General features: G+C 44.9%; 1 protein-coding gene and 1 long non-coding RNA gene across 2 annotated transcripts; one reads left to right on the top strand and one right to left on the bottom strand.

Moving 5' to 3' along the window:
• Window positions 1–32,874: 32,874 nt before the first annotated feature.
• Window positions 32,875–40,537, bottom strand: SLC30A1 (solute carrier family 30 member 1). The gene is made up of 2 exons (XM_019738094.2): window positions 39,334–40,537; window positions 32,875–37,746 (listed from the first exon to the last, which is right to left on the bottom strand). Exons 1-2 carry the CDS (start codon window positions 39,953–39,955, stop codon window positions 36,848–36,850), a joined length of 1,521 nt encoding a protein of 506 aa, XP_019593653.2. The 5' UTR covers window positions 39,956–40,537; the 3' UTR covers window positions 32,875–36,847.
• A 182-nt stretch (window positions 40,538–40,719) lies between these two features.
• Window positions 40,720–64,973, top strand: LOC141569316 (uncharacterized). The gene is made up of 6 exons (XR_012492818.1): window positions 40,720–41,838; window positions 41,946–43,852; window positions 50,802–50,948; window positions 60,205–60,305; window positions 62,433–64,044; window positions 64,163–64,973. It is a non-coding gene; the product is annotated as an uncharacterized LOC141569316 (long non-coding RNA).
• Window positions 64,974–72,089: the final 7,116 nt, after the last annotated feature.

Below are 72,089 nucleotides of genomic sequence, written 5' to 3'. Positions count from 1 at the left end.
TCAGCTATGTGACCTTAGATAAGTCACTTGACCCCACTTGGTCTCAGTTTTAAGTGTAACCTGGGGGAGGGTGAGCTACGTGACACCAAGGTACACTACAGCGTGGTGGTGGCATCACTGTACACATAGGACGAGATGGAGCTTCGCCTAAAGGCAAACAGACTGGAGCAGAAGCCTAGCTGGAGTCTATCCGGGTTTCCTAACGTGGGGATGTGCACAGAGCCTCGGTGAGCATGTGCAGGGCCCATCCACGCACACCAAGTGTGCATGCAGCCTGTGCGTGTGCAAAGAGGTCCTGGGTCTGCCAAGACTAAGGGTGTGTCAGGCAGCTAGGTTGTGTGTTTTCTGGCTCAGGAAATTGTCTCGTGCCTCTTCTAGGCTGGCCTCTCCAGCTGTTCCCCAGGAGTTGAATCAACAGCCTGTCGTGGGTGCTCTGACCAGACTTAGCCTAGTCATTCGTGCGTCTGGGGCCCAGAGGCCTCACCAGTGTGCGAAGCCTTCCCCAGCCCAACACTCTTCCCCCTGCTGCCGTCCAGCTGCCCCACCGCTGCCTGTCCACTCCTTAGGTGGTGGAGCCGTGTTTCTAGGAGCATAAGGCAGCCACACTTCCCATACAGAACAGAGGGAGCCTGTTAGCAACAACAGTGGGGAAGCAGGATATCAGTGGGAAAGGACCCTGGAAAGGCTAACAAGGCTACTGGGTCATTATTATATTTTCATGATTAAAAAAATCACTTAGACGAGAGAGTGAGCAAAGAAAACTGAGAGAAACAAAAAGTGACAAGAGGGAGGACCCCCACCACCCAGGGTGGGGATGAAACCTCTACAGTTTACCAGAGTCCTGCCCCAGGGCACTCTGGGATTAGCCACCCTTGACCAATCAGAAGCCAGCCAGGGTTCAGGCAGCCCCAGGCTTAGCCCAGAGCCTGCTCAGGGCCCCTGTTATTTGATCTTGAGCCCAGCCAGCCACTGTGAATGCACAAGGAGAGATATGGGGCCCTAACCCTGAGAGCGTCCTCCTTGGTGCCCTGAACCCCCATCCCCACCCCCATTTGTAAAGGCTGAAGCAGAGCCAGCTGCGTGGAAGTGCAGGACCACTGGAAAACAAAGGTGTTTGATGTCAAGGCCTGCTCCGAAGCAGGAAATAAAACTTCACAAGGATTGAGGAGGAGGCACCGCTTCTGGCTTCCTTCCTTCCGGTCCTGGTCTAGAAAAAAGCCTGGAGTCAGAAAGCATCTCCTCGCCAGACACCCTGTACCCTCCACCCCCATCCTCCTAGCAGGGGGACTCCCCTTCCACACACCTTCCCCTACCCCTGGCTTCTTTATCATGGGCGCCTCATCTTCTGCTCAGACTCCAGGCACATGGTCCCCACCCTGCAGCCTCCTCGCCCAGACAGGGCTGTGGTGGAGAGAGAGCCCATCCACTTCTACCAGGGGTTGGGGGCGTGCAGCACCTCAGGGAAGGAGGGGGAGGAGACAGTGGGGCCTGGGGGAATCTCCCAGGGCTGTACTCTAGACAATACATGAAAAGCATGCAAATGCTGCGCAAACATAGTATGCAAATGAGCACATCTCCCTCCTATTCAGCCTCTGTGTCCCCACCCGCCCCTCCCTCAGGTCTAAGGACGGGCATTCTTAGTCTCCCTATCTAACAGCCTGGGGGTGGGGGAAGGGAGGCCTTTATTCTTCCTACTCTCTTTCACTCCCACCCCTAGTCTTTCCTCATCTTCACCCCACCCCACCCACTGCCTGACCTTTGGTGGTTTGAGAAACCCAGCGTTTGCCAGCTTTGGCTGTGGCACCTTCAGGAAGGGGCCTCTTTGTGGGTTCAGACCCTAAACCCACACAGTGATGCGAGGAGCACAACAGAGGGAGCCTCAGCCGCAAACCCAGTCCAAGGTTTAGACCCATCTGTGCTTCCGCGAAATCCAAAGACTCTCCAGGTCGTGAGTGGCAAGAGTATATTCTGCCTCTGGCAGGGCCCACGTGGCCAGACCTCTATTATTATGATTCCTACTACTATCATGGCTATTTTACCCCTGAAGGCCAGAGCGGGATTCATGATAAACTAGCAGAGTGGAGTTTGCCTGTAGTAATCACTGAACGGAATACAGGTATCAAAACATGATGTGGTACACCCTAAATTTATACAATTTTTACTTGTGAAAAGAAAAAGAATGGTGGCTATCGGCCCTGAACTGAAGTAATCAGCCAAGTTTAGAATTTAGCATTTGGAGAGTTAAATGTAAAGGAATTGCTTAAAGCTGCCTGGAATAGTTTCCTATACACTAGTTTTTTATAGTGAACTGCCTTGGGCCTTGCTCTTACTGGGAGCTGTGTTGGATCACCTAAGAGGACCGGAAATGGAGGTCTGTGTCCCCTGTTCTCACAGTGCCAGGCTGAGTATCTCTCAGGGCAAGCTCACTGGGGTCCTGCTTCCTCCACATCCTCTTCTGGGAACTGGAAGGAAGGCCCTATACCCGCTGCCTTCCCAAGCTTAGCCCAGACTTAACTGGACCTGGTAACAGCTCTGGGGTAGGGAGGAAGCCTGACTCGGCCTGGGATAGAAACTGTTTCAGCCATTTTCAAAGACTCTGTAGCCAAGGGAAGGAAGCCACTTGGGGTGGGTCCCCAGGACGGTCCACGGCCTTCCAGAGGGAAGGATAACTGAGAACAGCAGGCCTGAGACCTTGAGGAGAGGATCCCAGACCCACAGCAGAGTCCAAAGGGAGCAGTGAACAGGACCCAGCTCTGCCCCTAACTAAATCCAGCACTCATGGACAGCTGAACTTGCGGCTTCCACGCTAGCCACAACTTCTTCACGGCATGGCCTCCAGGGACGGAAGACAAGTGACTCTACGTGGTCTCCACCAGCAGATCATTCTTGTGACACCAAGGAGAACTCTGCCCCCAACCCCCAGGGTGAAATTCTCTCTTCCTTCCAAAGACTTTCACGAGCAGTAGCTCTGCAGCCTACGTCTGTACCCATTCTTCAATTTATATCACTATAGTCCTTTCAGCGGCAGTCTAAGTCCCTTTATTTCTATTTGTTTTCAGGAAAGAGAAGACTGAGTTTGAAAGCGGTCTTGACAGAGTCAAGCAGATGGTCTCCCCCACCCCACATTGCTGCCTCCTGGGTCAACCCAGCAGGCGAGTCCCAGGGAACTCTGGCCTCCCGACCCTGACTTCTCCTCACTCCCAGACAATGAGTCCCTGACTTCTCCTCACTCCCAGACAATGAGTCGCGTTTGTTGATGTAGTTATGTGCCTTACCTGTTTAATCAGCAGAGCATCACGGGGAGGTGTGGGCTCTTACCAGCCACATGTTACAGACAAGGAAACTAAGGCTTAGAAAGCTCTGCTATCTTCCTCAAGGCCTCACTGTTAGTAAAGGGCAGAGCCAGGACTAGAATCCAGGTTTGACTGACCCCTTAATGACCATTCTGGGTCATGGTGGCAGAGGGGAGCCTACCAAGTAAGAATTACATTGACTTTCTCTTTTTTTGATTTTGGCCACACCATATCACATCAGTGGCAACAATAGGGCAAGTGTCCTTGGAAGACACTTAAAGTTAACTGGGGCAATACCCTCTTCGGTCCTCTCCATGATCCTTCCCTATCTGGTACTTCTTCCTCTTCCAGGAGTCACAAGAGCGTTCATTGTAGTTTTATTCATAATAACCCCAAACTGGAAATGACCCAAATGCTCATCAGTAGGAGAATGGATAAATTAATTGAAACATATTATATACGTTATATAGTAGTGAAGAAGAATGAACTACCACATGGAGCAACAATCATAAACCTCACAGACATACTGTTGAGAAAAAGAAGCCAGACATGAGTACTTCCGCTATGATTCCATTTCTACGAATGTGAAGAACACACAAACTAAAATATAGCAGGAACCTCTGCTTGGGGGAAGGATATTTTCTGGGACAGTACATGAGAAAACCTCTGGGGTCCTAGAAATACTCTGTATGTTTATCTGGGTTGAGGTTTCACCAGTACATACATACGTTATATATGTAAAAATGCGTCTGGCTGTACAGCAGAGATTGTAAACTTTATTATGTAAGTTATATCCACACCACCACCACCACACACACACAAATCCAAAAAAAGACAACAAAATATTAAATAGTTCTGTTTAGGTTTAGTATGTTTTTTGTTTCTGGTTGATTTCACTGCTGGGGAAAAAATAGCTGGCTGGCTCAAGTCTAACCCAATTCCATCTTATTATATATAAACACTATTTCATCACATATGGTCCAGGTGGAGAATCGTTGTTCCCCAATGTCTTGGCTAAGTCAGAAGCTGGCTTCCTGTGAGTGTATGCATGTGAGTGCTTGCATGTGTGTGTGTTTGTGTGAGTGTGTGTGTGTGTAGTGTTATGTTCAACTAAACGATGAACTGCCAGTGGGCAAGGGATTATACATGTGAAATTCCCCTTAACGTTGCACCACCCACAACGATTTATTTCAACAAAATTTTTAGTGTGCCTACTATGCGTCATGCATTATATTGGGGACCGGGGACATGGCAATAAAACATACAAAAACCTCAGCTCTAGGGATACCAATAAAGGCTGTGGACACACAAGATGGAGGAAAGCTCTCAGGCAGACCTACATCCTCTGTGCTTTGCCTTTTCCAATAAAGAACCCCAAGCTGCTTCTCTGTGGGCTGGAAAGGTGGGTGGTAACAGAACTGTGGCTAAATCCTTGCAAACGGCTAAACCTGGTGTTAGCCGATATGTAAGGTACTAGTCTCCCCAGGGCAGGCAGGGACAATCCCTAAAATGTCAGATCCTGAGGAAGTCAATTGCGCTGGAAGGTTCATGAGCTACAGAGTAGACACATTTTGTTTGATTCCTGGTTCTATCGCCTCTTCTCCGTGTCACTGTGGGTAGGTCACTTAATTAATCCTCTGAGCCTTCTTTCTCTCCTCATTGGAAAAACGGGATGATCACAGCTACATCACAAGGCTATTTGTGTGGACTAAATGAATGCCTGCTTGGCGCACGGTGGTTGTGAAATAAAAAGTAGCTATTCAAACTCATTGGAGACAGAGAACATACACATCCAAGTGGAGTCATTCACCCACGTCCTGCTCCAACCTGACGTATGCTTGTACCCACTTCCCCAGCCTTGCATACAGCTCTTCAAACTCTCACACCTCTGCCAAATCAGGACACGTTCCACCTTCAAAACCCAAGACATGCCTCTTCAACAAGCATTTTCCAACTGATTTGTCCCTTTGTGGCAAATATCACCAGCTCAGACCCCTGTGTCTCTGCTGCTAGTGGAACGCTACTCTTATGGTTGAACTCCATTATTTTTCCCATCAGACTAGGGAGTGCTTGTGGGCAAGGGCTATATCTCTCAATAGGATTAACATCCAGACACCAGCCACTTGGGAGCCCTTCATGCACGACCTTCATGCATAAGCCATATTCCTTTGTTTCAAGGTCTTGGAGTGTGCCACTCTCTGGGCCTGAAATGCTTGTTGCTCAGTCCCTCTCACTTCCTACTCATAGCAAGTTGCCAAATGAACTCTCAGACCCTCCAGGACTCAGCTTAAACACCACTTTCTCCAGGAAGCCTTCTTTGACTTCCAGACTGAAATTCCTTATTTAATCCTCTCATGGAATCCAGTAATTCTGCTTCAGAGCACTGACAGCTACAAATAAGTAAGTAACAGCAAGGTTCCTTTAATGTTTGTCCTGCATTAAAATGAAAGTTCAAAGTAGACAAGTACATTGTTTTCCCCAGTATATTCTCAGCAGTTAGCTCAGTGCTTGGTGCATAGTAGAAATGTAATGAATACTTGTTGAATGAATGAATGCATGAATGAATGAATGAATGAATGAATATAGCCTCTCCCCACCATTCCCAGGTTCCAGCATGAGTCTGTTCACAGAACATCCTTGGTGGCCAACAAGAAAGACAGGCATAAAGACCTTCTGCTTCAGCTGAGATATATTTCTTTCTGGGAAGTTCTTGCCTTTTTTTGGTTGAGCCATGAGTCTCTAGGTTTTCTGTTCATTGAAACCCTCCCTTCCCCCCAAGGAACACATTCCCCAGTCAGAGGAAAACCCTCCAAAGTGTTCCCCCACCAGGAGGGACTGGGCAGTGGACTGATACCACAGCAGCAACCACAGGCTAAATACAGCCTGCTTTGCATCCTGTTGCTTTGAAGCACCTGGCAGACGTGCATCACAGGCTAGGACCCGACTCCCCACTCACTCTCTCCAGCTCCAGGAAGCAGTCCTCACAGGCCTCCATTGAAAGAACCTGGCTGGATTCTCCGTTCCACTTGCACCCCCTCCCCCCTGCTTCATGACTATGTTTTGCCTTTGCCCACTTCTAACAGGTGGTGGTGGTAACCCCAAAACCTGGGACAGCAGCCAGAGACCATGGGCTGTATAGGGTGGATCCCCACCCCAGCAGGCCATGGCCTGGAAAACGCTGACTCAGGCAGCCCAGGGTCCGCTTCCGGCCTGCTCTTCCTACTGCAACACATCTTCACTTCTCAGAGCCTGCTCCCCCAGCGGTACAATGGGGGTTGGGGGGTGGGTGGAGCAACTTTACCTGTGCTTCTCACCTCCCAGGATTGTTGTCCAAGCCAACCAGGAGAGCGGTGAGGAGGCCCTGCAGTGGGCTGGCCACCAGGCAGGACCCTAAGGAAATAAGGATGAAGGAGATAGTCCCTGCCTTCAAAGAGATTAAGTCAGCAGGAAAGGAGCAAAGAGACACTCAATACAAGGAGACAGAGACGTGGGAGGGCCCCACCAATGGGGCTATGAGTGCACTAAAGGAGCAGAAGCCGGGGTCATGGACACCTGAGGAGTGTGTAAAAATTGTCGACTGGGAACTCAGGACAACCAGATCGAAACTGTTGCCCACTAGCTGTGTGACCTTGGGCAAGTTATTTACCCTCTCTGTGCCTGCTCTGTACTTTATAGAGGTGTTCTAAAGATATGTAAACGAACGTATGTAAAGTGCTTAGAACAATTCTGGGGCAAAGGAGGTGCTAAATGAGTGCCAACTGCTATTATCGTTATCACTGCTATTTTCAGTTATTCAACAAATATGTGCAAGGCTGTGTTTTAGGCACAGGGAACGTGGGTAAACAAAGTGACTGGAAAAACCTGCTCTCACGGAGCTTATATCCCAAGACCTCCCTGGGAAGGGGAAGGTGAGCAGAAGCCTGAAGGAGGTAAGACTGAGCTGTGAAGTCAGCTGGAGTAACCACGGTCCAACTGGGGAACAGCGAGGCCCTTCTCCTGTGTTGCTATGAATACGTCTTTAGCTGCCAAAGGGGAATGAGATTTTGTAAGGATTAAATTAGAGGAGGAAATGCCAGGTATATATTACGCACAGAATAAATGTGAGCTCCTCCCTTCCCTCTTTGATCCCACAGGGCTCCTCTCGGGGCATTAGAGAAATCGGCATGTCCAGACCAGAGCACCTTAAACCTTCCTACAGCCTCTGCCCGGGGCCCTCGAGGACGGGGAGGGCTCAGTTCCAAGGAGGGTGCAGCAGGATACTGAGTGTCCTAGAGAAGACCGAGGAACCTGAAGATGGAGGTTGGAGGGTGAATACCGGCCTCATTGCCTTCTAGCTGTGGGATCTCAGCCAGGGACAATAATAACACTTGTCACTCATGCCAGACACTTTATCATCTCATCCTTCCATCAGTCTTGAGGCCGACAAGGAAAGTGAACCTCTGAGAGGCTCACACAGCTAGGAGGTGGAGAAGCTGAGGTCGGAACCTAGTCTGTGGGACTCCAACATCCCAGCTATCAGCAGGGTTGCCAGATTTATCAAAAACAAACACATAAAAGCAAAATCAAACACAGGACACAGGGTTGAATTTGAATTTCAGATCAACAAGAAATCATTCTTTAGTGTACGTTTGTCCCAAATATTGCATGGGACACGTTTACAGTAAAAAGTTAATTCATTGCTCATGTGAAATTCGAATGTAACTGGGCACCCTGTATTTTATCTCGCAGCCCTTGCTCTTAGCCTCTCCCATCATCAGAGGGCACTACCTCGTGGAGAAACTGAGGTAAAGGCACTGAGGAGACCGATAAAGGACCACTATGCCCCGTGCCTGAGGTGAGCTCTCACTTGAAGCCAGGCTCTCGTGAGCATGCAAAGGGCCCTGCTCTAGCTCCTGAGCTTCGGGGACCCAGATCTGACCTTGTCATGCAGGGAGGCCTGCGGGGTCTCTGCTCCCGCTCCCCAAACAAGAACGCAGGATATGGTGAGGCCAAAAAGGAACACCCACAGAGCCATAGGTAGGGGAGTCATACCACTATATTCTCTCTGGCGGCACTATACTCTCACTGGAGGCTGGATCCACACTGTCCGCAAACCGCCATCCACACTTGCCAGCCCAGCCGCCATCTTCTTGCTAGCCCCCATTGTCTCTCTCTTTTTAGCGTAGCCACAGCAGTTATATTAGTGGCCAATGGCTCACTGGTTACAGCTGACGGCCAACTAGCCACAGCTGATGGCCATGCAATCACAGTTGGCCATTTACTACCTGAGCCAGCACCTGTCTATGTGAGGCCGAGAGCCTGGAAACTGCTTTCTGGGGCTCTGCCCCCACAGACCTCCTCTCTCCAGAAAAGTCCACAGGGCCAAGATGTACCTCCCCCACCCCCCACAGCCTGTGCCCCCCACCACACTCTAGCACTGGACCCTGGAAATCCCTGTCTAACGGGCCTGAGCCCACTTACAGGGCCTGTGAGGGTCTGTCCCCTGGGCCTACTGAGGGCCGACCTGATGGCGGGTGGTAAGGGCTGCCGGATAAAACGCAGGACACCCAGTTACACTTGAATTTCAGAAACCCAAGGAATAATTTTTTAGTATAGGTATATTCCAAATATTGCAACCCTTCGTTGGGCCCAAGGAGTGGCCAGGGGTTGCTGTTTGGTGGTGTTTGGACGTGCAGGCTGGTGTGTCCACAAAGGCACTGGTGGTCCTTCTAGATACAGGATGGAGCCAGGAATAGGAAGAGAAGGGGGTGGGCTGTATATGTTCTGCCCTGAGCCATGTAAACTTCCCCACCCCCCTCTAGATGGCCGGTACTATGTCCTGACGCCCAGAGGACGGCTCTGAGCTGGGCAGGAAGGAGCTGGCTGGTTCCTCCTGCCTTCACCTGGGAGGTCTCCAGAGGCCCAGCCTCCCAACCCCTCCCGCTCTCTCCCAACACCACCCAGGAGCCTCTGTCTGCCTTTATCTCTGAGCCCACGGTTTACTTTCTCCAGGAGGCCCAGAGGGCATGGGCTTCAGAGATGGGCTCGAGAGATTAGGCAATGGTTGCTTTGGTCTAGACAAATCTGATCCAGCCAGCCCCAAGCAGGGAAAGTCGGAGACTGGCCAGCCAGGAATGCAGCTGTTCCAGGGAGAGCAGGGATTGGGGGTTGCTGGGAATTCAGATGTCCTCCTTGACCCATTCTAGAACACTGCAGAACATACTGTTTCCTCTTGTGGAGCAGCTTCTCCCCAGGTTGAGGTGAACAGTGAGGATGAGGAACCCTGCCCTTGGAGCCCTATGAGCCGCCCTTCTCTGACGACCCCCTCGCCCCACGCTTACGTCAATCTCAGCATGAGTTAGTGTGTGTCAAGTGCTTAGGACAGTGCCCTGGACCTGCGAGCACTCAGTACACTGCTGCCATCGTCACCATCATTACTTACGAGCAACACATAATGACCCATTTTTATACTCATCTTGCCCACTGGATGGTGAATTCTTAAGGACTGGGAGGGAGGGCTTGTCCCAGTGCCTGGAATGGACAAATATGTGTTCAGTAAATGTTAGTCTAATGAAAACGATCAATAGTCTTTAATTGTTCCTAGTTCATGTACCTGAATTTCCTCCAGGCCACTCCATGCTTTGGGTACAGATGAACCACCATAAAATGTCACTGGCTTTTATTTTTATTGTGCCCCCTTTCACAAGGCCTCAACCCTCTGCCAACTCTCAACACCCCCGTCCCCACCCCTGGATGCCTCCAGGGTTTCTGCCCCACTGGGTCTTACCAGCTACTGCCTTCAATTTCTTGGAGATTGAGTGTCAGGGGCTCAGGACAAGTCTCCCCTGAGAGTTGCACTTGGTTGGACGGGCCAGAATCTTCATGAGAATGGTCTCATTTTGTTTAGAGTCTTCTTCCGAGCAATCAGACAGCATTGGGCTGGGCTGTCCCCTCCTCTGATGGGCTGCAGGTCACCACCTCTCACCTCTAACGTTGAGGGCTTGGTTACCCACTGCCTTCCTGGGTGAGCCACTCCATAACAGCTCCAGGAACTTGGAGGAAAAGTTCTGTAGGTCAGCCCCACCGGCCAGACACAGCTAATCCTGCCGTAGACCCATGAGGGCCCCTACATGGCTGTTCTGAGGGGTCATATGCACACATACCCTCACACACACGCACACACACTCACACTCACACCATCCCCCACACACACTCACACCTTCCCCCACACACACACTCACATACTCACACCCTCCTCTCTCTCTCTGCCACACACACACACTCACACACACACACTCACACCCTCCTCTCTCATATATACACACACACACCCCTCTCTCTCAAACACACACACACACACACACACACACCCTCTTCTCTCATAAATACACACACACCCTCCTCTCTCTCTCCCCCCCACACACACCCTCACTCACACACAGTCACACACGCCCACACACACACCCTCCTCTCTCTCTCCCCCCCACACACACCCTCACTCACACACAGTCACATACGCTCACACTCTCACCCCTCCTGATTGACTAAACTGTCAGCAGCTCACAGATAAGCTACACTGGGACCAACCCACAAAGGACATACTGCAGTAAGAGTTGTTTATGCTTAGGAGCCCAGATTAGTGGGGGACTTTGAAGTTTTAAAAATCTGTAATTTCACCCTTTTTCAAAATTATCACTGTCCCCATACGTCCCCTTCTTCTACACACGTGTCCCTTCTGTTCTCCCCGCCTTCATGGCCCAGAACTTCTGCTTGTTGCAAGTGGAGTCCCCGCAACCCCATCAACACCCCCAAACCAGAGCCAGAGAGGCCCCACCCCCTGGGCAATGCTGGGCGCCCTGTCGCTCTGCCTTTCTCTTTGTGCCCGGCCTCCAATATTTCTCCTCATCTCTGCCCAGGTCCCCCCTGACCCTGCAGGTCTGGTTTCGCTCCCTGCACCCCCACTGCCACCCCTCTCCACACCTGCTCCTTCTTACTCTCCCGCTGTGTCTTGCTGGTTCCATCTGAGTCACTTGCTTCCTTGTCCTCTCCTTGCCTGCCAGCTGGTTGCCTTGTGCCTGTCCCCAGAGGGCTATTTGTGTTATATATTCCCCCCACCCGCACTTGCCCCTCCTAGGGGATAGGAGAGGTAAGTGGGGTGGGAGGAATATATAGCAAAAATAGCCCTTTATCTGAGCATGAGGGAGGCCAGAGCAGGGAGGAACTGGAAGGACCTCAAGGCCAGAGAAGAGAATGAAGAAACTGCCATCTGTGATGGCGTCTGTGCCTGGAGTGCATCTTTGCAAGGAGTCCCTGGCCTGCCTATGTCGGGATCTGATGGGCATGGGACCAGTGACAAACAGTGAGCCTGGGATCCGTTGGGCTTGGGAGCAGTGACAAGCAGTGAGCCTGGGATCTGATGGGCTTGGGAGCAGTGACAAGCAGTGAGCCTGGGATCTGATGGGCTTGGGAGCAGTGACAAGCAGTGAGCCTGGGATCCGATGGGCTTGGGAGCAGTGACAAGCAGTGAGCCTGGGATCTGATGGGCTTGGGAGCAGTGACAAGCAGTGAGCCTGGGATCCGTTGGGCTTGGGAGCAGTGACAAGCAGTGAGCCTGGGATCTGATGGGCTTGGGAGCAGTGACAAGCAGTGAGCCTGGGATCCGTTGGGCTTGGGAGCAGTGACAAGCAGTGAGCCTGGGATCCGTTGGGCTTGGGAGCAGTGACAAGCAGTGAGCCTGGGATCCTTGGGCTTGGGAGCAGTGACAAGCAGTGAGCCTGGGATCTGATGGGCTTGGGAGCAGTGACAAGCAGTGAGCCTGGGATCCGTTGGGCTTGGGAGCAGTGACAAGCAGGGAGCCTGGGATCTGATGGGCTTGGGAGCAGTGACAAGCAGTGAGCCTGGGATCTGATGGGCTTGGGAGCAGTGACAAGCAGTGAGCCTGGGATCCATTGGGCTTGGGAGCAATGACAAGCAGGGAGCCTGGGATCTGATGGGCTTGGGAGCAGTGACAAGCAGGGAGCCTGGGATCTGATGGGCTTGGGAGCAGTGACAAGCAGTGAGCCTGGGATCCATTGGGCTTGGGAGCAGTGACAAGCAGGGAGCCTGGGATCTGATGGGCTTGGGAGCAGTGACAAGCAGTGAGCCTGGGATCCGTTGGGCTTGGGAGCAGTGACAAGCAGGGAGCCTGGGATCTGATGGGCTTGGGAGCAGTGACAAGCAGTGAGCCTGGGATCCATTGGGCTTGGGAGCAGTGACAAGCAGGGAGCCTGGGATCTGATGGGCTTGGGAGCAGTGACAAGCAGTGAGCCTGGGATCCGTTGGGCTTGGGAGCAGTGACAAGCAGTGAGTCTGGGATCTGATGGGCTTGGGAGCAGTGACAAGCAGTGAGTCTGGGATCCGTTGGGCTTGGGAGCAGTGACAAGCAGTGATCCTGGGATCCGTTGGGCTTGGGAGCAGTGACAAGCAGGGAGCCCTCCCAGCCATCTGGACTCAAGACTCCTACCAGGGGCTTTGAAAGAACAGCTGATGGGCCCCAACGCCTCTGAGGTAGGTCTTAGAACACTCAGACCTGGGTTCATGAATTCGTTCCATTCCCAGTTACTGCGTGCCTGCAGGGAGCTGGGCACAGAGCGTCCTCTGCACGGCCAGAGGGACCCCCATGTGCATCACGCATGCCTCCCTCAAACAGGGCACTAAGCTGGGGGTTCAACAGCAAACAGAGCAATTATAAGGCCGTGCTGGGAAGGGCCTGAGGTGCTTGTACAAAGGCTGTGTACTAACCGCGCCCCCCCCCCCCCAGGTCTGGTGGCTTAGTTGTTGCTTTATAGCATATGGTCACTGTGTAATGTGACCTAACCTTACCTCCCTGTCGACCTCTTGCCCACTGTCCCTGTTCCTTGAACACACACACCAATACATGTCACTGTAATCAAGCAGGTCCCCACCAATCCCTTCTGCACCTCTGTGAGGTTGTGACATCCTCTCTTCACGTAAATGTCCCTCCTCCCCCACCCTCCAAATCTCCACATCCAGTACCTACTGTCGTGAAGTCCCGCAACTGTGGGAAGCCCTCCTGGTCCCCTGGCCCCTCCGTTCCAGCCTGTGCCCAGCAAGCACGGATGGCTTCCCGTTATCCCACGTGGGCTTCCCAACCCCTGCCATGCTGCCCAACAACAAGGGCCTTGAACACTTTTTTTCTGAGACACAGACAAGCAACAGCGCCATGGTCACCATTATCATTATCTGTATGCGTTCTCCCATAGAAAGAAACTCCCAGTCGGGAAGAGCTTTCAAAGTGCCCTGTGTTTCCAATACGTTATTTCATTTCTTCATCGCACCCCTCGGGAATGGACATTGTCACTCGTAGGGAGGGGAATGGCAGCCCCCAGCACAGCAAAAGCAGCAAGACTGGCTTGAGCACCACTTGATACAGTTGCTCCCTCCTTGCTCCCTGAAGCTCTCCTCACATGGCTCTCCTCTTTTCCTGGTGGCTCCTTCTCTGCAGGGCTTTTCACACCAGAGTCCCTGAGGCCCAGCCCTTGTCCTTTCTCTGTCTGCTCTCACACTCCCTCAATATCCTTCAGGCTCGTGGCTTTAAATACAGTCCGTAGGCTGATACCTCAGAGTTCTAGTCCAGACCTTTCTCTGGCAGTCCTAACTCCTATGCCTAACTCCCTACCTGACACGTCCAGCCGGAGTGACCGACGTGTCAGATGCAGTAGACACAAGACTGTACTCATGCTCTTCCCTGTCTCCTCCCCCCCAAACCTACTCTCCTCATCTTCCCGTTCAGCAGTGGAAACTCCATCGATTGCTCAGGTCAAATACCCAAGGTCTTCTTTGCCTCCTCTTTTTCTCTCACCCCCCAAATCCAATCATGGGCAGATCCTATTGGCTCCCCCCTCAATTATATCCAGCATCCAACCTCCTTTCATCACTGCATCTACCTTTCTCCAGCCCCACTCATTTCTCACCTGCTTATCCCCCCAGGCTCTAGCTGGTCTCCATTTCCACCTTTTTGCTTCAGCTGGGGGGTCCTTTACACACAGAAGTCAGATCATGTCACATCTCAGCTCAGAAACGGCCTCCATTGTACGGCTCCTGGATCTCCCTATCCTCACAACTTTCTACTCCTCCTGCTGCCCTCTCTTCTCCAGCCTCTGCTCTCCTGCTATTGCTCAGACACGGAGGCCCGGGCCTCCAGCCTCAGCACTTTGACCTGGTCGTTCCCTCTTCCTGGAACCCTCTTCCCCTGGAACTAATGAGCAACTCCATCCCTTCCCTGGTGGTTCTGTTGAGATTGCAGCCAGAATGAACCCCAACCCCAGCCACACACTCACTCCTGGTCCCCCTTTTTCTACTCCAGTTTGTCTTTATTTCACAGCCTTTGTTATCTAATTTGCTTATTTCTTATGGTTGTTTGGCACTGTCCCCCCAATCCCTATGAGAAGCAACCTGAGGGCAGGGGTCTCTGTCTTTTGGGTTCACTACGGTATCCCAAGAACCTGTGATGGCACCTAGCACATAGTAGGTACTCAATAAATATTGGATGGTAGAATGAACAGAAGAAACATTATTTCTTCCTCCTGTTTCACTTCTCTTTGTGCTGGGACTTTATGAGGCTCTATCTGGGAAGTTGGCCAGGTGGACATGCTGTATTTTCTTAGCCCAGTGACTTAGGAACAAGGAAGGGAAGACCTTAGAAAGCCAGTAAGCTGCTGGGGGAGTTTGGCTGGTCCAGTTCAAAAAACAACCACTCAGATCAGGCTGAGCTCTGATGGGCCCAGCTGTGACCTCTGTGCGTGGCCCCTCCCTCACTGCCCTCCTGTCCCGAACCTCAGGGGCCCAGCTGAGCTTGTCACCAAGCCGGGCCATGTCATCTTGCCTGCAGTGTGCCCCACCTACTGCCCCAACCTGTTTGCTCTCGTTCACGCCTCCCTATAGCTTCTCCAAACACCTCCCGCCTGAGTTCTACTCACACTTGCAGATCAAAGGATGCCTGCTTGATCTGGACACCCTCAGCACTGGATACAGACAACTTGAAGACCACCCCACCCCCGCACACCTACTCCCCCACAGGATATTATACCACAGGAGCTGCTATGGAGGCGGATTGATTCCGTTCAAATCCTAGCTCCACTAGTAACCAGCGCTGTGAGTGTGGACAAGCCCACTGTGCTCCCAAACCTTTCATTTCCTCATCTGTAAGGAGGACAATTCTGCTGCTTTTTAGGCTGGTTGTAAGGGTTAAAGAGTTACGTTCGCAGAGAGTTCAGCACAGCACCCAGCACCCAGTGGTGCCAATAATGGTTAACACTCTCTCAAACACCCACTTCTTGAGTGTACAGGTGCAGGTGGCCAGTCAGCCCCATGGTCCCTCCTAATGGGCGGCATGAAGATGAGGGGCTGCAGCCCCGAACTGCTGCTAGAACTCTGCCTTGGAGGGCAAGCAGATCAAAGAGATGGTGTATAGCACTTGAGAGGCAACCCCAGACATTGTCCTAACTGCCTGCTGTCTGAGAAATGAGTGACATGTGAAAAAGACAAGGTTAACCAGCCGAACCTGTGGAGAGAGAAAGGGTTTGGGGGTCAGGGAACTCTGGGGTCAACACCCAGTTCCATAGAGAAAAGACTGCAGGGTCATGCGTTTCTCTGTGTAAAGCTTGCTTTCTCTCCCCACACCTTTCATCAACATAGGGTTGGCAGTGGTGTCACAATAGGCTGCCACCTCTGAGTGCCCTGCATCTCTGACATTGGTAGGCAGTGTAGGAGGATGGCTGGTCACCTATGAGCAGCTGCATATTGAGGCCATCGTCTCAGGAGGTGCCTCTGTGCTGTATCTCTGCTCACTGGCACCACACCCCATTCTGTTTTGCTATAAAACTTCTGACTTCCCGGCCAGCTGAGCTAGGCAAGCTCCACCTGGAGATGGGTGACACTTCCAAATGTCTTTAAAACAAAAACAGGAAAAACTGAACAGTCTCTACTGCTACGAACCTCTCTAGGCAGTTAAGGAGGCCAAGCCTCACCTTCCCCACCCCTGCGTGGCTTCCAAATCTCTCTTCCTTACTCTCCCCACCCCAGAGTTCCGTGTTTAAATCACGTATTTAAATATTCCGTTTTGCCTGAATCAGGCTGGAATCATGAAGCTTGTAATGTCTCCCAAGGATTACCAAAATCTCTTAATCCCCTTCTTTCCTGTAATATCGTGCATGGAAACTCATTTGAAAAATGCATTTTTAAATTGCACAAGTGTTTGCAAAAACATGACTCCAAAGTATGTCAAGGAGTATCTTCACTACCAAAGTGTCAACTATAGTTGTACTTCTGCACCAAATTGTGTGCGTGTGTGTGTGTTAATCCCAGCTTCCTTACTTACCTTGGCACCTGCCACAAGGTGCTTGGCCCCCTAAATGGCACCTGTCACACCCACTTGACCTCTCTTCAGTAAGAATCCACTGGGCACCTTCTATGGCAGGCATTTCTCTAGGCCCTGGGTACAGAACAAGCAAAACCAATGAGGCTTAACCTGGTATGTGGGAGGCCCAGGCAATCAATTACATATCTCAGATCATTTTAAGCATTTAGAAGAAAAAGAAAGCCAAATAGAGGCAGAGTGACCTGCCCTTTGAGGTGCTGTGTGGATCGTGCTAAATGCCAACCTGTGGTAGGAGTCTAGTTTCCTTGTTTGATGAGTGTGAGAGGACCTTAAGGGTCCTCTTCTATTTCTATTTCTTCCACAATGATTTAAGGAGCCTACTATCCGCCAGGCAGCAGGTGGCCGGCACAGCCTTTTTAATCGTGATAAGTTTTACATAAACACCCTTAGTTCTGGACCTATCTTGAAAAATTGGAAGCTTTGGCAATACTGGGCATGCCTTCCCTCGGAACAACAATTAGCCAGTGCCAAGAAGTGGCTGCTTGCTTCAAAGAGCGCAAACAACGTCTGGTTCACCAGCCCTAAGGTCTCTTACACCTGGTCAGCTTCATTCCCCTGCCTGACTGTGGTAGTCATTTACTGGAGTTTGCAAGCCTTGACTCAAGCTGTCACCATAGTGGATACATACGAGTGCATACTGAGATAAGAACACTGAAAAAAACCCACACAAAAAAAAGTATCATGAAGGAGACTTAGAAGACTAGCGTCAAGCTTTTGGCATCCTTCCCATGGGGGAGTCGAGTCTATGTCCCTCCTTTTGAATCTGGGTGGCTTGTGCCTGCTTCGGCCAAGAGTCCAGTGGAGGTTTTGATATGTGACTTCAGAGGTTAGATTAGAAAAGGCCGTGTGCTTCTGCTGTGTTCACGGGAACTCTCACTTCCGGAGCTCTGAGGTACCATGTAGGAAGTCCAGTTGCCTTGGTGCCACCCCGCTGTGTGGAAGGCACGCTAGTCGGCAGTCCCAGCTGAGTCCAGGCTTGGAACACAGTCCAGGCGCCAAACATGCGAGGGTTGATGTGAGAACGGCCAAACCTGTAGAAAGCTTTCATAAGAATTTATGTGAGCCAAACTGATGACATGCCAGGTCTCAAATACTCCAGACACTGACAGTTTTGCAGTTTCTTTTATGCACGTGGAATTGAAGAGAGAACGGAAGGAAGATGACACGAAGGTGAGAAAAAGCAAGGGACAGGATAGTTAATAAGACTCTGTACTCCCATCCTCTCTTGACCTCACTTCCCTCACTTCTCCACACTTTCTTAAGGTGACCAATTGCTTGCCAAACAATCGATCCTCAGTTCCCATCTCACTTGGCTCCTCAGGACTTTTTACCCAGTTGATCACTCATTCCTTGAAACACTTTCCTCCCCTGGATTCCAGGACACCACCTTCTCCTGGTTTTCCGCCTATCTCACTGGGTGCTCCTTCTCTGTGTCTTTTGCTGGCTCTGTTTCATCTTCCTGACTCCAAAGCATTGAAATATCCCAGGGCTCTGTCCCTGAACATCTCATCTCTAATTCCGCAAGACCCCAATGTGGTTGGTAGTCATGAATTTACATAAGGCCAATCCTCAACCAGGCTCATAATTTTAAATACCTGTTATAGCTCATGACTTCTAAATTTATGTTTCCATCCAAATCATTCCCCTGAATTCCAGACTCAAACATCCAAATGCGTGCTTGACACCTTCCCTGGAATGTTTAATAATTATCCCAAATTTAACAGGTCCAACACCAAATTCCTGATCTTGCCCCCAGAACCTTCTTCTCCTGCCATCTTCCCTTCTCTGTAAGTGGTCGATCCATCCTTCTCGTTGTTTGGCCCAAACGTTTGGGGTCATCTCTGACTCCTCAGTTCCTCTCATTCCCCCATCCAATCTGTCAGGCCATCCTGACAACTCTGCCGTGTGTGTCTGGAATCCGGCCAGCATTCAGCACCTTCACCATTGAGACTGGGTCCAAGCCTTCAACACCCCTCTCCTGGGTCATTTCAAGAACTTCCTAACTGGTCTTCCTGGTCCTACCCCTCATCTCCTTTATTCTAGTCTCTACAAAGCAGTCAGAGGATCCATTTAAAACATAAGTCAGATCATATAATTTCTCAGTTCAAAACCTTCTATCTCATTCTGAGTGAAAACCAAAGCGCAAACGCCCTGGTACTTCTTTGATCACGTCTTCTATTCCCCACCCTGTTTCGGCCACACCGGCCTTCTTGTTGTTCTTGAGCAGCATAGAAGGCATGTTCCCACCTCAGGACCTTTGCACTTGCTGGCCTTGAAACCTTCCCCAGAAGTCTGATTTGCCCTTTCTCTTCTTTTAGGCCTTTGTTCAAATGGCACATTATCAGTGAGGCTTTCGTTGATCGACCTTGTGTGGTTTTCTCCTTAACATTGACTGCTAGCCAACTTGCTCTAAATTTTACCTTTCTCCCTCTACTAGAATGTACACACCACAAGGGCAGGAACTTTATTTGGTTTATGGGAGTAATCTCAATGCCTAGAACAACACCCAGCCGGAAGTAGGCATTCAATACCGTGCATTGCATTGATTTAATAACTAGCCCTAGAGGTCATGGGTGTTAGATGAGGTTGTGAGGTGGGCAGGAGCCAGATTAACAGGCTTGTAGGCCTTGCTAAAGATCTGGAGGAGGGCTGACATGGTCAGGATTGTCTCTGGAAAACACTCCCTGGGCTCCTGAAGGGAGAACACCTCTTCTACACAGGTGATTCTTGCCTTTGTGAGGCTGAGTGTGGGGAGGTATGAGGATTTGTTTTCTGGAAAGGCCTCTCCCACTTAGAAGGGGCTGAGGCTCTGGGACTAAGTAGGGCTCTGCATTTTGACAAGACTCAATGTGGCATGGGACTGTAATTAGGGATTGTCAGCCCTGCATTTCTGAGTCAGCTGCTCAATGAAACCCTTCCCAGTGACAGGTTGCAGCACTGCCTCCTCTCCCCAGACCTCACCCTGCTGATCCCTCACTGCTCCAGAGAATATCAGAACGTGCCCGATGTGACCTTCTCCTACCTCCCTTGTCACCCAGTCTCACCTCTTTCTTTTCTCCCGCACTCCTCAACTTGAGGGGATTTCAGTGAACATCAAGTCCAAGGGGCAAGAGGCCAGCTGAGCTTCTGGATTCCCCAGACCGTAGGTGAGGAGCTGCCCAGGCACAGAAGGCTTTGGGGTTGAGCGGTGAGCAGACGCCACCTGCAGACCCTTTTAGGATGGAGCCCCTAGGAGCCATGAAGCGCAGCACTGGGGCAGCCCTCAGTCAAAAGCTCCCTCTTACCAACACTCCAGCTATCCAAACAACTAGACTATTTTATTCAGCGTCTCCTTGGCCTACTGGGCTCCTCAAACTAAATTTGCCTTCTGCACATTCCTTAAGGGTTTTAATAACCTACCAAGAAGAACAAAAATTCCATTTCTACTAACCTAATAAGTCAGGCTGAGGTGGAAATACCTTTCAAGGGCCCCTCCCTTCCCAACTCAGCTGGACTTTCATTGCAGAGGGAAGCAAAACTAATTTTGACTTTGCTGCTGAGATGCACCTAATCATTTAGCTTTGCCAGGAAAGGGGGAGGGGAACCACAGCTAGCAAGGCAGAATGTTCCAGCCCCAGGCACTGAGTTGTTCAGGAGTCTTTCCTACCTTCTCACGTGCTAGGTTGCAGGATTCTTGCCAGCTGCTGACCTCCCAGGCCCTGCTCGAGTGGCCTTGCCAGGCACACACCACCTCACTGCCTCATAGAGAATGCCAGGCTGAGCCAGGAGCCGTCAGGTTTGCTCTGTCCCCAACCACAGGTTACAGGCCAATCCCAGGTCAACAGTCATGTCCATCCATCATTTCTACTGTCTCCTGATCTGAGAAAAATCCCTCTTTTCCCAGTTCCTACTCATGAAAATCTAAATATAGTGAACTTCATTCATTGGCTGATAGATTCACTTATGGGGAGAAAAATTTCTGCGCATTTTCAGAAAAGAGAAGAGAAAGACAGGACAGAAGGAAACTAACAATTGAGTGCTTTTTATTGACTTTCATATGTTAGCCTGGTATTTTGGAAAGTGCCTCAGTAGCTGAGCTTGGAACAAACAGGACTTGGGCTCGAATCCCAGTTTGTTTTGTGTTAACTGTGTGGCTTTGGGCAAGCTACTTAGCTTCCCCAAACTTCTAAAGCTACATCAGTAAAATAGGGATTAGGGTACCTTCCTTCAAGGGCCTTTGCAGAGACTAAATAAGATGGTAAGGGGAAATAATAGAACCTAGAATTCCTTGTCCAGTCAATTTAGACCTCTCTGAAATAAAGATTATTTCAATAAGAAGAAAAGTTAATCTATGGGGAATAAGTGAGTTTCAAGAAGTAGTAAGCTAAACACATACGTGTATATGTGTGTCTGTGTATGTATGTACGTATGTATGTATGTATATATACACCTATTTGTATGTATAGTGTATTGTACCTATATTTAGGTGTATGAAATGTTTACTATAGAAACAAATAAGCAAAAACAAACAAAAATTTCTAGAACTAAACCCTTGATAAACTTGGTAATTACTTTTGGTAATAGTAACATGGATGACATAGAATCTCATGTTCACAGATTAGATGATTTAATAGTATTAAATCTAGTTTGATTTCTCCCGAGGCCTCTCTCCTTGGCCTGCAAATGACCATCTTCTCACTGTGTCCTCACATGACTTGTTCTCTGGGTATAAGCTACCATAAACAAAATTAAACAATAAGCAACAGCCGAGGAGAAACAAATAGTATCAAGAATACATTTTTTAAATGATTACAAATTCATATAAAAGAGACAACCAACCTAAATAAGAAAAGTATGGAAAAATCTGAATAAGAAATTCACTGAAGAGGAAATATCAGTGGCCAATAAAGGCATGGAAAGGTACTCCACTTTATTGCCATTCAGATATATGCAAATTAAAACAAAATTGAAGTACTGCAAACTTTTGACAAAAATCTTAGTTTAATAATATGAAAAGTTTTCAAGTACACTCATGCACTGTTGGTGGGAATTTAGATTGGCACTCTGAAGGGCAATTTGGCCGTATCTATTAGATTTGAATTGCATAAAACCCGTGACACTTCTTAAAATGAACCTCCTAAAACGGCAGAACCATGTGCACACGAAAACATGGCTAAAGATGTCCACTGCAGCACAGTCTCTAAGACTGAGAAGCTGGACCACCCTCTACAGCCGTCAGGAGGAGCCTGACCAAACAAACTCCTCACTAGGAAACACTACCCATCAGTTACCAATGAAAAGCAGAGCCTGATGAACTGCATATTGCTGAGAGAAAGAGCAAGTTGCAAAATGATTCAGTTGGGAAACACCCTCCATAGAAAATCCTGCATAAATTAATATAGGTATTAATTATATATTAATAACATATACATGTATATGGCTTGAACACTGATATTAATGTAATACCCATATCAATTTAATACCTACATATGTAGGTATATAGATATTAATACATATGCATATATATATATATATATATTTATATTTATATATGAACAGGTCTTGAATGCTACACACCAAATTGAGGATCACAGGGGGACAGTGATTAAAGGAAAAACTTGTGATCATAACAATGGAAAAAACAGAACTTGGATAAATTCAAAATTCATTATGTTTTAAAAACTCCTAGAAAACAAAGAGAGGGAAAATTCCTTGAGTCTTATCAGTATTATTTCAGTTGTTTACTAGGGGAATGCATCTGGGTATAAATTGTGTAATTAAAAATTGGTTGATTTCTTAAAGCTCCAGAGTTGAGTTGAGCAAGCTTTGTCCACACTGACCAGAGGTGCCTTCGGACAGAGGAGAAGGCAGCTACGGTGCAGATTCTTCGTCTCTGCAGGCCTTCAGTTGCTGTAACTGGCACTCACTCAGTGACCTCCACTGCCCTAAGTGGGTTTTCCCCAAGAAAAATGTAATCCCTGGTGAATGACCATCCCTCCACCTCCTACAAACCCATGTACATGGGGAGAGGAAAACTCTAGTGAAAAAGCCTTTGAATCGATGACTCCATAGATAGCCACAGAACTATTTGACAGAGAGAAAATGATTCTGCAAACACAAAAATACACATACCTATGAGAAATCTGGACGAGCAACCCAAACATTAGGAGATAGTGAATCCACATTCTTAAAACACACAAAACGCCGATTTTGTTGAAATAGTGATCTCTCTTGCCACATTCAAAACAGGTTTCCATTCACCAGAATCCATCTGCAAATGATGAGCTTCAAGAATTGCGCAAGAATACCGCATTCCAGGGTCAAATGGAAAAGACGCTCAACCCTTTCTTTAGAAAGTAAGGGTAGGTAACCATAAATTTACTCAATTTAGCTAGTTTATCTGATATGGCTCCACCCCCACTCCCAGCCTAATTCCCCCAATGCACTTTTATTTCACGTATGGAGATCATCCAGCCTATTTTCAGTTGCGATTCTGGATGTACAGGGACACAATTTAATCAGTATTTGGATAAGGATTGCGAATTGGACAGAGTAGTGGGATGTCTGTTCTGCTAGGATAGGAGGGCTCAAGAGGGTAAAAATAATCGTAGTGACCATTTATTGAGCTTCTACGAAGGGCTAGCACTGAGCTAGGCATGTTCCCTAATCACCACACTTGAACCCCATCTCCTAAGACACAAGTACTAACGTCCTCATTTTGCAGGTCAATTATATAACTCGTAAATGCCAGCGCACGCACTTAAGCCAATTCTCCAGTTCCAAAGTCCATGTTCTCGCTCATTGCACTCATCAGACTTTTTTTCCAGGGAGGTAAAATCAAGCTGGAAGATCCCTACTTCTGAGATAAAGTATTTACTTGCTCAAAGCTCTAAGGAACCTAGACATTAAGATCAGGCTCAGAGAAATGGCCCCTTCCTTCACCCTGTGGAGGATTCTGGAACGAGGGAGGCCTTAGGGCTGGAACTTGTCACCCACTGGGGTGACTTTTATGCACAGAACCCTGCTGAGTCACCAAGGCAGTCACTGCTATTATGCAACAAACCAGAACACCGTGAAGCCAGCCCTATACCTCCAAGTCGCTTGACCCAAACAAGGGCTGGTGATTGAATAGAAGGAAGTCCAAATATTACAATCATCTGCTTTGGAGAAGAAATCTGGATCTCTCCCTCGCTCTCTTTTTTTAAAGTATAGTTGACATACAATAGGATATTAGTTTCAGGTGTACAACATAGTGATTCGGCATTTACATTGCTTACGAAGTGATCACCCCGATAAGTCTAGTAACCATCATTCACCGTACAAAGTTGTTACGTTAATATTGACTATTTTCCCTACACTGTACCTTACATTCCCAAGACTTCTTGTTTTTTTAGAACTGGAGGTTTGTACCTCTTATTCCATTTCATCCTTTTCACCCATCCCCCACCCCCATGCCCTCTGGCAACCATCAGTTTGGTTTCTGTGTCTGTGAGTCTGTTTCTGTTTAGTTTTATTTGTTCATTTTGTTTTTTCGTCTTTCAGATTCTACATATGAGTGAAATCATATGATATTTGTCTCTCTTTTTTCAAATACATATCCTAGAAGTGGAATGGCTGGGTCATATGGTAGTTCTTTTTTAAATTTTTTTTCTATTTCCCAAAGTGGCTGCACCAATTTGCAATCCCACCAACAGTGCACGAGGGTCCATATCCTCGCCAGCACTTGTTGTTTGTTGATTTATTGATGGCAGCCATTCTGACAGGTGTGAGGTGATATCCATTGTGGTTTTGATTTGCATTTCCCTGATGATTAGTGATGTTGAACATCTTTTCATATGTCTGTTGGCCATCTGTGTGTCTTCTTTGGAGAAATGTCTGTTCAGGTCCTCTGCTCATTTTTTAAGTTGGATTGTCTATTTTTTTGATGTTGAGTTGTATGAGTTCTTAATATATTTTGGACATCAAGTCCTTATCAGACATATCATTTGCAAATATCTTCTCTCATTCAGTAGGTTGTCTTTTGTTGATGAACATAGACCTTCCCTCAGTAACATCCACTTCTGTCCTCCAAGAGCTGGCCAGCTCCCTCCTCAGGGACCTCAGCCCTGCCATTCCTTCTACCTGGAAGGCTCTTCCCCCAGAAACCTGAGCAGCTTGCTTCCTTACTTGCCTTTCACTCTCTGCTCAAATATCTCTTGGTCATTCATTCAGGCTTTCCTGACCTTTACATCTAAATATTAAGGCATAATAGGCACTCAGTAAATATTTATTAAATGAATAAACCAATCTGTACTTCGGAGAAGAACAGTGAAATCCTGAAAACCCCACAGGATGTAAGTGTGGCGTGAAGGGCAAATCAAGAGCTCTGGGGCATGGATTGAATCTAGGTCTAGCCTAGGTGAATACTCGTTCTAGTGTATCATCAATCTACTTTAGTACTTAACAGAAGCCTCATTTTGTGGTTGGTCAGTGGAGAATACTTGCCTCCTGGGATTGTAGTGAAGACCACTAATATTTTACTGAGCATTTATTTAATACCAGGCCCCGTGGCAAGGACTGTAAATGCATTAGTCCTCACAATACTCCCATGCAGAGACCAAAGAGACCAGGGTGATAAAGACGGGAAATGGACACGTCACAAGACTCCAACTATCATCTCTCTGTCTCCAAGACTCATGCCTTAACCACCACACCAGATGCAGAGCGGGTCTGTGCACACAAAATGCTGGCTCCTGATGGAGAAGAGGTGCCCACAATGTCCCTTGATTTTCCCGGCTGCCCAAGCCCTCAGCAGAGCTGCTCCCGAACAAAACGTCAAGGCGCTGTTCCTGCCACTGAAAAAGGGCAGGGACAGCCAGGAACCCCAGGGACAACCCACACCGCCACCCTTCCCAGCCTGGCGACTTGCCACAGCCTTCCACATTCCAGCGTAATCTCATCGCCCCCAGCACCACCAGGATCTTATTTGGCACCGCGTCCTGGTACTTTGTCACTTTTGCACAGAGTAAGTGATTTATAAGGAACCAATCTTTTTACTTTAGATGAATATGTCACTAAAATTGTTCTATAAGCTCCTTTTAAATGTGATCTCACATTTAACTTTTCACTGATTAAAAAGTGGCCTAAGTTGTTCAACTGACTTTTATTTATTTGAGCAATAAAAAATATTTATAGATGCATATACTTACATGTACACACATATCGTTTTAAGATATAAGTTGATATATTACCATGTATTCCAGCGTAAAAAAATAGACAAAAAGTGCATTCAGGACCTAATTTATACACTTAACAAAATTAGCTGCGTTTTTTGTTGTTTTTTTAATGCTTACAAAATGCTAGTGTTTTGCTTTAAATGATGAGGTAAGGGAGGTTTCAGGTTGCTCTTTGCAAGCCCTTCGCCACCAATCCCACACTGTGGGCAAGAGCAGTCCTGACTTCCAATAAATGACAAACCAGATGGGATGGCATCAGTACCATCTTTTCTCTTCCGTACATTGGATTTTGGAGGAGCGTAGACATTTTCATTACCGTTAATAATATTTATCACAAGAAGGCGACACAGTGATTTGAGGAAGGAGATAGTAAAACAAATCTGAAGAATCATTATTTTTTTTTGCTGTTCGTTAACTAGTATTTCAAATAGGTGTTCCTTCTGTGACTTGTCTCTAAGTTATAATTAAGAGAGAGAAAATGCAATTTAGTACTCGGAGGTTAGAGCCCCCACAGCAGCTGGTGGTGGTTGGGGAAATGCTCTAGCTGCTGACTCAGGAGACTGCCCATCAGACCCCGGGCGCACTCCCTGCCTGCACACTCAGAGGTTCTCAAATAGTTTAGTTTAAAAAAAAATAGGTGAGGGCCGGCCCGGTGGCTCAGGAGGTTGGAGCTCCCTGCTCCTAACTCCGAAGGTTGCCAGTTCGATTCCCACATGGGCCAGTGGGCTCTCAACCACAAGGTTTCCAGTTCGACTTCCGCATGGGATGGTGGGCTGTTCCCCCTGCAACTCGCAACGGCAACTGGACCTGGAGCTGAGCTGCGCCCTCCACAACTAAGACTGAAAGGACAACAACTTGAAGCTGAATGGCACCCTCCACAACTAAGATTGAAAGGACAACTAAAAAAAAAAAAAAGGTGAAAATGATCTTATCCATTGACTTTAAAAGAAGGAGAAGGAAGAGGACGAGGAAAAGAAGAATGGAAGTGATATCATTGCCTCCTTTGGACCTGTCTCCTGGAACTATAGGTGGTGGGGCCAGGCCTGCTGGGTCAGTGCAGTGGAAAGTCACATCTGGGGCTCTTTCCACTGGGCCGTAGCACTGCCCCTTAAAAGGACGTCCCATGAAATCCCCGCATCTCAGCTAGAAAGGTTTCAGAGATACTGGTCCAAGCTTGGCCCTTAGCAGAAAGCACCACCAGGCTTTCCAGCAGCAAGAAGGCAAACAGCACACACCCAACGCCGTCCTTGACGAAAACACCTCACACCCATTTCCTCCACAGCCTACATGAATTGTTGAAATAGGCTGTCTTGTTTTCAGCCTCAATCATTTCTCCTCCTCCCCCAAACCCTTTCCTATAGAAGTAGAAGTCCTAGTGTAGACCATTAGGGAAACATCTGTTTGTCCATGAGATCCTGCTGTCTCCTGCAGGTAATGTTTGTTACGGAAGCTACTTAAAGAAAAAAAAAGTCTAATTATTTTGAGAAAGAGAGAGAATTGTGGTCCCATTGAAGAGAACAGTATAAGCTCAAGAGTCAAGAATGGGATTAATCCGTCTTATTAAGGGTCACTAATTGGCTTAGGAAAAGGGGGAGGGGGGAGAGAGAGAGAGAGAGAGAGAAGAAAGGAGGAGGAGAAGAAAAGAGAAAGAAGGGAAAAAAGGGGGAAAGGTGCAAAATGGGAAGGGAATAAAATAAGTAGCTAATATTTATTGAGCACCAAGGAGCAGGCACTGTTCAAAGTGTTTTACTCAGACTGATTCGTTTACTATCTATAACAGTCCTCTAAGAGAAGCTATCATTATCCTCATTTTTTCAGATAAGGCAACAAAGGAGAAAGTCTAAGTGTCTTACGCAAGCCCCAGTCAGCCAGTGAGTCTGGGCTTTGAAGTCAGGTAGGCTGACTCCAGAGCTGACCACTTTGCTGTACTGCTGAATTTGGAGAAGCCCCCAGAGATCAGAGCCAGTGTTAGATACTCTGTGGAATGGATGTCATACTTAAGAGCAAAGACCCCAAATAACTATGTTGTACACCTGAAACTAATAACAATATTGGATGTCAACAGTAATTGAAAAAGTGTTTAAATATAAAAAAAACACCAAAGAGCACAGACCCTCTTAGACAGAGGTGAGTTCAATTTTGGTTCTCCTACTCCTTAGATTTACAGGAGTTACTCAATTCTCTCACAGTTTCCTCTTCTCTAAATTGGAGATAATAATAGCATTTAATTCATGGAGTAATTGTAAGGATTACACAGCCTAAAACACTTAGCACAGTGCCAGAACATAGAATGCGGCAAATCTTTGTTTTTGTCTCATGTAAGTCTCACAAGGACCCTATAAAGGATGCATTATCCCCATCTCACAGATCTGAAAACTGAGACTCCAAGAGGTATCCAACCTGCCTAATGCCTAATAAGGGACCTGACTGGGGGTGGGGAAGAACTGGATAGAGAGAAGACGGAGTGGAGGAAGGAGGAAAAGAGGAAGAAGCAGGCTGTGTGTGGGACAAAAGGAGGAAACTGAAGAAGAAAATGGAGCCTGCTGTGGTGAATGCTGGCCTGTGGTTACCTCAGAAGCCTCAGGGTTTTTGAGATGACATCTCTAATCCTTACAAGGTTGATTCACGCACCAGGAACTCTCCTTTCATTCAGTTTGTGTCTCATTGTGACACAGGACGTCTGAACTCCCACCAAATTCCTGAAGGAATTATTTATCCCTTAAGCTTGAAATCTCAACAAACTCAGAGCACCTGTCTCATGAAAGAAAACCCCTCATTGTAGTTCACATATCCAATCCACCTCAGCATCTCCTCCCTCCCTTAAAACCACAGATCAGTGTTTCATTAACTGACTTATCCAATGTAAATTATTGCATACGCGTGACACAAAAAGTTATACCACCATTGATAGTATCTAGCCCTTGTCTGATAAAATTTTTACTTGCAAGTTAGTCTGTAATTTAACTCCAATGAGAACAAAGGTTTTGCAATGGTCAATATAAAAATTTAGTGTATAAGTTATATTTATGCACTAATATATGTATGTTAGTTTCTTACTGCTGCTATAACAAATTACAACAGACTTAGTGGCTTAAAACAAACTGAATGTATTACCTTACATTTTTGGGGGTTTGAAGTCCAAAATGGGTTTTATGGAATAAATATGGTTGTTCGCAGAATTGTGTACCTTTGTTCCTTCTGGAGGCTATAGGGGAGAATCCATTTCATTGACATTTTTTCAAGTTTCCCAAGATTTATTTATTGCTAGAAGATGGGGCAGCCCTCAGAGCGTCGTGCCATCCAGGGTACCGTCCAGTGATATCATCTAGTGATGGAGTTTCTTGTCGTGTTTTGCTCATTTCTTTGACTTTTCCAGCTGCTAGAGGCTGCCTGCATTCCTTGGCTCGTGGCCTCTTCCTCCATCTTCGAAACCAGTAGTGTAGCATCTTCAAATCTCTTGCTCTAACCACAACCCTTACTTCTGTCATCTACGTCTCTGTCGTTACATCTTCTCTCTGACTCTGACCCTCGTGCCTCCTTCTATAAGGACTCTTATGACTATATTGAGCCCTTCCAGATTATCCAAGATGAACACCCATCCCCAAGTCCTTAACTTATGTAAATACACTTGCACTCCATGTAATACACTCCATGTAAGCAATATATTATAGGTTCTGGGGATTGGGGCATGAGCATCTATCATAATATGCTACCTAATTTTTTCAGCTCATTGATTTTTAATAATATGTAGAAACTCAGGATCCAATAGCTTTACCAACAAATACTGCCTCATTACCATCACCTTCCAGAGGAATTGAAAACTTGATGCAAGAGCCTAGGGCAGGTGTCATTGTCTGTCACTCTTCTTACAGGCTATAAAAAGTCCTGATAAATTTTGTCCAATATTGTCCTTGACATTTTCGTCATTAGAAAGAAAAATTTGGGTGGGTCTTTCTCAATTTCTATTTGAATATTCAAATTTGTACTTTAATAAAAGGCACTGGTTTTGAACCCCTTTATATTGCCAGAAACCCGTTTTTACTTTATATTTCTAAAGAGAGAGCCAAGGGTTTCGATGACCAACTCAGATGGCCCCAACTGCGCTGCTTTCTTGCACAGAACACTCTTCTTAGCCAATCAGAGGAGCTCCTGTCTACCTGGTTCTATCGATAGTTACAAGCCTCAGAAATCAAACCCTCAGACTTTCTATTTGACGATGCAGGCATGGAAGCATGGTTCCTGCACGGAAGGATGAAACTGTAGTTCAAACGAAATGCCAAGGATCTGTTACCAGTCTATGTAAAAGGAGACTAGATGTAGCATTTGGATCATATGGGAGAGACTGGCGGAGTAGCCAGTGGGATAGCCTTTTATGATTTCCCGTAGGGTCATACCGCTTCCGTAGGGGACATTTGAAACATTTGATGGGCAGGGAAGGGGAGTTGCTATAGGCATTTGTGTGGAAGGAGGCCAGGGTTGCTCAACTCAATGCACAGGACCCTTCTGCACTATGATAAATTGTCTCACCCAAATGCTAATAGCACCCCTGTTGAAAAGCAGATGGTCCTCTCCGTGTCTCCTTACCCAAGTTTCCTTCAGTCACCTCTGCTCCTCATTCTCCTAAAGACCCACTGTTTTCAGCATAAAAGATATTTAAGCCACAGTTTTTGTGCTCTAGAAGAAGCAGTAAATACCTCAAACAACACTGTACAGTAGCTTAGGTGAAAACACTACTAGTTTGTAAAGATTGGCACGCGTCCACAAGAGCGAATTAAAACCAAGAGCCCCTAAATTCTAAAATCGATTGTTACTCCTCTCCCCCACGGAATTAAAAATAAAAATGACACTAAACCATAACATAAGAAACTCTAACTTTGGTAAGAAAGTTCTGATCTGTCGTCTGGTGGCTACTCTGAGTTTTTAAAATAAATGTCAAATGCTTTAACATTTCTTTTCCTCACTTCTTTTGCCTGTCTATTGCTGCTCACTGAGTGAAAAAGAAAAAGAACTCTTCATTTTAAGTTTACTTCTAAAGGTTGTTGACAGCTCAGTGATGGGAAAGCAAGCCACTCGCTGCATCCTAACTCTCTTGCTGAACTCCAGTTCTGGTTCCATCACTTACTAACTAGATGACTTTGGGTAAGATGCTTAATATGTTTGTCTGTAAAATGGGAATTTCATATGCCTAATGGTTTGTAAGGACTAGATGAAAATGTATGTGCCTGGAATGTAATAAATGCTCAGTACATTTTAGCTATTCATAATATTATTACTGTGTCTTCCACTCCAGCCATTCTTCAATATCCATTCAAACACCTTGAATGACTAATGTCTGTGCTAGAGCCTGAGGAAGTAAGCTGACAGCCTTGACTTCAGTGTTTACAACTTGAAAGGGAAACGAGTTTGTAAATAAACAGTGTTGTAAGTTACTTGATTTAAAAGAATAAAGGCTAGATAGGTGTTCCTCCATTTACGATGAGGTTACATCCTGAGAAACCCATTGTCCGTTGAAAATATTCTAAATTGAAAGTGCATTTAATACTGCACTGTAGAGCATCGGTTGTTTACCCTCACGATCGTGTGGCTGAGTGGGAGCTGGGCTCACTGCTGCTGCCCAGCATACACCAGAGTATTGCATTGCATATCCCTAGCCCAGGAAAAGATCAAAATCCGAAGTACGGTTTCTAGTGAATGAGCATCACTTTTGCATCATGGCCAAGTCAAAAAATCGTTAAGTCGAGGAGGCTACAGCTGTGGTGGGTGGGTATGTGTGTGGAAAAAATGGTCAATTCTGAAGGCTTGGAAATGTCTGAGATTTCCTTAAAACCAAATGTTGCCACTGACTTTCTTAGAGTATTTTTTAATCTAATCGAAAGGAGTAGCTCTCATTCGGATGTGCAATGCATAGCACATGAGACTGTTTTAGGGAATGTTGGCAAATACTTCTTAAAAGACCATATTGCCTGAGAATTCTTTTCTGAACCCTTACTAGTAAGAACACAGCCAGATAAGAAACAAAATTGGCCAACAGCAATAAGATACCACGGATTGTTATCTGTGCATGTCTGATTTCAGAAATGTTCAAGTATGAAAACAATGTGTGTGGAATCAATAGAAATGTGGTATATGTAGAGTGAGTGTGTTATTTGGGAACTGCTCATGCTCTTAGCATTGAATACCTAGTAAACTGATTTGTCCTGTCTCACTTTGTCTACTTCCATTCCAAATCTAGCCTGTACAACGCCTTTTCCACTCAAATACTATTGATGGCTTCCTCCATTCCAATAAAACCAAATTCAAACCAGCTGACATGGCACTTTTAACAAAACCTCCTACATCTGGACCCTCAACCCTCTATACTATTCCATGTCCCTGTGCCTCACACCCACTTCCCCTCCTTTCAATTTTAACCTACTTGAATCCTTTCCAAAGATTTCTATCCCTTTGGAATATCTATTTATCAATTCTACTAATTGTCTACTGACATTTATTACCAATTGATTTTTCAACTGTTTCTCTCCCAGTCAGAAGTACAAGTTCTTTACAGAAATTCTTTATGAGACTACATTTATGATAGTCCTGAACTCATATAAACAAAGTAATGTACTAATATACTCTTGGGTTAATAGTTCTGGATTATATAATTACAAAATACTTAATAATCCTTATTAGTAACTATGCTTACAAATAAATAGCAAGTCTCAAAGAAGTAGGTTAACCTATAGCTACATAATTTATTGAGTATTTCATGTTGGTGAGCTTTTACACTATTATTACCCTTTCAATTTCTCTTGCAATTTTTGCCCACATTTGTTTTCCTCTACCTCACTGTCCTGTAACCAGGACATTCTGCACATGCACACAAGTAACACTTATGTTAAGCTGCAATTTCCCTTTCAATACTTGAAGTCCAACTCTCTTTTATATAACCCAGACTAGCATAGAAGGGGAGGCCATATGCACAAAATGATGCAGTAGATATTTAAAAATTAGTTTATTTTTCTACTTAACTTTTAATAAATGAGAAGAAACACAGTAGTCTGTCTCATAAAGAACATTTATAATACATAACAATCCATAAAGCCTCATGGTGAGGTAGGAACAGCTTTGGAAAACAATGCACAGTCATAAAACATACCAAATGTTAGGTAAAATTTGCAGCACTAAAGACATTTTATGTGCATCTGCATTTAATGAAATGATAGTTGCATTTAACTGTGCCACATCTGGCCCAAAGGACAGGCTATGGGAGACACAAAACAACACAACATGGAAATTTCATAAAGAATCACAGAATACACTGATATACTTCATTGTGCTGTTTCAAGGCAGAACCATAACATGGCAATTTGTGTGTTTTTATATATAAACCACATATTAATTGTATGTTACATTCCCTTCAGCATCTTTTTGCCAAAGACACTGGACCATAACATTTTTGGTTTAAAAGTTTAAATTTGAATGACATACAAAAAGCTCTTGTGCCAGTGAAAATGACTGCTAAATATTCCAGAGCTTGTTAGTAAAACAAAATAGCATTGCCTGCCACTTAGTATAGGTAGAGCTACATCAAAATAGTGCCATTACAATTTCCATTTCAGATGGTCAAACACTGTATTTGACAGTTTCAATTTAAAAAACAAGCAAAAAAAACCCCTCCACCTTCCCAAGAGTTTTAACACTGTTTTATGACTTAACTGAAACTCTATTAAAATAAATATTTCTATATTGTAGAATTATTCTCCATATTTATATATGAGAACATCTTAAGACAGCAGGTAGATGACATTTATATCATTCAAATATCTGCTTATAAACAGTAAAAATCTTCAACTCAATACCAGTTAGCCTACTAAATACTTCACATTAGATTCCATGGGTCTTTTCCCTCAAAACTTCCAAAAGTTCAAATTTAACTGAGGTTACTAAAGAAGACACAAACGGGTCAACATAATCTTCTACCTATTGTGATTTTCCAAAGGTGCTCTTGATGGAAGATTTTCCTATTCAAATTACATACCTTAGTTCGTCAAACATTGTTTTCTAAGATAGTAAAATACATACAGCAAAGTTTTTGTGAGTTTTTTTGACCTTTTTTGTAAGTTCTAGTCCACACTTTTACAATGCAGATGCCTTTAAAAAAAAAAATTTAACCAATCACATAAGCTAAAAGGTGACAATGGAGGATTAAATCTCTCTCATCACTAAGGCTGCATTTGGCTTGGAAAAATTTCTGGGTTGGTTTTAATTCAGACACATGCAGCATCTTCTTCTCACTAAACGGAGATAACAGACAAATTGCTAAACGTATATTCTAAATACACTGATCTTGCTCAAATATAAAAGAGCCAGCAGGAGAGATGCACCTCCTGAAACTGATGCAGTGTTATAAAACAGCATATTTAAATATTGGGTTTAAGTCTCCTAATAATTCAGGGTATTTCCCTCATTTTCTTTCCGGAAGGAATAAGCTATTTTAGAAAAGACACTTAAGTCCCACAATATTTAAATACAAAAGCATTTTTAAAAAAGATAATGCTAATATAGCTAAAAATGGGTTAGAAAGTGCATTGTAAAGAAATAAATAATTCTCTGCTAAAACTCAAAAGGTGAGTCAGTGCCCACTGATTTTGCTATTATGACAAAGTCCTTTGAAAAAAGAGACTCCTATTGTATCACTTTGTTACATATAAGCTACTTAAAATTATGAAAAGTGAACTAACTGAAATCTAAAGGCTGTTACCTTCAAAGCACTTCTGGGGGGGGAAAAAAAAAAGCCCTTGCCCCATGCTTATACACCAGTTAAAAAATCCTCATTCAGTTGATTTCTTATACATTATACAACCTTTAAGAAATAGACCCAACAGAGTATTGGTAAAGAAAACCCCACTGAATATAGTATTTTATCAGTTTTCCTATTGTATCATTACTGAAATGTTTCTATAACAAACTGTATTGAGATCTTAATATTTTGTAGTTTAAAGTATTAAATCAGGAATGTACACGATACAGTACAATTTGAAGCTTTCTCTCTTATTCACCCATATGAGATTTCCCAATTTCATTTTTAAAAAAACATTTCTGCAAAATCCAAAGTAACTATCAGTTTAGGAATTGAATTACACAATATCAGATAAGAGTATTAAAAGATCAAGATGTATTGCAAATTGGCAGGTTATGGTTTTGGCCCATTATAGTAAATGTGAACTTACAAACTATGTTCCTAAAATTACCTCATTCTCATTGGAAAAATCAGCTGCTCTTAAGTAGGCCCATTGCCAGCAATAGGCTTATACTAGAAAAGAAACACACCACCTACCAGATCATCCCTTTAAAAAGTTAACTGTCAAAGGCCAGCGCTTTCATCTTAAGACCCATTAAACAATGAATTATTTCAAACCCCAAAAGGTAGCCATCCCAAAAGTAGTCAGCTATAAAAGTCACTGAAGTAGTCAGGATACCTTATGTCTAAAAAAATAGAGCTATACATGATAACTGATATTAATATTCATCCTTTTGAGGACAAAAATCTATAGTTTCTTCACAAAGCATAACCTCTATCAAGAAAAATATAACTTAAATACCCTTAAATAACATTTGTGCATGGATTTGAAATCCATAGCAACAATAAAATAGCCAAGAACAATTTCCTGTGAAGCTATTGTGGCCTCTTAAAAAATAAGCCACTGTTGGAAGATCTGAGCAATGTCAAGACAGGATGACTTACAGAATCTGAATTACTAACTTTCCCTTAACTAATATTGCTTTGTAAGAATCTAATATCCAAACTGCATTAACCTTCAGATTTCTTTCTTCTCCCACATCAGTGGCTCTTGGCAAAACACAAGCATTGCTGGTTGTTGGAAAAGCTGCATTTGAATCCATTCAGAATTGGTCACTAGGAAATTACATTCACTCTGAAGTTTTTTAAAATACCCAAAATTTAAGAGATTCCATTATTTATAAGCTTGCATTTAACATGTAATTATTAGATTGAGTTCACTGTCCTTAAAAATATTTCCTGTATATATTTGGTGAGTAAACTTTCAGCTCAGTGTTTCTGATGCCAATCTTTCAAAGAAAGTAATGCTGGTGAACATGTCTGTATTTTAGACCAACTTTGGTAAGAGAAAATTTCTCAGAATAATTTTAAAATGTAGTCTGAATATTAACTTACAATAATCTAAATATTTAATTTGGTAAACTTTCTTCTGTGCTCTTACTCCCCATATGCCCTATTAGGTGTAAACTATAGTTCAATTTGTTAATTATTTCACTGTTTATTAGAATACTCCTCAGCAATATAGAATACAGGATAGTAACTGATCATTAGTATTAATAGAGCCTATGTGAAGAAAAAAAGGAACTTTTCCCAATATCTAGGAGTCACTCTTAAAATATGCTGCCATTATGCCATGTAATGATCTCAAAAGGCAAGTATATATTTCCTAAAATGTCAAAGGAAATAAAGTTGTGAATTTTAAAGTTCTAGCAGTTAATTCTGATTTAAAAAAAAAAATTAAAAAAAAAAAAAAATATATATATATATATATAAATAACACTGGGGGAAAAGAAAAGCAGAGAAATTCCAGTAACAATTTTAATTTATTTATCCCCCTAATTAATTTTTCACCATGGAAAAACTGGAAATCAAATGTCATTATGTTGTATAAGGTTTATACTTACTTTAAACAAAAATGTAACATAGTGTTAAAACTGGCTTCCCAAAATTGTACAGCGTAGCTGTACTCTGCACTAAGAATTACAAACTCGTAATATAGAACTCTGTTAAGCAGTCCCATTATGTTCTTACAAAAATAGAATTAAACTGTGTGACCAGACAAGGACTTCAATTACACTACTTGGCAAACTTAGAATTTCAATGGAGTCTTTTTCCTCTTGCAGTTTAAAGCGAAAGTCAAATATCACACCTTTTTCAAGACTCACAAAGATGATTCAGGTTGTTTGTTTGGCGTGTTTTTAAACTCGAGCACAACAGCAGGGACGTTTTCCGCTTTAGTCCGCCTGGGCTTCTCTAGATTCTCACTAAGTTCTAAACAAGAAATGCTAACTGTCGGGGCCTTTTCTGCATCCTTTCCAGAAAGGGCTTGTGGCCGTGTCCCACAGCATTGCTTCAAAGCACACTGAGTTCTGCAGGCAAGTTCGCACGGAACTACACTTGATTTAGAGCCTACACTAGCAAATTCAGGCTGAATGGTGGTAGCGTGAATTCCGTGATCATGAAAAACGTCTTTAATGATTTTAGCCACCTCCATGTATGATGTTGGGTCTTCACATTTTATGTGAGCAGTGGCAATGATTCTGCTTCCAGCAAGTTGCCAAACATGTAATTCATGAACTTCCTTAACTCCTTCAACATTTCGAAGTTCTTTTACCAAATGTCTGATATCAATTTGTTTAGGAACAGTTTGTAGAAGAATAAGAGCAGATTCCTTAAGTAATGGATAAGTTGTGTAAAGAAGTATACAAACCATTACAATACAAAGAGTGGGATCTAAATATAGTACCCAGCAAGGACCAGCTTCATAAACTGTTGCATGAGTACTATTCATCATTTCTACAAGTGCTCTGCAGGGGTCAGGGGTACATGGGTTCACACAGAACTCCCCTTCAGGACAACCTCTCCAAGAAAAGTAAAAGACCACGGCATTTACTACTACAATCACTGAACCCAAAGCATCGCCAAAGACATGCAGAAAAACTCCACGCATGTTAAGTTGTCCAGCCTTATCATCATCTTCTAATTCCATTTGGTCATTTTCTCTGATAAGATTCCCATTTAATTGTACATCCGTTACATCATTTCTGGACTTCTCTGGATCTGCAAAGAAATACAAATTCTGAATCAAATACACGTAAAGTGTTTATATAAACATCCTTGTCTCATTCCATTTAAATAAGGAGGTGAAAAATTTTTCATAAACCATAATTTTAAAATGTGCTCAGGGCAATTTAATACAAATTGACATACTGGGAACAAGCCAGGACAAAATGGCCAGGGCTAAATAAAGTCATTAAGATGATATTGTTTCTCCATTCTCCTAACTACCCTCCAATCTCCCTCACTCTAAAAAAAAAAGCTCATCTTTGCTGTGGGGTGGGGGTCCTGGGAACATTTTGTTATACTTTTTGGCCAAAAAGAAAAAATACTACCGAATGCTATCCCCCCAAATTAAATGCAACTATGGAGATGTCTATTACAAAGGCCTGATTTGACACAAAGCTCTAGTCAGTCTTTGTCATTTAGGTGTCAAATTTAACTTTTAAACTTTTATTAGTCTGTTGGTGGAGGTGGGTTTAGAAACTGACAAGAGCCTTCAAGACAAGTTGGAAATAAATGATCACCATCTACCTTACTACTCTTAAACCAAATGTATTAATCTGTTAAAGGAGATATATACATCGGAGCAGCTTAATTTTCTTGGAATAACACCCTGCAGAGTAGGAATGAGAAGAAATTCACTCATCTATTAAACCTTTTTCAATATACAACTTGAATTTCATTACCATAATATCCTGAATCTCGAAAAAAAGGAAAACTGTGTAGTATCATACAAGTAGGTAAATAAATATAAATGGAAAAAAAATGGAAAGAGATACACCAAACTGCTAAGGTCATGGAGCTTGGGTAGTACAGTATTGGTTGATTCCTTTTTGTCTCCTTTCTTCCAACATTTATTTCCACATTTCTTTCAAGAGCACTTAATAATTAGAATGAACAGCACTCATTAAAAATATAAGATGAATAAATTACCATCACTCTTATTTTAACATGCCTAGACAAGTCTTAATTGTAGGATTTTCAGGATTAGGTTTAGATTTTAGACAATTAACTGAAACATACATTGCCGTTCATAAAAGAAACCTTTAACCCGGGTTTTGAGTTCAGGAAAGTAATGCCTACAGGTAGCTCTGCACACAATATTGAGAAACTTGTTTAAAGGGCATAAGAACTACTTGCGTTTCAAACAGCCAACAGCAAAAGACGAATTGGGGATTCTCTCCATTTCCCAATAGGGCCAAGAAATTGAATTAGGAAGCATTTTTGATCCTGTAAAAACTCAACAGTCTCTTGGAAAGGTAGCCCGTAAAGACGGCCAAGTGCGGCTGCGGACTGCAGCGGGCTGACAGTCACCTTCCGACCCTACTCCGCTCTCAGAGGCACAGTCCCCACCTACACCCCCAGATGCGCTCCCTACCCCCTGGAACGCAACACTCGGGCTGAAAGGGGTCCTATTTGCACGCCTTCCCCGGCGGGAGGGGGCGGGACCTGGAGGGAGCGGGAAGGCGGCGGCACAACGCAAGCTCACTTGGGCACCAGGGGGCGTGCAGGCCATCCCGCCGGGGCCCGGCTAGGGTCTGGGCTCCCCAAACCAAACCACCTGCGGCGGCGAGTTTCTCCTTTTACCTGTCCCGTCCCTTTTCAGCCCGTTGGAGTTGCTACTATTGGTCACCAGCGTATTGGTCTCCTCCTGGTCAGGTCTCTGCTCGCCTGGGCTCACGCTGCTGTCGCTGTCCCCGGAGCGGCTGCTCTTGCTGCGGACCCCCTTAGGGAAACCGTGGCTGTGGCCGTGACCCCCGTGCGAGTGGCCGTGGCCGGAGTCGTTGCCGAAGCCACTGTGATGGTGGAAGAGGCAGAGCCCCAGCACGTTGACCACCAGCCCAGCCACGCCGACCCCAAGGACCACCAGCGGCTGCTGCATCTCATGCGGTTCGATGAAGCGCTCGATGGCCTCCAGCAGGATAGCGAAACAGAGGCCGGTCAGGAAGATGGCGTTCACCAGAGCCCCCATCACTTCGGCCCGGATCCAGCCGAACGTATTCTTCTGGGTGGCGTGGGTCCGCCGGGCGAAGCGCTCGGCCACCAGCGCCACCACCAGCGCCAACACGTCCGACAGCATGTGGAAGGAATCGGAGAGCATCGCCAGCGACGAGGTCACCCGACTCACCACCACCTCCAGCACCATGAACATGAAGGTCAGCATCAGCATGCATAGCAGCCGGCCCCGGTTCCGACCCCAGCACCCCATGGCTGCGGCTCAAGGGCCCGCCGAACGCGGCCCGGACACTGGGGAGACGGTGGCGGCGAGGCGCCGAGGGTCTGTCTGAGACCCCGCGACGGAGGAGGGAGGGTGGCGCGGGGCTCTCAGTGGGCCGCTCGGAACACTGCTGAGGGGCCTTTGGGACACCAGTGAGGGGCCTCCGGGGCCGTTCGGGGCGAGCCCCGGGTCAAGCCGCCGAGCCCCCGCGCCTGTGGGCGTCCCCGGCGAGCCAGCGGCAAGCACCTCCTCAGGCGTCCGTCCTCTGAGCCGGCGCGGAGGCCCGGCTCAGCCCCAGCAGCCCCCACACCCGCAGCCCCGCGACAGAGGCGGCGGCGGCGGGGAGCTGGGATTCCCGGAGCCCAAGCACCAAGAGCCAGAGCAGGAGCAGGCGGGCGGCGGGGAGCTGCGCGCTGCGAAGGCTCCAAGCATCTGCGGTCTCTCCGCGCAGGTCTCCCCTCCACTGGTCACCTCCGCTGTGGCTCGGGCCGAGGAACCGAAGCCAGGGGAGCTAAAAAGGCGGCGACCACGGCAGCTGCACTCGGCCCGGTCTCCGGCGCCTTCTTCGCCCCCCCGCTTTTGCAGACGGTTTACAAAAAAACTTTGCTTTGCACTCGGAACCCCCGTTTTCACACGGACCCAGGCGTGACAAGGCCTCGACGCCCCGCCCAACAGGCCCGGCATGCGTCCCGATTGGCCAGGACCTCCTCACGACAGCTGCCGCGCCCCGCCCATCCACGCTCGCTATTGGATAGAGGCTCGGCGGGGTGGGAGAGGGTGGTGTCGCGGCTTCAACAGATGGGGGCGGGGCCGTTTCCTCCTGGAGTCGGGCGTGGGCCGGGGGGCCGCGGCCGGGTGCAGCGACGGGCGTCGTGGGGGAGGGGAGGGGGCGCGGGCCGCGTGCAGCAGTAGGGGGAGGGGCAGGTGTGGCGAGGTCCCTGCTCTGGCGCTGCGGGTCTTCGCAGCCCACCGCACACCTGCGGGGCCGGGCAGCAAACAGACTTTGATCCCGGGAGCCGAGTCCACGTGGGGCGGGCCGCACGGCCGCTGGGTGACAGACAGCCTCCAGGGAGGGGGAGCCCCTGTGTGCGGGGCCCCGGTGTGCGCCCTCCTGTCAGAAGAACCTAGATTAGGCGACAGACTCTTAAACTAGTGCTGCAAGTAACTTGTGACTCTGCCCAACGCCGAGCTGAGGAGTTACTAGTACTTCAAGGCGGTCCCGCGAGTGGCGTGGACGGAATCTTTGTAAATGTTTAAGTAAAGCAAATCACCCCTATCACCACCATCCCCAGAAGACCTTGTGTAAAGTCAGATATTTCTGTCATTGATTATCTAAGGACAATTTAGGATACAGACTTCAAGTGTGAGAAACCTGGATTCTGGTCCTTTCCCACTAGCCAACTATATGGATTTGGGCAAGTCAACTAATCTCTCTAGACTAAGATTCCTTCTGACTCTAAAATTCTAAGGCTCTATGATTTCACAAACATAGATTATAAACAGCAGAACCCTCTGTTGGTTGCTATGGGGGAGGGGAAGGGCAGTAAGAATACAGAAGAATGTGCTTCTGTCCAGGTGGAGGTAAAATACAAACATTTTTAAATTACGATGAAATACTTTTAATAAATTGTGCCAACACTAGTTTAGATTGGATATACATGCGCCATGCTCTGAGTGGAGATCAATTAGTCTGGGAATGAAGGCTTCCTAATGCTAAAGCAGGGGTGGGGGTGGGGTGGGACAGTGGCTGGAATCAGGGTGGCCTGAGCTGGACCCCCAAAGTCCTCACCACAGCCTCTGAGCCGAAGGAAGGACCCCCGACTGTTTTGGATTGCTACAAGACAAATGCAGTGCTAACCAGTGCCCCAGGATCTGTATGTAAAGTTTGTTTGGAGCAATGTTATTCTGTACTGTTTTATATTTCTTTTTTTTTTTTTTTCCACTTTTGTGTGATGCGTTTCTCATCTTCCCACCCATCCAGGCTGGAGAGCTGGGTCCTCATGTATTTCTGTTCTGCCAGAATAGAAAAGAATGGAGGCAAGTTTCCAAGATGTTACAAAGGAGGAATCGGTATGATTTGATGATTAATTGGATAGTGGGAGGGTGAAAACTGAGGAGGACAATTTAACAAAGATAATTGCGATGTTTTTAACCTGACAAGGAAGATATTGCTTAAATAGGTGAGGAAATTCGGGAAAGGTGGGGGAGGAGGGGCGGCACGAGCTGATTTTAAGGGGAACTAGCCCTTACTGAACCCGTTTTAAGTGAAGTCTGGATGGTGGCAGTGCTAAGGAGTGGGGAGATAGATTTTGGGACTTCCATAATCTCTTCTTCTTTGGTATGGACAATTGACATTTATCTGATCATATATGTAAACACAGCTTCAAAACTGCTGACCAGCTCCTCCTAATACAGAAATTGGGGAGCCACTCAATTTCCTATTGAGTGGTCAAGATATCCTATGGAAATGGCCAAGAGACAGAAGATCATTTTGCCTCCTATTGAGAGCTGCTGTGTCCTTTTATTTAAAAAAACAGATTCCTCCAAATGTGAGAATTTAATGCCCAAAGAGGAACCAAAAAAGAAATGTAGAAGGCAGGGATGCTCAACAAACAGGCTAGCAATCCCTTGAATAACTAAGCAGACAGAATTGGGAGATGTTTGGGTCCATATAAAAACAGACTCTTGGGTTCCGTTCAGTTCAATTCAGTAGTCACTAATGAGAAACTATTTTGTGCAGGCATTTTTTTTTCTCTCTTGTAAGCCATTTCCCAGACAATGTGCTTTATTTTCTCATAACCTGGTAGGGTTGGGGGTGAGGAGGAGGGAGTCGGAAGTACATTTTCCAGGTTGTAAAAACTTACAATCATACACTCCAGAAAGAGTAATATCATTTCCATAGTAGCAAAACATTTCAGTCAAAAAAGTTTTCTTTCCCCTAGCATTGTGTAGAAAAAATAATTTGGTGCCTTGATTCAAATTTGTCCTTTTTCAGCTGGTTGTCCTCGCATAGTATTAGCACAGCCAGGAGTGGGTTAAATGAAGGGAAACCATTCTATTATTCACCAGCTCCCCTGGAGGTTGTGGCCCCAGGTTGAGTAAAATGCCTTGGCTTTTTCTTCTTAGTGCTTGAGAAGTCTCCTGATAATTTGCTTAGTATCCAAACTGACTAAACTCAGCATACTTTAAAGATGAGAGAATAATGCTCGTTTTGGAAAAAGACTGCCAATTTGAGAGAAAGTCAAATGTTTAACACAAACTCTGCAATCTCAGAGCCCTCTAAGTAAAGTCTCTCCCAGCTCTTAATGCCAAGCTCCTCCAACCTGGAGTTTCCCAGCTCAAGGAGCTAGCTTGCAGGTTATCAATGCAAACCGTAGGTTTAAAAGGATTCCTGTAAAAACTGCTGAACACAGAAACATCTCTGAATCTTGGTTATAAAAAATTATGACCGTATGAAACTGTACCATTGAAAGACAGGAAGAAAACCATGTGAAAGCCACATTGCATTTGATTTTGGATGACAGGAAATCACTTCTAGTGTTCAATCTTAAAGCAAAAATGATGGGGAAATCAGATCTGTTTGTTTTGTTTTGGAATGCACTTGAATAATTCTTACAAATATAAACTAAAATCTCTAGCAGCAACAGGAGAGCCAAGGTTTGAATATTTAACTGCTCCCTGAGGGACCAGGCAGTCGAACAAGGAACAAACAAGTAACAATGCAGAAACATCACAGAGGTATCGGGGGAAGCATATGAAAGGGTCAGAGCAGGAAACCCTACGCAGAAGCTAAGGAGAACCAGGAGCAGTGCAGAGAGCGGAATGTGCACTGAGAAGCCCAGGACAATCGCTGTGCTTTTTGTATTTGTTGAAGCTAAAAAATGGCAGGTGAGAGTGAATAGCAAAGGGAAACTTTTTCTTGGAGACTGAAAACTGGATCTAAGTTCTCCAGTCATGCCTGGAAATTAAATCTAGAAATAAAGGCACTGACACCTATACGGAAAGGCTCACTAATAGTATTTGTGAATTTCTTAGATGCAGTGTTATGTAATATCAGAAATTGTTGAAGGCTCAGATAGTCAGTTTTATGGTTTAGATTGAATGCCTGTTCTTTCTTTAGTCTTTCTACTCTAGGAGATGGAGATTGTAATTAGAATACAATGTGAAGAAGTTAAAAAAAATTTAAAAGTATGTTCTTAGGACTGTCCATTGCATGTCTATAAAGACGATGCTGACCTGTAGAGCATTTTGAAAGCATCACACACCTCATGAGTTTTAGAAAGTTCAGGGACCTGGTCCTCAAAAGTTACTGTGTGACTTTGAACAAGTTATTAAACCTCTCTAGGCCTCACTTTTCACATCTTTTCAGTGAAGGGTGTAAGAGATGGTGTCTTAACTGGAGTTAAGTTATGAGTAAAGGAGATGCTGCTGCCTAGCTTGATACTCAGGTGGGCCTTTCAGGTTACCTGTACTTGGGGTCGCCCTGCATCCAGGGATGAGTTTTCAATTTGCAGATTCAGAAACTGCATGTTTATCATTTCACCTGGAGGAAACTGATTCACATGGACTCAAAATGGACTAATTTGCTGGCCAGACCACTTTCTCTGTCTGGAGGGGAGAACTCGTTGCACTGGGTAGGCAGGGCCCCTTGGAAGCAAGGCTGTGCGGGGAGGAGAGAACTAGACCAGAGGAGCGAGAGCTTCTGCGGCGGGGAGCATTTCCACTGCCTGTCTCTATACACACACTCTGTCCTCCTGCCCCTGACTTACACTCCATTTTGCTGCCAGAGGGATCTTTTCCAAACCTAGATCTGGTTGTTGGCGAAATACACATCTTCTACCACCAGCACCACCAGCACAGCTGTGATCCGTCAGTGGCTTCCCAGCACTCTAAGGAGAAGAACCGAACTCCTGTGCACAGGACTGGGCACGGCTGGCCCTGGCTGCCCTCCCCAGCCTCATCCCATCGCTCCATCTAATAGGACTGGCCTCTCTGATCACCAAGCATCCTCAGGCTCCCTCCTGCCCAGAGGCCTGTTCACGGACTGTTCCTTCTGCCTGCGGCACTCTTCTGTCCCCTCTCCGTCATCTGAGTTCTTGTTCATTCTTCAGCTCTCTGCTCAGCTCACGGTCCACTTCCTCAGGGAAGTCTCCTCTAAACCCTCTGACCAGGTTAAACCACGTTAGTACAAGTTCTCTTGGCTCTTTGCCCTGATCTTCTGCGGCACAAAGCAATGATGCAATTTACATTTATCCATGTGAGTGTTTGATTAGATTGCAAGCTCCGTGTCGGCAAGGGCAGTGTGCGCTTCTGCGCACCATTGTGTCCCGAGACAGCCTGGCTCGGTAAATATTTGTTGGATGAATGGATGCTCATTGCCTTTCTCAAGCTTAGTAATTCATGCATGCATTCATCAGCTCCTTATTAAACCCCTGGGGTTCCCTATCTCACTGGAACATGAGACTCAGAGGACCCTTTTCTTTTGGACAGTGTAGAAAACACTAATTAACTCACCTTTTTCTTTACTTCAAGCAGGCTACCACCCTTTTGCTGTGATATTATCTCACGCAAGATGCAATTAATTGGATGAAACTGGGATCCACCTTTGAAATCTGCCAAGATGATAATCTAGGTTCTCACAGTTTTCAAAGTCCTTCCATGTCCTTATTTTAAGTACATGATGACCCTATGAAGTTTGCAGGGCAGATTCTGCAGATTATGGACGGAGACCTCAAGGAATGAAAACATTTGCGCAAGGTCCCATGGCTTGTGAGGCCCTAATCATACGAGCAACATGTTTATTTTTAACCTCATACCCAAATTTGGAGGAAACAAACCCAGTTTGAGACTCGAGACCTCACATGCGCTACTACTACAAATTCTATAATTTGTCTCAGGTCTAAAAGTTTTTGGTTCTATGACTGTCTTATTAATTTGTAATTACTATAAGGACAAAGGGGAGGTGGCCTACTTGTGAGTGACACCTCTTTAACAGGTCACTCCAATGTCTGATTCTCTAGTGGTGTGTTCCAAAATTGGGTCCTGTTCACACAACTCTGTAGAATGAATTCGTTAATTTTTCTGCCCACCTCTTTCATCCGTTTCTTACTTTCAACCTCTTTAACAACCTGGGATGTCTGCCAAAGGACTAACAGTGAAAATACTGACCCTTCACGTGGCGTTAAAAATGCAGCTTCTGATTCAATACGGTCTGCAGTGGAGACAGATTCTGCATTTCCGATAAGCTCCTGGGGGATGCCAATGATGGTGGCGCCCAAATCATACTTTGAGGAACAAGGTATTAGAGCTTATTTTCTAACCCTGGAAGGAGGATATTACATGGAGTTAAGAGAGTCCCATCAAAAAAAGTATCCTCAACCTTAAAAATGTTTTAATTTTACTTTTTATTTTATAGTCATCTGTCCTATTTGAATTTTATTTTGTAATGAATGACATCACTTCTATATTAAAAATGTTTAATGAAATCAAGTGTCTTGTCCTGTAGGAAAGCACTCCTTAAAATAAATCAAACACTAGGTGTGAATAAGCATTTCAGTGTTTTCTTGCTGTGTCAGAGTAAAATAATTACTTTACAGCTTTTGGAAACATTAGTTACTCTGACTAGCATTCAGGATCTCTGAAGTCTGAATAACAGGTTGGGCTGAGGACTCAACAGTATGACTGGGGGTCTCTTGCATTCATGCCTTTCATTATCCAACAGGAAATGCCTTTCCCATCAGGCATTACTGATCAAATCCTCACAAAAAGTCTAAAAGACTAAAAGTGAATAAGGGGTATTTAATATTCAGGGCGCATCAGGAGCAGCAATAGTTACCAAGAAGCGCAGGTGGGAGTTGAGAATAGAGATGCTTCCCTCTCTCTGTCTGTCTGCTGATTCTAGAAGAGAGCAAGGAGGTGTAGCTTCATTGTGGCTGTATCTACAGACCATTCCCATGAGTCCTTGTTAGTGACGTGATGCTTTACGTTGGCTTCTAGGCTTATTCCATCATAGGTCAGAGATGACCACCTCCTAACCTCAAGAGAGACATCATTCAGTCCCCAAAGTGCCATTGTCTTAAAAGTGACCACAATCGAAACTATTGGGATTGCATTTCCAGGTGCTGCTCAGTAGCCCTCAAATTTGAGAGCAATGCTTTAATGGAAAAACCAGTGTCTGCTAAATTGGGGCAAACGGAGATTGTCTTCTCTCTCGACTGCCTCCTGGTAGGGAGCTTAGGAAGATGGAAGGGCTAAGTCTAATGGAAAAGAGAGTCTAGCTGCACATGTTGGGATAAAAAGAAGGAAGCGTTATTAAGGCTTCCTCTCTGTTTCTGTGGCCAGACCTTCAGTCTAGGCCTACATATCTCTCAGAGCAGTTACGTGTGCGCTTCAAATAGGTCTCCCATTCCCACTCTCCTCCAATCTATTCAACACAGTGCTTTCTGATCAATATTCTCAGACATCAGTACTCATATGACGTTCTTGCTCAAAATCTTCAGTGGCAGCCCATTACCCACAGAATAAGGCACAACATTTTATCTAGGTATTTAAGGCAGGCTGCATATGACCTTCATTTATTTCTCACTCGTCCTCAACACAAACTCTCCACTCTAGCCATAATGGTTCCAAGTTATCTAATGGCTCCGTGCCTCCGTTTCCTCAATATGGACCAAAAAGAATAACTTACTTCATTGGGTTGTTGTGAATTAGATGAGTTAATACATATAAGATGCTTAGGACAATACCTGACACATGGAAAGGGCTTGTAATGGATTGAATGGTGTCCCCCTCCCCCCAAAAGAAGATATGCTCATGTCCTAATTCTTGGAAACTACAAATGCTACCTCATTTGAAAAAAAGGGTCCTCTGCAGATATAATTAAGAATCTTGAGATGAAAAGATCATCCTGGATTATCTAGGTGGTCCCTAAATCCAATGACAGTGTACTAATAAGAAACACACAAGGTGACTAGACAGACAAAAGAAAACACCATGTGAAGACGGAGGCGGAGATGGCCAAGGAATGCCAACAGCCACCAGAAGCTAAAAGAGGCAAGGAAAGGAATTTCTCCTAGAGCCTCTGGAGGGAGCACAGACCTACCGACACCTAGAGTTCAGACTTCTGCTTCCAGAGCTGTGAGAATCAATGTCTGTGGCTTTAAGCTACTAAATTTGTGCTAATTTGTTATGGCAGCCACGGGGCTGCCCATTACAGGGCCCATTACATTTTAGCTATTATTATTATTATTATTATTATTATTATTAATTAATCCCCAAATGTGCCTTTTTATTTTCCTCTAAGCATCTTTTTTTCTTTCATTTCCTTTTAATCTCACTGTTCTCTTTAAGTGTACCTTGTACTTAGAAAACAGAATAAGTATTTATTGGAAGGAAAGAAAGAAGGAAGGAGAGATAGAAGGAAGGAAGAAAGGAAAGAAAGCAGGAAGGAAGGGAGGGAGGAAGAAAAGTCTGCCCCTACCACTTACTTGGTGCTCTATGCCCACAAAGCTTTTCCTGACTGTCCTATTCCATAAACTCTAGCACACACTCATTTGGTACTTTTCATCTGCTGCCTTGTCATGTACCTTTGTGTGTCTTTCTCCGCAAAGCTTCTTGAAGACAAGGATCCCTTCTTTCATCTTTCTGTATCCCCAGGGCTTAGCACATAGTAAGTAACTCAAGTCTGTAGCAATAATAATAATCCCGTTGTCAAAAGTTGTCCACTGATTTGTTACTTATTCTAGAGTTTCCCCAGGCCTTTCATGTATTGTGTCTTTGTCAATGCCAGCAGTTTTCTCCTTGTATCGACTGCCTTTCCCAGCTGCCACAGAACCTTCTAGTCCCAATATATTTTAAGGAGCAAAAGATGAAAGATGAATTTGAACAGGCGAATTCTTCTGCCGGGTAAACTTGTTTTGAAATAAGTACACTATAGGCCTGGACGTGAAAATCTTTTCCTTACACACATAGAGATTTGCTTTTCTTGGTGTTTCTCACAGTGGAATTCGTCTGATGTTTGTTCCCTTGTAAGCCTGTTTTCTGTGTGACTCACATAACTCCTCATGTTGGTTGGTGAACCCCCTAAACTCCAAGGAGCCGCTCGCTCAGCCTTAAGCTTCTCCCATCTGATGACAATTATTCTCATGGTTCAATGCAGATCACTCCTTTAGTTTTTCCACCACACAGTTCAAGAACTCAGAGATTGATAATTGCTAATGTGATATCAGATCGACTTAAAAAAAAAAAAAAAAGGCCCCCTTATTTCTACATATTTTCAAACTTAGAAAATGTTTCAAGGAACCCCATACAGGCTTTACGTAGATCCACGATTGTTAACATTTTACCCCATTTGCTTTAGCATTTGCATTCTCTCTTTCTCTCTCTTCTGAACCATATAAAGGAAGGTAAGTGACATACACCAGGATCCTTCACCTCTAAATACTTTGTGCATTTCCTAAAAATAGGAACATTCTCAACACAACCATGGAACATTTACTAGCTTATACATTTACGTTAGTACTGTCCATATTCCCATTTTGTTAGTTGATCTACTAATGTATTTTATAGCACTGTCCACACTCCCCGCTCTTGTACAACATCAAATCCAGGGTCAGGCTTGCATTTAGTTGTCCTTGAATCTGGAACATTTCCACAGCTTGTCTTTGAGTTTTATGATGTTGACTTTTTAAAAAAAAGAAAATAGTTCCCCTTATAAAAAAATTACAACATCCCCATATTGCATTTATCTGATGTTTTTGTTTATGCATTCTTGGCTGGAATACTGCAAAATTAACATTGTGTCCTTTTAAAGGTATCACAGCTGGAGGCACACAATATCCGTATGCCTGTTTTTGGTAATGTACATTTTTCTCACCCATCAAGGTGTTGCTTAAATTTTTCCACTGTATAAAGTTTTTTTTGTTGTTGTTTTTTTGTTGTTGTTTTTTTTTACTCCCTTGAACTGATAAGCAGTCTCTGGGGAGATACTTTCAGACTGTGCAACTATCTTGGTCATTCACATTTCCTCCTTAGATTTAGCCTCCATTGTAGGTTCTTAAAGATGGAATCATCTTTACTCTGATAATTACCAGTTGATGATTTTCCAGTTCTAGCAGTCCCTCCACATTTACCAGTCAACCCTCAGTATTTTATTGATTGATTCATTGATTGATTTCTCTATTTCTCTATTTATTATCTATTTATTATCAGTAAAGGACCCAAACATATTATTTTTTCAATGGTTTTTCATTCATCACTGTACTTAAATTTTGGTGCTGAATTTGTCCCCGTTTTTACCACTGGGACCCCCTTCAAGCTGACTCCTGTGTCAGATATTTCACAGAGGTTCCTGAATTTTGATTGAAAGAAAAGATACAAGGTTTTCATATATTCTGTGCAGCCTAACATAACAGGAGAGTATGTCATGCAGTGGTAAAGAGTTTGGAATTGAGAGTGATCTGGGTCGATTCTGGCTTTCCTATTTACTGGCAATGTTTCTTGAGTAGATTACTTAACCATTTCTGTGCCTCAGTTACCTCATGATATGTGAAAATAGTAGAACCTACCTCATAGGCATGTTGTGATAATTAAGTGAGACCATGTATGTAAGCTGCTTGGCGGAGTAACTGACACATCAGTTCTTGATACATGTGGGCTAGTGCCATCGTTTTATTTCTCCATATGACATGGTCTTATGCATGGTCTGAGTTGTCTCAATTGTTACTGCTGCTCCCTACCACTAGCAACTGCCACCCAAACGTAACCCCAAATCCATATCTCTTTGTTCTTTTACAATATATGTCAATTAATTGAATTGTTGAATATTGTATGTCTCCAGGGATCCACAGATAATTCTAGCCCTGCTTTCCTTCTGTCGAAGATGAGGAAGGAGTCTGAGACCCTGAGAAGCCAGATGGCTTGTTCCAGGTCACCCAGGAAGCGTGGAAGAGCTAGGAAGGGGGCCCAGTCTTCAACTACACACTGGGTATGACATATCCTTTCTCTACCATGATCAAGAGCCACATTCGTTTGGTTTCTTTTCCCAGTCAAGGGGGATTATTCAAAGCATCAGTGGGAACGCATCTCATTTGCTGCATGACTCATCCTCGTTCCAAGATTAACATGCTCCGCTTTCATTCTTTGCCTCCCACTCAGTTTCACATCCAGCAGGAGCCCTGAGAGTCTCTGTGTCCTATCCACCCCCACCCCACCCCGCTCTCCTCCCTCCCCAGCTGCGCTTTTCTACCTCCTGGCCCCAGACTCTCCCCTCATCCTCAGATTCCAATGGCCATTTTTGTTGGACTCTGCTTTAAGAAAGGCATGTCTTCCTGAAATACCCCTCTGATCTATGTTGAAAATAGAAGAAAGAAATATACTTTCCTTGCAGCAGATGTACAGGAACAAGTGTTTGTCCATATGCTTCCGACATTCCATTAATGTCCAAGCATTGTAGCAAAAGTTTGCATTTCTGAACATACACATTTTATTTCAACCTCCTCCACAAGAAAATGATGGCTTCTTCTGATGCGCTGGGATGTTGCTGAACAAAATAGAACTGGGAATAAACGTGTCATTGGCTGCGGCTTGGAGGATCTTTTTTATTGTGCCAAGATTTTAGGTTTTGTGCTATTTTTTTGAAACACGCTCTGACCTGTATAATTTGAGCCTGCTTGCATCTAAATGCTAGTAAAATACTGAAATAGTTACAGATGGAATGATATGATGAGTGGGATTTGCTTCAAAATAATCCAGGATGTGGAGAAAAGTGTGTGTGGGGAGAGCAGTGGATAAATGAAGTAAGATTGGCCGTGAATTGATCAAGTTTGATGGAGAGTGATGCGTACATAGGGCTTCTGCACCTTTTTGTATGATTGAAATGATCTGTAACGAAAAGTTTGTAAACACTAGTTTAAATTTTCATAATTAACTTTCTACTTTTTTTTTCTCTTTGTTTCTTTTTGTTTGTTTTTCACTCTGCTTCTCCCAAATCTGCACTTTCTTGAAAGCGAGCTCAGGCTGTGCACCCTTTAATAAAAGCTTCCTGACTACTTCAATCTACGAAAGTACTGTCACCACTTAGCCCCTAAATGTGTATTTCCTTACATTAGCATGAGTTCGTCTTATAGCCTCATTAGCTTGGATACTTGATAAAGACAGAGACTAAACCTTCTGTTCTGGGGTAAACCCCACACTTCCTGGCTTAAAGCTGGGCTCAGTCAATGCTTCCTAACTGATGGACATGGTTGTTGGTAGATTGGTGAAACGTGTCCCGAACAGAGTCAATATAAAGAACAGGTTGGAGATTTGTCATAGTTTTTTCTTTAAAGCTCTTCTGAAGAGAGTTGGCAATATCTCATTTTTCCTGTAGGCTTAAGAGAAATTCTTCCCCAACTGAAGCATTTCGCATTAGGTAGTGATTCAAGAACAATTGATGCAAATGCTCGTGGATAGTTTACCCCCAAAGGAGATTTAATGAAATAAAATCCTAAATATGGGAATAATCTTAGAACTCTGCATCTCCTCCCATTACACAGTCTAATTGAAGGAGGCAGTAAGGTGGAAAAATGTCAAAAAGAAAATGTCAGTTGTTAGCTTTCAAACTTTTGCCGGAGGAGCCATGTAAGAACCCTCTCATTTTAGGCTTGTCCATGCTGGTTTAATGAAGGGTGAGAGCCAAATTCAAAGGGAATCTCACTGAACTGGAGTTTGCGTATGAGTTTCCTCACACACACTGATCTTTCGAAATGCTTAGAACTGCTGCTTTTTTTCAGACTGGGGAGGAGCCACTACTGCAAAGTTGGAAAGAGTCCAAGAAAAATGTCTCCATCTTTCTTCTCCCATTGGGGAGCACAGGGGAATCAGGCCATCCGTAAGTCCTCCTGGAAAGGAGACACAGCAGCCTCCCTCTGGATCAGATTTTATTTCAATAATTGCCCTCAGAATCAGAAAAATGCCTTCCATCAGCCTAACCTTCACCTACAGGTTCCCATGGTCATGGCTACTGTTGCTCCATATTTCCTGGGCAGTCATAACTTGTTTTGTTGTGCGTTGCTTTATTGCACTTTGCAGATACTATATTTTTTTAATAAATTGAAGATTTGTAGCCATCCTGCATTGAGCAAGTCTGTCAGCATCATTTTTCCAGGAGGCTGAGAGGATGGTTAGCACTTTCTTAGCAATAAAGTATTTTTAAATTAAGGTATGCACATTTTTTTGGACATAATGCTATTGCATACTTAATAGACTACATTACAGTGTAAACATCACTTTAATATGCACTGGGAAGCCAAAAACATTCAGGTGATTTGGTTTATTGCGATACTCCCTTCACCGCGGTGGTCTGGGATGGAACCTGCAGTATCTCTGAGCTCTGCCTGTATTTGTAGTCCACTGATTTGTCTCAATCTCCTCCAGGGAAAACAGTCCCTGGAGATGATGGATCAGGGAAGTACAATTGTTTGGCATTCGGGCAGGGCAGGAAAGATCTCAAAACACAGAATAGTCTGCCTTTAACTCCTGAAGCTCCCCACACAGCATCTCTGAGTGGGTCTTTCAAGACTTCCCGGGGGTAGACTCTTCAATAGAACAAGTGAGGCCTCACAACAGAGAAACATTGAAAGACTAACAGCAAGACAGAATTTGGTTAGACTTACGGGAAGAACTGTTGGGAATTACGAACTTGAACCAAGAAGTTGGAGACATTATGAAGTCTTTGCCCCCAGACAATCATTAGTCTTGGACAGTTTCGTTGTTCACCAGCAGCCAAGCAAGTGAACCAAATGACCTCTTGAAATCCCTTCCAGCTATAGTGTCCTTTGAGTCTAGAAACTGAGCAAGTTTCCCTTTTGTTCCGGTTGTACTCTGAACTCCAGGTGAGTCACCTTGGCTGGGCTTTAATCACTCAGTCGGAACTGTAAAACACAGGTGGTTGTAATGGGTGACAAGTCCAGCATCCAGGCAGCTGCATGAGTCACAGTTGCCAGATTTCTGCTAAATTAGGTGGTACTTTTGAGATGGTTGACAATGGTGTGTAGCTCAGCTCCTTCAAATAGGCCCATTATAGAGGTTGGGTGGAAGTTTTCCAGAGTATTTGAAGGATATTTTCCTCCAGAAAGATGCATTTTAGTATTCTTTTAGATGTGCTGTGAATAAGGGGGCTTTCTTTTTCCAAAAGGGAGTTCTGAGGCAGCTTAAATTCCTTTACCCCAGCACCCTGAAGTGCTTTCTAACTATAGCATGAATTAAATGTAAGCACGATGCCGAGCAAGTACTACCTCTCAACAAATACTTCTTTCTTGACTGATGGTGTGGGGTGTGTCTCCTGCATCCAGTGAAAATGCCCACATTCAAACTTGGTGACTTTGGGAGAAGACTAGGAAAGGGCAGCTGCAGAGAGGCCCCCTGGGAAGCTATCGCGTAAACGGTGAGTTCTTCAACTAAGGCTTTGGGCTGACCATGACTTTGAGAGCCAGTTTTTGTAAACAAGTGACCACAACCACAAACCACAGCGTATTAAGGCTGTGTGCACAGGAAACGGGGAGACACATGTCATGCATTTCCCTAACTCATCAACTGCAGTGGACTACAAAGGGCAGTGGCCCTGTCTTTGAAAATGATGGACAGATATGTCTGACAGCTGTTACCCAAATGTTTGGTGATGCTATAAATCACTGAGCAGTGCTCCCAGGGACAGTCTGGAGCCACTCTCTATTCTTCAAGGTGGGCACTTGGGTAATTGAGGATCACTAGGCAGTTTGGTAAGACTACCTATTTCTTTACACGTCTACTTGTAAAAAGAACCCTGGGTCGGTGTCAGGAGACCTGGGTGCTAGTCGTGGCTCTTCGACAAATGGTCACTGTCACCTTACACAAATTGCTTTCTCTCTTTCTGGGTCTCAGTTCCTTATCTGCTCATTTACAGATTAATCTGGTTATTCAGATGCTGCCTCCCACCCCCCAGACCCACTGATGCAGTGTCTCCAGAGGTGGGCACTGGACAAGTGAAATTCGCAAAAGCTCCCAAGGAGATTCCGATGTGCAGTCAAAAGAAGAATCACTGGATTAAGAGGTTGCTAAGTTCTATGATTCTCCAGGAGTGAGAGGAAAGAAAAAAAAAAGCATAGCTCCATAAAGTGAACTGTTTATCATTCAGTCCAGCTTAGGGCACTCAATCTCCAAGTGTGGTCAGGGGCTCACTGCTCGTTTGTGCTATTTCTCCAGGTACTGTTTGGGCTTGATTTGGAAAGTTAATATTGTGTAATGAAAATGCCAGTGTTCTCAAGCCTTGCATACATTAATAATTAATTAAAATAATTCTATAATTACCAGACATGACCTCATTAGTTACCATTATTCTAATGGAATCTGCTGAGGATGCTTATTTTCCCCTCCTGGAGATGTGATCTACAACCTTAGACATTCTCTAAGAGGGCCTCTGAGACAGTCGTTGGGCTGAGCGAAAGATGTTAAGAAAGGTTACACCCACAACTCTTTTCTCATTCTGAGCACTTTCCCTAGAAGTTCTTATACACATTCGTGGGTTGAGAATGGTCACTGGAGAGAGTAAGGTAACATTTGGCCAGGGAGCCCAGGAAGGCCCAGACCCTGTCCTTTGGCCAGCGAACCCTCCCCATAAGGTTCTTGAGGAAAACCCATGCTCAAAGGACGATGGGTGACAGCAAAGGCTGATTTGGAGACATAGACCCCAACCTCCAATGTGGAGCTGAAGATCTAGATTGGATGGAGCGCATACAGAACCCCTTTTGACTTAGGCACGAAGCAGCCTTTCTTCCTTTATCCCTTTTCCGTAAGTCCTGGGTCTCACAATGTTCTGTGGAGAGGAAATACTAGTCAACAAGAAGAGAGCACAGGAAGCAGGGCACCAGGGCAAAGGGCATTTGCGTCATTACTAGGAGCAGAGCCAGTCGAGACTGCCCACCCCAGGCCTTCTAGGTAAAGGCAGACTTGACAGACAAATGGAAATATCTAAAGAAATGATACTAGAGAGAGCCAAAGAGAAGGCAGATGCTACTGCTCCAGCAAGATTGTCCAAAGAGAGAAAAAAAATCATGGCCTACCTTCTAGAGGCAGCTGGGAAGGCTCCTAGAAAAAGAGCCTGGCACCCCCAAAGATCACCCTCTGGGGTTCAGTTTCCATCAAATACCCTTCCTGTCAAGTGTGTCTTTCTCCCCTATATAGTGGGTGCTAGATGTTGGTTATAGACTGAATGTGTCGCCGCAAAATTCACATGTTGAAGCCTTAACCCTCACTCTGATGGTGTTTGGATGTGGGGCTTTTGGGAAGTCATTAGGAATAGATGAGGTCATGAAGGTAGGGTTTTTAATGATGGGATTCGTGTCTTTATAAGAAGAGACACCAGAGAGCTTGCTCTCTGTCTCAGCATGCACAAAGAAGAGGTCACGTGAACAGACAGCAAAATGGCAGCCACCTACAAGCTAAGAGAAGAGGCCTCAGAATGAAACCTATCTTGCCAGCACCTTGATGTTGGGCTTCCCAGCCTCCAGAATTGTGAGAAATAGATGTCTGTCGTTTAAGCCGTTCAGTCTGTGGTATTTTATTAGCAGCCTGAACTAAGACAGTACTCAATACATTTTAATTGAATGACTGAAAGATTGAACCAATGAAAATATTTTGCTTCCCATGGAGATATTCCTTTGAGATGCAAAGGAGGCCCAATTCAAAAATGTTTAAGCAACAACAGAGAATTTATTGGTTTATGTAACTGAAAAGTTCAGGATTTAATCTTTGGGCACCAGCCTGATTGAAAGGTACCAACACTGTCGTCAAAAATGTTTTTCTCTCCATTTCTCTTCTCTGCTTTGTTCGGTGTTGACTTCATCTGCAACATTTCTCCAAGCTTATCTTTGACTGGCTTAGAAACCCAAGTTGAAAAACAGCATTGTTTTCCCAATAGCTCTAGCAAAGTCCTGCAGTTGACTCTCACTGGACCAACCTGGGACATGTGCCTCTCCTGAACGCCCTTATGGTCAGAGAGATGGGAAGTGTGCATGGATTATGTGCTCCTCCACAGGGGTTGTGGGTCAAGCCTTACAGGAACCTCATGGCCTCAGGAGAGGGAGGAATGGTTTCCCAGAGGCAAACCAGCATCCCGCACCTGAAGAAGGAGAGTAAATACTGCTCAGGCAAATAAAACACAGAAACAACAGGTGTCCAACACAGGTAGTGTATGACTTTCAAGAATTAATATGGCAGTGGCCAGTTGGCTCAGTTGGTTAGAACGCAGTTCTCATAATACCAAGGTCACCAGTTTGATTCCCACATGGGCCAGTGAGCTGCGTCCTCCACAACTAGACTGAAAACAATGACTTGACTTGGAGCTGATGGGTCCTGGAGAAAGCACACTGTACCCTAATATTCCCCAATTAAAAAAAAAAAGAATTAATATGAACAGTAAAGCCATAACTTAAGATTAATGTTGCTTTTAAGGTTAATTTTGAAAATAATTGTTTTGCTTTAATTAAAATAATTGGAAATAAAAATATGCTTAACTTTCAGTCAGTATACTTGAACTTCATACTAAAGTCTTATCCAATAAAATCCTTTTAAAAATAACTATTTTCTTCTGCTTGTATAAGTAATACTTACTCATTATAAAAATTTTTCAGAAAATACAACAAAATGCAAAGAAGAAAATGGCCATCCCTTAGAATCCTAAAAAATATTAACTACTGAATTTTTTTTTATAACCTTCCAGACTGGTTTATATACTATGTATTATGCAATCTATTTTACAGAGTGTATTTTAAGGAATATATTTAAATGTTGGCTATTGTTTCATCTTTATAAATATCTAAATTGCTTTTAATAATTGCAATGTATGACATTTATTTAATAAATTGGTAAATATTAAGATTGTTTCCAATTTTTCACTATTCTAACCAGTGCTCCCTTGGGCAGCCTTGATGATATAGATTTACACACTTGTGAGATTATTTCTTTATGAGAAATTCCTAGAAGCAAACTTGCTGTGACAAAAGGTACAGGTAATTTGAATTACGATGCATATAAAAACTGGCTGTTTGTGTCTTTTGCCCATTTTTCTCTTTTCCTGTTGATTTGTAAATTTTTTTTATATGTTACATATATTCTCTTAGGCTGAGTTCCCCAGAAGCAGACTCTAAGACAGTGTCCCATGCAGGAGTTTATTGGGGGTGTGCCCTTGGGATCAACACCGATAAGAGAATGAAAAAAAGCAGGATAGGGCAGAAAGCCTCACTCAGCTGACCTCATGGAGAGCTCTGGAGCTGGGATGACCCTTCAATAGTTCTACATTGAGGCAAGAAGGCCAAGCCTTTATACCTCTTTATTGACCAGTCATTGGATGAGGGCTGCCCCAGGGAGGGGGATGACCTCCGGCAAAGTGGCTGTCTTCAGCTGTGGACAGCTGCAGGAGAGCAACCAGCTGTGACACCAACACTCCCTACAGATGGGGGATTAACACCCCAGTACTGAAGGTGGGATTTGGAAGGTGAGATTTGGATGGTACACCCCAGCATCCACTACAGATATCTTTGACTACCATATGTGTACTACCATACGTGTTGTGGATATTTTTCCCACTTTGTCATTTGTCTGTTGACTAACTGTTAAGAGTTACTGTTTATTTTATTGAATTTTTAAAAATGTTTTATAGTCAAATGAATTCTTTTTATTTTATTTTTTTATTTTTATTGGGGAATATTGGAGAACATTGTGACTCTCCAAGGCCCATCAGCTCCAAGTCGCTGTCCCTCAATCTAGTTGTGGAGGGAGCAGCTCAGCTCCAATTTCAGTTGCTGTCCTCAGTCTTTAGTTGCAGGGGGCGCAGCCCACCCTCCCATGCCGGAATTGAACCGACAACCGTGTTGTTGAGAGCTCTCGCTCTAAACAACTGAGCCATCTGGCCGCCCCTCCAGCAGCTCAGTGGCAGCTCATTATCTTCAATCTAGTTGTGGAGGGCGCAGCTCATAGGCCCATGTGGGAATCGAACCGGCAACCCCACCGTTCAGAGCTCGCACTCCAACCAAGTGAGCCATCCAGCTGCCCCAATGAATTCATTTTTTTCTTCATGATTTCTGACTTTTATATCATCCTTAAAAAGTCCTTCCCCACCTCAAGATCATTTAAAAATCTGTATTTTCCTCTCGTATTCTCATTTTTATTCCCATTTCAATCTTGAATGAATCCTTCTGGAATTTATTTTGATTTAAGGTATGAAGTAGGTATCTTTTTTAATGATAAGGGCCAGTTTTCCCAGCACCATTTATTAAATAATGCATCTTTTCTCCGTGGATTTGAAGTGACATCTTTAGTGAAACTATTTATACTTCATTCCATTTCTAGCTCTCGATGATGTTCTATTGATCTGTCTGTACCTGTACTAGTGTAACACTGATTTATTTTATTTTTTAGTTTACACACACTGAAATTCACTCTTTGGGGTGTACAGTTCTGAGTTTTCCAAATACATAGATTGTGTAAAATAGAGAACAGCTCCATAGTCTCCCAAATTCCCTCATGCTGTCCTTTTGCAGTCAAACTTCCCCTCCCCTTTTAACCCTGGCAACCACTAATCTGTTTTCTGTCCCTATCGTTTTGCCTTTTCCAGAATATTATATAAATGGAATCATACAATGTGTCACCTTTTGAATGTGGCTTTTTTCACTCAGTGTGATGTCCTTCAGATCCATCCAAGTTGTCGCCTGTATCAATAGTTCCTTCCTTCTTATCACTGTGTAATAGGCCATTGTCTGAATGTGCCATGGTTTGTTTTTCTCATACCCCAACTCAGGGACCTTTGAGTTGTTTCCAGCTTCTGGTGATGATGAAGGAAGCTGCTGTAACTATTCATTTTTTGTGTCACTATCGGTCTTCATTTCACTTGGATAAATACCAGGAGGGGGATTTCTGGGTCATACTTTTAATTACCACATGTGTATCTGACTATTTGTCATGTGTATTCATACATGAAAGGGAAAGTGACTGCCTCATTACCTTATTACTCTTTGTGTTCTTTTGCTCCCTTCTCTTCTTCTTCCTTCCCCTTTTTATCCCATTAGGGTATTGACTATATTTGCATTGTTCGTTGATGATTTGTGTAGAAAGCCACCTATTTTAAGTCATGATACATCTTACATGACAATAAATTTCTGAAACAAAACTGAGTAGCCCCAATATCTGATAAACAAGTAGTGATTTTGCTAATTGTCCTACCGTTACAGACAAGAACAAGTACCTTTAGCCTGGATGTATGTGACACCAAGGCGTTTCTTTTGTACGCCGAGGCATTGAGATTCAGATGAGTCAAATTCCTCTGAATCAGGTGAGCATACCTGCATGAAACCAGTGGGCAGAGGGCCCTGGGTGGAATCAGGTCACCAGAAAAGCATAGGTAATCCTGGGAACCACCACTAATTGTTCTCAAGGATAGTCCACCCTCTTTAGAATCTCCTCCTCTGACACATAGCTCACCATAAATCATGGGGAAAATACATCCCATTAGGACACAGGTATTTCCAGGTTGAAGGAGTCCTAGAGAACTCCCTGGTTTCCTTGCTGGGAGACAAGCTTACGCTGTAGACATGAGGAATATACACTCTCCAACTACCTTCAGTAGTTACTTCCAATATGTACCAATCTTCACCATCTGTGTGTCGAACAAAAACTCTTGTTTTAAACACATTTTCTCCCAGCCTTTCCTTGACATGACACCAGCAAACTCTTGTAAAACTAGAAGTACGTGTTCAAAGGCAGCCTTGAACAGGGTGCTTTCATCAGGGCAGGTGATTCAATTAGGTTGTTTATCCACTTAGGCACACTGCGTCTCAGACACCTCAGGGACTTCCTTTTAATTTGTTTGTCTCCCTTTGTTAATGGGGTATGCTAAGTGAAATGAGGTGTCTCTTATGGAAGTGCCTGCAAAGAGGAAGTCATTGCACATTCACCAATGTGGCATTCTCCATGATTTGCCAGTTGTAAAGGAATGCAGAGACGCTTCCTGCCTGCTCCTTTACACTGGCGAAAAGCTCTACTGTTGCTCTGTGCCCTGTGTCAGGAGAGAACTGATTTCTTTTAGGGGCTCACAGGGTGCTCTGGCTTCCCATGGTTTTTGAGCTGTCGTAGTGATCAATCCACAGCATGGGTTTCAAGTAGGATATTTGTTCAGTCTTCTATGCTTTCATTCAAACCTTGAGTTGAATTAAGCACCTACTTTGTGCTGGAAATAAGACAGTCCTTGACATTCAGAATATTTGTGTGTGTGTGTGTTTTACTTTTATATTTTTATTAAGTTTATTGGGGTTATTATTAACCAATAGGTTCATAAAATTATATAGGTTTCAAGTGTACAATTTTATAATATATCATCTGTATATTGCATCGTGTGTTCACCACCCAAAGTGAAATCTCCTTCAGGTTATTTATGATGGACTAGAAACTATGGTTTGGAGATTAAGGATGGAGGCCCTGAAGTCAAGCCAGGGATGGATGCAGGTTTTGTGGGGACAAGAGCTAACACAGTCTGGGGACTCTTTAAGAAAGAAGAACACAAAATTACAAACACGAATTAGGCACAGGCCTTGCAAAGAGAAATATAAATGAAGGGCCCTAAAACTTCAGCTCGCTCGTTTCTCAGAAGAGCCTCTTTGGAGCCAGGCACACTCAGGTTCAAACCTCCACTATGCGATCTGGGGCACGTGACTGAAGGGCTCTCTGCTCAGTCTCCTCATCTGCAAAATGATGAGATGATAAAGTAGACTTCAGAGTGTTGGGAGGGCTCCAAAGATGCAGACTCAAAGCATTTGGCCCACTGTCTGGCCCGTGACAGGTCCATAGTAAACGTTAGCGATTATTAGGAGTGTAATTAGCACTGTGAGCTTTCATCACGTAGGACTGCATGCCCAGGAAACCTAGCTTCCTGAGCAGAATTTAGGAACGAGAGAGAGAATGAAGTCCAAATCCACACATTCTTCCCAGTCCAGCTGGTATGTGGTACATATGTGGTATGACCGTGAAGCTGGGCCCGATCATGCTCCAACCACACCACATACAGCAGATGGCAGGCCTTACATGTCTCCTTGCTCTGAGAGCTGATTCAGTCTGAGGTCACAAAGCATTTATCTTCAAAAACAGTGTATGAATACACAATTATGTAATTAAACCAGACATGTCTGGTTCTGCTTTCCTTGAGGAAAAGACGTTCATTCAGCATAAGTGAGAAGGATAAATACAAACTAGTTTCATTTTTCAATGTGTGAGAAATGGATGGGTGGTAATAAAACAAGAAAGGCCATTTGGAAACTATTAAATTACATCCTTTCTATTTGCGCACACAGTCGTCTGATTTTGATGCCATCATGTCCCTGCAAAGTACGCAAATATATGCTTCCCTATTGCTAGTTTACAGATGTTTAACTTGACATTCTAACAAATTTTCCTTTTTTTTTTTCAGGCCAAAAACTAATCCTTCCCGCCTCAAAAAGATTTACATAGTCTCTGTCTCATAGCCTGTCGTGGACATCAGCCCTGAGAGTCCCTCTGAGAGAAGAGGACGAAGCAATTGGAAAATACATGGATAAACAAGTTATCAGAGCAGACCACTGCTGCTTCCTCCCTTTGAAATTTTCTTTTTGAAATCTTAGCAGATTTTGAAGTCTGTGCTATCCAAAGACTGATAAACAAAATACAATTATGCTTCAGTTAACTAGCATCAGTGGTAGCTCCAACGGGTGGTGAGGAGACAATGATTTAATTATCCCATCATTTCCAATAGCCACCTCTAGCCACGCCAAATAGCCACACAATCTGAGCAGACACAGCATGCTTGCTGTGTAAACACGATTTCAAGACAAGCTTCCAGCCTCCTTTTCTAACAGATTGCTGGTGCTTAAGCCCCTCCTGTGTAGAAACTCTGACTAGAAAAGCAGACTAGAATGTTCTGGTGATAGAAGTTAATTGAATTACCTAAAGGTTAACCAGAAAAGCTTATTTGTTTCAATCTTTGTAGTAGAAAACCATTGTTAAGATGTGTTCATTCCGTTCTTGCCTTAGTAGATAGAATGACCTTAATGTAAACTTCCATGAAACAGGGCCAAGTCTTACAGCCCAGCCCAGATGGTTGGTGCAGAGGAAGGAGGCATTCATGTTTGATAATATAATTAAGTAATGAGTTAGGCTGTGGAACAAATACAGTGTTTAAGTAGTTCACCAATTCCCTTTAGTCTTGTCTTTATTTATGTAACTGACATGAAGTATAAATCCCTTGAACATAATAAAGATACGTGATTTTTAAGATTTTAAAGAATTTCTTATTATTTAGGTTCATTTAAAGTCATCATTCTTTTGAAAAGATACTGTTTTGTAGAAGTATTTATATACAAGTGACCTCAAAGGATGTCTTACTTGCTTTTAAAAAAAAAACCAATAGATATGCATTAGAAAGAGAAGCAGATGAACTATCTAATTCACCCATTCATCAAATATTTCTTGAACATCTGCTGTGTGCCAATATCTGAGGATTCACTGGTGAACAGAAAAATCTGGACTCTGCCCCACAGAGCTACACATGAACGTAATATAAACATAATTACAACTTGAAATTAGATTCCAATAGGGACACAAGTCGGGGGTGGTGGTGGTGTGTGTGGCTAATTTAGTGTAGGAGGATTGGAAAGTTCCCTTTAAGGAATGACATTTAAGCGAGACTTGATGTAAGAACAGGGATTAGGCAAATATCACGGAAACTATTACGCACAGAGGGGTCAGCATATGAGAAGATCATGAGGGAGAGACACCTAGTACATACCTTCTGGGAACTTTACAGAGCAAGGTAGGCAGGGTCAGCTCACACAGGCCTTGTGGGCCATGTGGGGGGCTGTTCATTGCCTCTGATGCTTTCCTTTCCCTTTCTTTCTTCCCAACAGAACCCTGAACATGAGCCTTGGAGTCTCAGATGGCGCCACCATCCTCTCCACTGCCACATGCTTCAGAGGACGCAGATCCCACCCCCAGCTTAAGGAGTGGACCTGATTGATCTAAGCCAATCAATAAATGGCATTTCTTTGGTGAGTCTTACTGGGCGAGCGGTGTGTACATGATCTAAAGTGGCCCAATCAGCTTGCAGAGAGAAGCTTAGATTCCATGGCTGGGAAAATGGTCACTGTCTCTTTTCCACCGTTCCAGTTACTCAGCGAAGGGAGGAATCGATCCACCCTAAGATGAAGCCAGTGCTGAGTGTGGAGAAGTGGACAGAGCCTGGGTCCTAAGGACCACTTTTGAGTTGCTGAATCAACCAACCCCAGAGCCTCCTGGAAGTCACCCCTGTTTCCTTGGACACTACCAACTTAGCTCCCCCAACTGCCTGGTAAATCCCTCTATCTCTTTGCTGGATCCCTTTACACTTACCAATCTTTAAATGTGGTTGTTCTGCAAAGTTCCTCTGAATTTCTTTCCACATTTTCTCTCTGGGAGATCTCACCCACTTCCACGGCTTCCTTCTATGCTTAAGGGTCTGCTCACCAAGCTCATTTGCTCATCTGCATTTCTTTATGACAGCTCCTCCAAGTGATGGTCCAGCTTGAATATCTCCAGGAAACTCACTGGTAATGCAATTAAGTTCCAAATTGATGTACAGTTGACCCTTGAGCAACACTGGTTTGAACTGCATGGGTCGACTTATATGCAGATTTTTTTCAATAAACATAATTTCATCCCTCCATATCTCTGGGTTTTGCCTCCGTGGATTCAACCAACTAAGGACTGAAAACAGTATTTTCCATCCACGGTTCAGAATTGCAGATGCAAATGCCAACTGTATGCGTTATTCTACGCCATTTTATACAAGGGACTTGAGCATCTGGGAATTTTGGTATCCATAGGTGTCCTGTGACCAGTACCTCGTATATACCAAGGGACAACTGTAGTTATGTTTGGGGGAGCCCAAAGTTATACACAAATTTTCAACTCCTAACCCCACGTTGTTCAAGGGTCAACTGTAGCTTCTTTTTAGAACCAGCAGCTACTTCTGATTTTCCCGAATGCAGAAATAGTTGATTAAATTGTATATGAAGAAGCCAGAGGGAATCTCACAGACCCATGAATAGGAAGTACATGCAGAAAGCGGACAGCCTTCAAGGATCCAGCCAGTTGCTCCAGGCTTGCTCTCTGAAGCCATAGCTGCATCTGCTTCATTCTTCTCTATATTGTAGACTGGCTTCCTCTGCTCCTTGGTTATATGGAAGAACGGGGTCAGCAGCAGGTCATCAACTGCGCCAATCCCATCTTCAATCTCCCCGAGAGAGGCAGACATCACTTTCTCAGTTCTAGTGCCAAGTTGAGAAAGAGTTTAGATTGACCCATCTCAGGTCAGGTGCACCCAGATGGGGTTGGGTATTAACACAGTTGCCTCCACAATAACCATGGAGAGATATGGGGAGTGGGCAGTTTCCAGAAGGAAGGAAAGGTCCATTCACAGAAATAGAAGGAGTGCTAGGCTGCCAAAACAACAGGGTTCCAGAACAAGGACCCTTGCCTGTGAGTGAGGGGATAGCTTCTAGAGAAAAAGGTTAAGGATATGAGGCAGACATTCCAAGATTTCATCAGGGTAGAGACCTTGGAGCCATTTTTGACTTTTCCCTCTGCCACCATCCACCCACTTCCATAATGTCTAATAAGACACTCATTTCAATCACTTCTTCTTTCAACATACTTCCTGGTTGCCCCTCTCTTTCCTTTCTCACTTTAGTTCCCTAGTTTCAGCCTCATTGCCTAACCTCCTGATTATTATTCTCTAACAGCTGCACGAGTTTGCCAGACTTTCCCCTCTTCCTATCCATTCAACCGTCAGACTAGTCTTCCTAACATACCACCTGGAAGAGTTTGCATCCCAGGTCTACAAACCTCCAGAGTCACCTGGCTGCCTATAGAATAAAGTCCCAACCTTTTCGTTGGCTATTCAAGACTCTCCCCGAGTTGTAATCGGCATCATGAATTGCCTCCTCTGCATCTGTGACCTTCTAGGTCTTTCCATGGAGTTTCCCAGCCATGTGCCCAGGGTGGTATTCTACCTACCTCCAGCTCAGGAGTAGGGCTTGAAAAGCTTAAACTCACCACCATTACCCCATCACCTTGGCCTTAGTGAATGGTTTAGGAAAAGGCACTGAGCTAGGTCCACTCTAGCCGGCATATTCTCCAAGCCAGTGTTATTGGCTCAGGGTGTGGCATGTGAGCCCAGATGACCCACCAGAGCGAACACCAGGACTTCTGCTAGTCGGGCTGGGGCATGGAGGCTCTTTCTCCTCCTGAACGTAAATAGAGAAGTTTATACCCCTAGGGGCTGCTACCAGCTGTCTTTGTTCTCAAGAATAGCTGAAAGCAGGGCAATTTGCCTAAAAACAATTTTCTGAAGGCCAATTATCTGAAAGCCAATTTCTGAATCAAACTTAAAATATGGCATTTTAATTGACTGTTTTAAACAAGAATATTCCTTAAATTATGTTTTTGGCAAATCGATCATTCAGCAGATTGACTTAGAGCCAGGCCGGAGGGTTTAGAATAATGCCTCCTTCAGAAGAAGAGTGGGAAGGCGTAAATGCAAGGTCCTTGCTGTGGTCTTTGAACCCTGGATTGGACTTTGACTGAAGTCTGCCACACCTGCCGACTTGTCCCAAACAAGAGCCAGTCCGTTCCCATCAGAGTGTAACTCGGGTTTGGTCAGGTTTCCTGCTGGTGCACCTGAAAGCGTCTGAACTGATACAACAATGCATCTTGCTGAATATTTCCAAATTCTGATCTTCTGAGCCTCGGCTGTAACCAAACCAATCTACTCACATTTCCCAATATGCTTCATGCTTTCCCGTTGCCGTGATCGTCGTCTTAGCATTCCTCCCTCCAGCCCCTCTGCCCATTCCATGTCCTCTGGCCTCTCAGACAGGACACAGGAGCCTCTCTCATCTGCTCAGGCTGCCACAGCACTCCGTGCTCCATGCATTCCAGCTTTCGCGGTCCCAAGAATCAAAGACTCCCTTACATTTCTTCAGAAGGAACTGAGGCAGCTCCTGGAGTCATCCCTTCCCATCGTCTCTCTTCCAGAGCCTCCTGGTCACCTTTTCACAGTGTTTTCTGCTTGCGCTGTGTGTCTGCTTTGGTCCCATCTCTGTGGATGGGCAGCCTGTGAGTCACCGTTGTTGTTCCCTTGTAATGTCAGCATACATCTGCCCCACCATGTCCCCTCTTCTACCTCAGGGTGTCCTTTCAGCTTCTGCTCCCTCAGCATATATCTCATTTTTTCCATGGGTCCAGCTCAGATTTCCTAGAGAGAATTTGATTGGAATAAGTAATCTTTTCCCGCCAGGCCATGCTGGGTCCCTCTGGCCTGCAGCTGGCCACTTACTGGGTCAGAGATTCACCCTTGTGAGAAGGTGATGGATTGTACAGTCCCATTGGGCTGCCCCTTCCATAGGGTTGAGGGAGGAGAGGACTGGTCATCTGGAAATGGACTGTGGGCACAGCAGGACCAGCCTGGCATTTGAGGACACTGTACCACCCATTTGGCACTCCATCACATACCCCATTTGTGTGTTGCTATATTGAGTCATTTAAAGTATTGTTTATTATATAAGTTTGCATGTGTTTGTTTTTTATCCCTTCAACGAGGTTATAAATGTCTTTAACAATAGAGACAATGCCCCTAAATGTCTGTAATAAAATGATAAGTAATAGTTACCAAGCACTTACCATGTACCAGGTATAGTTGTAGCCACTTAAAAACAAAGAACAAAAAGCCCCTCAGTCTAAGCCCCACCTATTACCATCCGCACCTGACAGAGGAGGAAGTTAAGGCCACATCACACAAACCAATCAAAGGGTTCTGATTCGAACCCAGCCAGCTTGATTCCAGAATCGGTGCTCTTAGACCATGGTCCCTTCTCCAGCTGGTATTCTCCACTTGTTTATTGCAGCTGTGCATACTGTGCCAAAAGAAAAATGCCCTCTCTCTGTGCTGGTTTAGTTCTCACTGGCCTATTCCAGAAAGACTTACTTTTTGGCTGAAAGCCTCTTTTTCAGTCAGCACACTAATGCCAGAGAAATATCAACAGAGCAAAAGACAATCCATTTTCAAACCCAAAACTCCCTCTTGGCTCAAAGTGAGTTCGTCAGCCAGATGCCCCTCCCTTCCCCCATGTTTTCCTGGCACCACTTTGCAGAAATCTGGATGCAAGGGCCGTGTGCAAGGTGGTTTCTGCAGGCTTGAGCAATTGTTAGACAGGCGTGCAGGCTGGAGCGCCAGCCAGGAAATCATTTCAGCGGCTTCCATCTTCCCTTCATGCCAAGTTCAGGGGGCAGAGGAGGGGGTTCTTAGCCCAGATTCTCCTGGGATGGTGTCCAAGTATCCTGACGCTGGGCATTGGGTATTCCCATCCCAGCAGTTAATCTATTGACCCCTAGCACCTCAGGTCCCCAGGGACACTTTCCTGCCAGAGGTGACTGTGCCTCCCTGCCCCCCTCCCCAACTCTCTGCCAGGGCTCGTGAGCAACAGGCTATCTCAGTGAATGCCTCCAACCTCCTCCAGAGACAGAAAAGGGCAGGTTTTGGGGACCACGCAGGTCTTGCTGGTTGTCAGGAGTCAGAGGAACACTCACAGTCTCTGCCAAGGTCTCCTCTGGCTCTAAGGCTTCTCTCCTCTCTGCCTCTCTTCCTACCACACGCATCCCAATAGGCCAACCCTTCTGTTCGTTACCCAGACCCCCTTTACGTCACTTCCATTTCTTCACAGAGTCTGGGGAGTCTTCTGAATCCTGATTTGAATATAGAAGCGATGGAGGAAAAAGGAAGAACCGTGGGCCAGAAGGGGGTTGCAAGAGGAAGCAGAGAATCAGCTGACAGTGCCTGAAGCGGAAGGCCTGCCTCAGGCCCAGCAAAACCAAAGCTACACTCTGCTTCCAGTGCACCCATGGGCCTGCCAGTGAGGTGGTTGGGGAAGAGCCCCAGGGAAGCCTTTCTTTTTTTTTTTTTTTTTAAATATGTTTTTTCTTGTGTGGTATACAATGGGAATTGTACTTCTTGTTGATTCTACAAAGAAGGGCTTTATTTTTTAATTTTATTTTTATTTATTTATTTATTTATTTTTCAAAGATTTTATTGGGGAAGGGGAACAGGACTTTAATGGGGAACAGTGTGTACTTCCAGGCCCTTTTTCCAAGTCAAGTTGTTGTCCTTTCAATCTTAGTTGTGGAGGGTGCCGTTTAGCTTCAAGTTGTTGTCCTTTCAGTCTTAGTTGTGGAGGGCGCGGCTCAGCTCCAGGTCCAGTTGCTGTTTCTAGTTGCAGGGGGCACAGCCCACCATCCCTTGAGGGACTCGAGGAATTGAACTGGCAACCTTGTGGTTGAGAGCCCACTGGCCCATGTGGGAATTGAACTGGCAGCCTTTGGAGTTAGGAGCATGGAGCCCCAACTGCCTGAGCCACTGGGCCGGCCCAGGGATGCCTTTCTAATGAAAGGCATAGGGAGAGAGTCTGAGGGACAGAGAGAGAGAGAACTCCAACCCTCTGTCCTCTTTGTTGCTTGCTTATCCCCACCAGTCCAGCTACTGACCCTCTTAGTTGTTCCTCTCTCTTCTGAACAGAGCCACATTTTCTGAATAGACACGTGATAGTAAGCAGGAACGTCGCTTCTGGAAGAGAACTTAGGCCTCGTCTTTTTATAGTTGAGGAAACTGAGGCCCACAGAGGAGTCGCATCTTGACCAAAATCGCACAGCTAATGAGCAGTAAAGCTGAGACGAAAAATAACTACTTGTATCACATGAGGTCTCTCTAATTCATCCACCCGTACAAAGGCCCCTCACGGAGAATGTGCTGGCCAGTTTCCCAAAACAGTGTCCAAGAACCCGGACCACTTATTATCTCTTCAGGCTTGCCCAGGGAGTGTCAATTTGTTCTAGCACAGATTGTATTCTACGTAGTCATCATTCTTCACTGTATTGGGACACACTCCCCAACGCAGGTTGTTCTGTGTGGGGCTGCAGCCGGCCCCACAGCCCCCATACCACGCACAGTCCAGGTGCTTTCTGCTTTCTGTGACCTGTTTGCCAAGCCAGGTTCCAACTGTGTCTGGGTTTCTGTGGGCAGAAACCCAGAGGGCACAGCCTCTTCCCCGACAAACCCAGCCATGCCAGCTGGCACTGCTGCTTTCTGCCCTCCAGGCTTTCTGCCCTCTGCTGGCCCTTGGGTTACTTTTGGGGGTGTGTTCTGCATCCCCCTCCTCAGTGCTATAGCTTCCCATTTAGTAGCTGTGGGGGGGATACTATTGGAGCCCTCTGGGAACACTATAGAAAGAACTTCCCATGCCTTGCTCTCTGACCAAAATGAATAGGCCGCCATTTTGAAATCCCAACACATCTAGAGGTGACCGAATGGAAGCTCCAGAGCCTTCTGGGCACTACTGAGTGCCCAGAATTGTTACTTCGCAGTCTGTATAATGAGAGTGCTGGTGGGCGGGGTGGGTGGGTTGAGAATGAGGTGTTAGGGCATCAAGGTTCACGTCAAACTGTCTTAGAAAAAGTCAGGATGAGTGTCCTAGGAAAAAGCTATTAATAGGCCTCCTTCCACATGCTCAGCTTTCCGGGGCTGGAGCTGTGTGAGGATGAGTCAGCAGATGGAAAGGCTAATGGCGAACATCTAAAAGCAGAACCATCTCTCCGGCAGGGGAAGTAGAGGCTATGAGATAGCACTTTTCACCAACCTCTGATCTTGTACCACCCCGCCCTCCTTTGAGTATGTGATCTGCTCAGCTGGTGCATTACTGATGTTGTCAGTTTCAATTCTTAAACCAGAATTTAAATCACCAAAAACACCCAGGAAGTCCTTCCTCTCACTTCCCCTTCTATACTTTCTCTTCATTGACTAAGCCAGTAGCCAGGCAAGAGGGCCCATCCTTGCAAGGTGAAGGGCTGCTTGAGCAATATTTATGCCCCTCTATGCACCTGTCTACCTGCTGGTTCACTCTGGGATGAGCTCCCAGTGTAGATTAGACACACACTATTGAGCCCCAGGCCCTGTGACAGGCAACTTTACATATCACATCTTTGCAATAACCCCATGAGGCTGATCTATTGATATCTTGTTTTCACAGATGAAAAATCAAAGCTAAGAGCGATTACGCTATTTGCCCAAGAAGCTAATCTCATTTATCAAGAGTATAACATATGCCAGGGGCTTGTGTACAGTTTTTTAAAGATAGGTAAACATCCTCATTTTACAGATGAGAAAACCGAGTCTCAGAGGCACCAAGGCAACCCCGGAAGTAGAAGCACCATGACTTGATTCTGAGTCCACCTGACTCCCAATCTGGTGCTTTCTCCAGGCCACAAGGCAGCAGGGACTCCAGTCATGTCTCTGCCTCTAAACCCACCACACCCCTGCCTCTCCAGGAAAGGACTTGCCTTTGTGCCCTGATTGAATGCCTATCAGTCCGGGGGTGCCCAGTATCAGTACTGGCAGACTGGCCTCAGGGCAGATCCTCCCTTATCACAGATTACAGCGTTGTACCTCCATCCTCTTACAAAGGTGGGACCAGGCAGGGCCAATCCCAAAGAATCGGTTTAGGACAGTGACAGTTAAGAGAATGGCTTAAAGAGAACATTTTCCTGAGATCAAGCCCACGGTGATGTGAGCAGAACTTATTGTCAGCCCCAGGTTTAAATGAAGTGGCCTTCAAGGTAACAGATATAACATCAACCTGCCAATTTTTATTACATCATAAAATTTCTGTGGTTCATGATAGGTAACTTTAGATACAGGAATATTTGACTCTCAGGAAAGTTGCATACAGAGAGGGTAGTGAGGGGACGAACGAGGGTCTCTGATTTCTAAGATACTGCAAGTGGAGGGGACAACGAGAGAGTCAGGATGTTTTTAACTCCAGGAAAAAGGTACAAAAAGTCAGTATTTCTTGAGCCTATTTCCCCAACCACCCGATAAAAAAATAGCCCTGCTCTTCCCTATCTTTACTCTGTTTTATATTTTTTCATAGCCCTTTTCTCTAACTCAGATTACATTCTGTATTAACTTGTTTGTTTGTTTCTTTTCTATCTCCCTTCTCCCCCATAAGAA

Source organism: Rhinolophus sinicus, linkage group LG17, assembly GCF_036562045.2.
Source record: "Rhinolophus sinicus isolate RSC01 linkage group LG17, ASM3656204v1, whole genome shotgun sequence".
Taxonomy (NCBI): domain Eukaryota; kingdom Metazoa; phylum Chordata; class Mammalia; order Chiroptera; family Rhinolophidae; genus Rhinolophus; species Rhinolophus sinicus.
Note: the sequence above shows the minus strand (reverse complement) of the source record. Positions and strands in the feature narration are given on the sequence as shown.

Bases quoted from the DNA above. Each gene is read 5' to 3' on its own strand.
- SLC30A1 (XM_019738094.2), bottom strand. From the start codon at position 39,955: ATGGGGTGCTGGGGTCGGAACCGGGGCCGGCTGCTATGCATGCTGATG. The intron at 37,747-39,333 runs GTAAAAGGAGAA...ATTTCTTTGCAG, and splicing joins GCTGAAAAGGGACGGGACAG to ATCCAGAGAAGTCCAGAAAT.